General features: G+C 42.6%; 3 protein-coding genes across 6 annotated transcripts; all 3 read left to right on the forward strand.

Annotated features, from left to right (window-relative positions):
- Positions 1-274: 274 nt before the first annotated feature.
- Positions 275-13162, forward strand: pias4a (protein inhibitor of activated STAT, 4a). Its single transcript, XM_085448594.1, has 11 exons — positions 275-325; positions 2184-2565; positions 2685-2769; positions 2878-2919; positions 3115-3205; positions 5022-5150; positions 6478-6583; positions 7099-7172; positions 8253-8413; positions 9177-9328; positions 9467-13162. The coding sequence occupies exons 1-11, from the start codon at positions 299-301 to the stop codon at positions 9739-9741; spliced, it is 1524 nt and encodes a 507-aa protein (XP_085304720.1). The 5' UTR covers positions 275-298; the 3' UTR covers positions 9742-13162.
- Positions 13163-16149: 2987 nt separating this feature from the next.
- map2k2a (mitogen-activated protein kinase kinase 2a) lies at positions 16150-27394 on the forward strand. The gene is made up of 11 exons (XM_085447954.1): positions 16150-16921; positions 17113-17323; positions 19042-19188; positions 19346-19423; positions 20412-20463; positions 23130-23254; positions 23837-24050; positions 25315-25379; positions 25473-25534; positions 26087-26132; positions 26248-27394. The coding sequence occupies exons 1-11, from the start codon at positions 16833-16835 to the stop codon at positions 26356-26358; spliced, it is 1200 nt and encodes a 399-aa protein (XP_085304080.1). The 5' UTR covers positions 16150-16832; the 3' UTR covers positions 26359-27394.
- A 1920-nt stretch (positions 27395-29314) lies between these two features.
- On the forward strand, positions 29315-51677 carry zbtb7a (zinc finger and BTB domain containing 7a). Of its 4 annotated transcripts, none has more exons than XM_085448207.1 (5): positions 29315-29412; positions 31086-31213; positions 42155-42718; positions 43556-44439; positions 46489-51677. In XM_085448207.1, the coding sequence occupies exons 3-5, from the start codon at positions 42233-42235 to the stop codon at positions 46922-46924; spliced, it is 1806 nt and encodes a 601-aa protein (XP_085304333.1). In that variant the 5' UTR covers positions 29315-29412; positions 31086-31213; positions 42155-42232; the 3' UTR covers positions 46925-51677. The 4 variants fall into 4 exon arrangements, with proteins under 4 accessions (XP_085304333.1, XP_085304337.1, XP_085304334.1 ...); XM_085448208.1 differs by lacking the exon at positions 29315-29412 and adding an exon at positions 30620-30703; XM_085448211.1 differs by lacking the exon at positions 31086-31213 and having other exon boundaries at positions 29356-29412.
- The last annotated feature ends 1109 nt before the right edge of the window (positions 51678-52786 follow it).

Below are 52786 nucleotides of genomic sequence, written 5' to 3' on the forward strand. Positions count from 1 at the left end.
GAATATCGCAAAACTATAAAATTGAAACAGCCTCAATATTAAAATACTTTGACACGTGGTGTTATTAATCGACACAGAGGCCTATTTTGGAAGGGAGACCTGCCTCTTAGTGTTTTTTAAAAGTTGTGCTGTAACTTTAAAACAACGTGGTCCCGCCTATTTTCAGTGAATCGCTTCGGATGCTGGCAAAAGTCGCGCTGTGATTGGCTGGAGATGACTGTCTATCGAAGCAGGGTCATTGTTCCATTGGTGCAAGACTGGCCGTCGTCTCTGACTCTCGCGGTACTGCTGCACGAAGATGGCGGCCGAACTGGTGGAAGCGATGGCAAGTAGAGCTTGGTTGGCTTTGATTTGATAGGAGACGTGCGCGGGATTGTGGGCTGAAAGTCACCCCAGTTGTGGGGAAACTGTGGGTTTTGTGCGAATATTATTAAAGGGTATTTACTCTTACAAATGTGGTGTATTTCAAGCACGACGAAACGAACTAGCCTATGGTGCTAAGGTAGCTAGCCTGCCTGGAAATGTTAACCAGGCAAGTGCGTTGGTTCACCTAGCATCACGCTGGCTCTGGAGGAAGACACCGAAAATGAATGATGAGACCATATAAGCGTGTGGTTGTTTTTGGTCTAGCCTGCTTTCTGGCATGTTACCGTTTGACGTTATTTGGCTTACAGGAATATCTGTTTGTAGTTCACCGGTTAGTTTATTGAACTGTGCACCTGTCAAAATATCTAGCAGTCGTGATCGAATGCCGAGTGTGAGAAGCTAGCCCGGCGATAGCGCAGGCTACACTAGCAACGTTCAAGTGAGGTTGAGCAGTCTGTAACGCAGCTGTATTTGAAGCTCAGCGGTTCAGTCGGATCCATCCATAAAGTCCTGTTTTGTTTTGTTTTTAAATATAGACATGAATTAGTTCTCCACTTATGTCTATTTCGGCCATGTCAGACAAAGCTGAGGCTTGTCTGGCGGCTAAACAACAACATCCTGTGTTTTGCCCCTAGAGCCCAGTTCGTGTGCTCTCTGCTTCATCATAAGTAAATAATAATTTTCTTTAAAAAAAAAAAACGACCTCACATAGGATGATACGACCACATACGGTATTCATATAATCGATTCCATATGCTATGCAAGTATTGTATATAGGCTGCAGAAAATTGGCGCATATTATGTCGAGAATGAGAGATTTTGCGTTTACTTTGCAGTTCAATGTGCGTCTGGACCTCTTATGTTTTTACTAAATAAACATCCTCGCCTGCTACGGTGTGTCTTCAGCTTACATTTTTCGGATTGGTGTACAAATGAGGTTGTTAAGCCATAAACAACAAATTAAAATTATATTAAACAGTTAATGGAGCCATAAACATGCAGAATTTGCAAAGCTGTATTTGTCTTACATTTGTTGTGGACTGTAAACAGATTGTATGTATATGTTTCATGTAGGTAAGAACTATTGCACTATTTTCACATTTCTAGGCCACTAACAAGAAATAGTGGTTTTTAGGCACCTATTTCATTGTAACTGAACCTGCCAGACTATTCCTTTAGCTTTCTGTGTGTTAAATGACAGATAGTGTGGATGGAATTAGTGCGTTTCCAAGTTCTATTCATACTTTTAAGCCACCTTTGGAAGTTTATGGTTCTAAAGCCTAATTAACACTACCACAATTAGTGTGATCACTTGAATCATGGCCAAGCCATTGTTCTTAGAGTTGGAAGTGAACTTCTTAATATAGCCAGCTAATTACAACACACTTTAAATCCTCTATAGGATTAAAGTGACCAAGGACAGATGCTAATTTTAGCAAGTACCAAGCAGTTTGGTGAACAACTCTGTTCTGCATATAAGTTACCTGTAATTAACTCTGTGCATCTTCCAAGTGTTAAAAAGAAGTGTGTAGGTGTGTTTACGCAGGACTTTGGACACGATATTAAATTATTTCATTCATTTACTTAATAGATTTACTTGAGTAAAATGAAAGAATATAAACAACATGTATCTTCCTCTCTTGGACAAATGTGAAAATGGTAATTGGCATTGTATAAACTCCTTCATTTGAGATGTGGCTCTTGAAAAAAAGTCTGAACTTGGAAATTAACTTTGTCACTTCAGCCTTTCCAGAAATCTAATTGTTTTTGTGATCCTGTTATATTTTTTTATTTTTTTGGGCTTGTTTTCTCACTAGAATATGGTCAAAAGTTTCCGGGTCTCAGACCTGCAGACGCTGCTGGCCTCAATGGGTCGCAGTAAAAGTGGGCTGAAGCAAGACCTGGTGGGGCGTGCGTTGAGGCTAGTGCAGACCGAATACAGCCCAGAGCTGCTGAAGAACGTCCGGCAGCTCTACGAGTCACGTTTCCCTAAAACATCTGGATGGCTGGCTGCACGACGTCCGGAAAGTGTCCCAGTTAACTACTCATCCCTCAGCTCTTCCCCTACTGCCACCTCTCAGGGCGCAGACTACCTCAACGGCATTTCCAAACCGATCACCACACCTGCAGCAGAGGTGAAGCTAGTGCCACTGCCCTTCTACCAAACTTTAGAGACACTGCTACTACCAACAGAGCTAAGTGAGTGTGGACTATTTGTTAGGCTTTTTGTGTTTTTGGAAATTGTTGCATTTTTACTCGACGTTGAGAATTTGCACTGTTCTCTTTTTACAATGGATTTTGTCTCCATCTGCTTACAGTTGCCCAGAACAGTGAGAAACTCCAGGACAGTCAGTGCATCTTTGAGTTAACACCCAGCCAAGCAGACCAGATTCGAAATGCAAGGTAAAAAAGTCACACTGTCTGTTAAAACTGCACTTTAGGTTAACCCCAGGTTAATATAAAAATATCTCTGTGAAGCTCATTTTAATTCGTGACCTATTATTTTCTTAGTGAACTTCGTCCAGGAATCCGATCAATCCAAGTGGTTCTTAGGTAAGTTCCCAGTAAAAACATTCGGGGGGGGGGGGGGGGGGGGGGTTGATTTTTTGGTAGTGACTGTGTCATAAAAATATCATAATTCAAACCAACGAGGACAAATTGCTTCTTTGTATATACAGTGTTTGTGTTTAGTCTCTTACAATAGAAGACCTCACTCATTTATTCCTCTGTTACTGCTCTCTGTTGCAGAATCTGTTACACAGACTCCATTGGTGTTCAGGAGGACCAGTATCCTCCCAACATAGCTGTCAAAGTTAATCAGTCCTACTGTCATGTGCCGGTGAGTTGATTAACTCTGAAATGTCCCACACCTTCATAATACAGACATGACTAAAGCTGGGCTTGTTTTCCTGTTTTGAAGTGTGTTCTCAATTATAGCTCATAGCATCGTTTTCAGATACACTCAGGGTGTCAGTCACAGATGTTTTACCAGGTCAGTGATAAAATGTCATAATATGACAATGATGGATAATATAACCTAATGTAAGTGTGTCTTGAACAACATAGGGGAAAAATAAGATTTGGGTAAAGATGATGTTGGCTTATCTGAAGACCTCAGGAAACAAAACTTTAGGAGGAAGCTCTCCAGCTGGCTGATACTATGTGGCTTAAGGTGTGCCACAAGAAATCAAACTGGCAGGGTAGCACCTAGATGACAGGTTAGGAGGGTGTGACTATGACCTCCCGAGGATTCAAATTTGGCCATAAATGTCTAAATTTGGGCTCCTGGCCTAATCCTGCCATTCTGTCTAGTACACAGATATTTTAATCTCTGACTGTTTGTACATACTGTGAATTGTTGAAAAGCTCCATTGTGCTTTAGATAACGTGAGTTCTAAATGTCTCAAGAAATTTTAAGACGTTTAAATTCCCTTGCCTCGTAATCACACTTTTAACCTTTAATTTGAACCTTCTTTTTTTTTTCTTTTTTTAAGCTGCTAGCCTGATAATTCTGATAATTAAGTCATTTTCAAGCGGAATTGACATCTGTTACAAATTTCAGTCTCTTAAATATCAGATTTCATTTTTGATATTGTAAATTAGCGTTGGGTTAAAGTCTGAAAAATTTAACACAGTATTTCATTGCCATTTCCAATAATGATATTTATGATCGATGTAGAAAACTATAGTGAATGATGTTTTATGATCGTACCTTGCAAGCAGCAGCATTTATTTAAATGGGCTTTTCTACTCTACTGGAGCACTCAAAGTGCTTTATATAACATGCCTCTTTCAACCATCCACACACATGTCTATACGTACATGCATAATTTATAATATATATATATATATTACCCTATTATAGGCCTGAATGAAAAGCACTTTGTATTCATACATGCTCACATTTGGGTGGATGCATTTGAGCACTTTGGGGTTCGGTATCTTGCCCAACAATACTTTGGCATTTGCAGAGATCAAACCACCAACCTTCCACTTAGTAGATGACCTGCTCTACCTCCTGAGCCACAGACACCCAGTGCAAACAAAATAAAGGGAAAATTCCATCCTTTTCCAAAGATCTGCGGTCATTCATGAAAGCACCTAATACATGATTGATTGCTACAAGATGCCAGCATCATTGTAGTGCAATAATAATGTTGGATGTACAGTAATAATAATATAATAATAATAATAATAATGAAAGTAAGTACAGAAGAGAAAAAGTATGCCTAAAGATTGTTTAAGTTACTCCCTTTTTATTGAATTGTAATCACAGGCTGTCATGTGGCTCTCACTCAAGGCATGTCGGGGCTTGTCTTGTTGTGCTAGCAGTAGAAGTGAACACGTGGCTTTGATATCATGATTTAACTTGTTTGTTTTGTTTTTTATTTGTACTGGTATTATCTCAAATGATATATGTCACAGCCCTATTGTAAACTGAATATTTTGATTGAAGGTAAATCAACAATTAAAAATATGACCTTCAGCTCATATTGCAGGTTGGCTGTGCATGGTAAAGGAAACAATCCTCATTTGTGCTAAAAGTAGCGAGAACAAGGTGTCTGTTTTGAAATTATGAAAAGATATTTGAGATGAAGTATTACATAATTAACTGTTGCAGTCTTATTTATTTTCAAATTGTGTGTGTTTTACAGGGATATTATCCTTCCAATAAGCCTGGTGTTGAACCTCGTCGTCCTTGTCGTCCTATAAACATCACTCCGTGGTTGCACCTCTCCAATGTCACCAACAGAGTCACCATCACCTGGGGAAACTTTGGAAAGGTCAGTTGAATCCTGTCTTTTGCAGCCGTAGCTCTCAGGGTTGTCATTAGCACAGATATTTTTTATTTATGTTTTTTTTATTCTGATAATCTGTCCAGCTCCTCTTGGAAGGTTCTGTAATTCATCGAGGCATGCTGATACTTGTAGATCTTTGAGTGTTTGGCCTCACTCGACTGCATGTGTAATACACCTTTGTAATCACGGTTGCCACCACACTGAGTATTTTGAGAGAGTATGTGTGTAGACAGAAGGACTTTTGGTTAGGTTTGTTATCACATTTTGTACAAACAAGAAGGTTTGTGCAAATCTTGAGCAACTTCATTTTAGTCACAGCTTGATCACACGTGATGAAACAGCTCAATTTAAAAGTGTTGTATACTTGAGGTAATGCACATTCCACACATTTTGTCTGCAGTTGCCATGTATAAATAATAAATTCACTACTCAGCATGTAGAGTCTGTAAAAGTCTAAAATTTGCTTGGCCTAACAAGTTTCAGAAGAGGTCTGTGTGATATAATCCATAACTGGTAGGCGATATAGCCTCAAAATATCACTGTATTTAAAGAAAACTAATAATGATATTAGTGGCATTACACACACACACACACACACACACACACACACACACACACACACACACACACACACACACACACACACACACACACACACACACACAGTTTTATTGGCCGGAACATTTCTAAGTGTAAGTACAAAAATGGCATTTCCCATCCTGCTTTTGTAGTGAACTTTTGTCACTGATGACACTTCTTCTAATTAAAGTTTGATACAGTGATATAACATTAGTCAAATGTAAGCGCAAGAATAGCGTAGGGACTGTTGTCTCTAATCCCCTATTTAAAAATGTAAACACTATATTTGAAAAAAGCTTCACACTTTAATTTAACAATAACTGTAATAATTAACTATATAACTCGTCAGTGCTGCCCAGTATTGTCACATAATAAAACCGAAAATAATAATGGATTGTTATTATTTTCTCTCTCTAGCGAGTCTCATATATATATTTTTACGTGGATTAAATGGTGAATATTTCATCACTCGCCTGTGAATTGTAACCACAATCAAACATGGGGAACATTCTTTATACAAAATAATTTTATGTGCTGCTTGTCCAAGTTGCAGATTCACTGATGTCTCATAATCGTTAGAGAGGTTACCTTGTACTAGTTTGATGGTTCTGTTTCAAAATTTTGAGTGAATTCTTACAATAACATCGTGTTTAAATTCCACTGTCAGTTCCCGATTCTCTGTGGATAAATTCTTGTTACATTTTATTAAAAATCTGTTGATCTGTGTTTGCAGCGTTACTCTGTGGCGGTGTATTTAGTGAGGGTCTTCACCGCAGCAGACCTCTTCAGCCAGCTTAAACTCTGCTCAGTTGAGAGTGCAGAACGCTGCCGTGAGCGCAGTAAGTGATGCTTTTACACTCACCAAAATATTTTTGCTTGCAGCTTTCACATTCAGAGTAAGATGAAAGGTACACGAAGTCACTTCAGTGCAGAATGTAGGAGTCAATAACTGAACATTTTGTTTCTGGTATGACTGGATTTTGCACAGATGTGTGTCAAGGATCAGTTCGAGGTTGTTCTTCCAGTGTACACATTTTCTTTTTTAGTCCTGCCACATGTCTTTGATATTTGCACATTGTAAAGTAATGACATCAGACTAATAATAGCAAGCACTTGGAGTTTCAACACTAAATTTTGAGTTTTAACATAATAAAATAATTGTTGATGGCTAAAACCTGTGTAGGTCTAAGTTTTTGGAACATTGATTAGGATTCAGTAGAAACTGTAATCTTTAAGTGGAATCGTTATCAGTAAAAACGGTTTATATCCATTCTCGCTGTGTAGTTAATTTTAAATAATGTAGAATAATGTCTGGTACAGAATGTAATAACCGTGTACTTACATTTATCTACAGTACAAGACAAACTACGCTTCGACCCAGAGAGCGAGATTGCGACCACAGGACTCAGAGTGTCTCTCATCTGTCCAGTGAGTACATCCTGAACACAAATGGGGGGGCTTTAAAACACAAAGCAACTCAAATATGCATTATGATTTCTGCTCAGTCGGAGCAGAAAAGCAGGACAATCTACAGCGTAGAGGGAATATCTTCACTACATTAATCAAATATTCAGTTTAAACATTACATCCATTCAACCTTGGAGTGAAATCAAAGCTATGTTTATACTGCTGTTCTACAGTGAATATCCGTTTGTAGAAAGCTCATTGTGTCCATGCACATTTATTTAATACATTATTCAATAATAAGGTTTTGGGGTATAAATGGCTTTGTGACAAATAATTGAGCAGTGTAATAGGCTGACTCTCTAGCGAGTCTCATCCTGTGGCCATACTCTGACTCCACCATCTTGGATTGCAGCTCTCAACGGCAGCCTTTGTGCTGCTCAGCAGCTTCTGTGAGCTTGACAGAGCAGCACATGAACCAGTTTTCCAGTTGTTATAGTGTCTGTTCGCAGTCCAGAAACTTGCAGCACACCTCCAGGATAGGATTGCCATTACCAGCTGCAGTCCAGCACAGTGTAGTGGGAATCCTGTCTGTGAGACAAGATCCTCTCTGAGGAAGCAGCTGACTCATAATAAGTAATGTCACACTGATGACCTGGCCAGCCTGAAAACACTACAGGAAGAACAAGGCCAAGCTGGATATCAGCGACAAACTTTGACTATAAGAGCAAGGTCTTTGTCAAATAGTAAAGTGATTTCAGATTGCTCCTTAAACTCATAAAACACTGCCAAAGTTATTCACCACATATATCTGTGGGAGTGTGTAATAGATGGGGCCAGCTCGCCCACTAATGTCTGTGGGTGGGGAAACTCTGTGACTATTTGGAAGGAAACTTGTTTCCAGGACATCGATTGGCAAATACAGAGAGAAATGTTGTTTTAGTGCAGTGCGTGCTGAAAATATTGTTTCACAGTCCCGTGGCTCTGTTGTCATGCTGTGTCTAAAAGCCCCTCAATTTATTTAGCTATTAGAAAACTCCCAAAATGTTTTAAAAAGCATGATATCAACCGATATCACATCTGTTCCTTTTTTCTCGCTTCCAGCTGGTGAAGATGCGGCTTGGGGTACCATGTCGAGTGTTAACTTGTGCCCACCTTCAGTGTTTCGATGCAGTCTTTTTCCTTCAGATGAATGAAAAGAAGCCCACATGGACTTGCCCAGTCTGTGACAAGCCCGCTCCATTTGAGCTCCTCACTATTGATGGGTAAGGAGATGAGAGCATGCTTTGACTTGTCCCGCCCCTGCAGCTTTGTCAGTAAATTCTTAAAGTTTGTATTGTGTAATTTTGAGTACCTGTATGTGATGCCAGTTTGAGGAACATCATTGAAGCTGCAGAGATGTTTTAGGGATTCTTGATACAAGCTCAACCATGCACCAACATGTACTGCTTTCTTTTTTTTCTTTTTATTTGGTCTGGTATGAAAACTCATTGTGTTTCAAAATTTGTCATTCTCCACCTGCTGTTCATTTATGTTACAGAAGCGACACTTGTGCGTTTCATTTACCAGCACAACAGATAATTCTTAATACGAAAAGTATGTTAAAAAAAAAAGCAATTTACAGTTTTGTTTTTGGAAGTTGTCAGCAGCTCTCACAAACACATCTTATTGTAGCAAAGACTGAAAGCTTTGTGCAACATATATTTACATTCCTTAAACTAAGTTTGCTTGAAAGACCCTTTTTTACCTGACCCAGGTTTGATATTTGAAAGTGTAATCATGAAGTATTGTTTTCCTAAATGGCCTTTCATTCATGAAAGAGATTAAAGTATATGTTGTGTTTTTCTTCATCGGAACTTCAGTATCTTGACATATATATGTTGTAATGGCATTAATGGTATAATATAATAATGGTATTATTATTTCATTTCTAATTGTGCGTTTGAGTGAGAACTGAGCTATTAGTTTGATTTTCCCGTGTATAAACTTATTTTGTGACGTCTCTCTAATGGCCGGTGTGCATTTCAGGCTGTTATCTGAGATTCTAAAAGAAACGAGTGAGGACATTGAGGAGATAGAGTACTTAACAGACGGCTCCTGGCGACCCATCAGAGATGAGAAGGAGAGGGAGCGGGAAAGAGAACGCAGTAACACACCTGACTACCCAGTTGTTGATATATGTAAGTTTTCAGCCCTGTCACATCCCCTTGTCTGTAGTTGTTTTGGGGGGGTTTTGCACTGTGTGTGTGTTTGTGTGTGCTGAAGGTAATGAGAGTAAAATCTTCTTCCTTACCTTAAAATTGTATTCCTCTCTGTAGGCATTCCCGAAGCAAATGGCCATTCACCAGCCCACAGCAGCACTAGTCTGACGGCCAAGTCTGGAAGCAGTTCTGTGGGGATGCCAGGAGTCACGGGAGCACCTGCTGTGGCACCGGGTGGAGGTGCGGTGGTAGATCTGACTCTTGACTCTTCCTCTGAGGAGGAGGGGGGTGGGGCTGGAGGAGACAGCGAGGACACTGAGGACAGCGCCGACAGTCCTGCCCCAAAGAGGGGCCGATACAACTACGACAAGGACCTGGTCACTGCCTACTGACCCCACCACTCTGTCCCCTCTTAGACTGACACACAGAGACAGAGAGGCAGGGGCCTTAAAACGTGAGGACAGGAACACAGTAATCCACTAGATGCAACAACCCGCCCTTTTGCCCCAGCGTCAGAGCCTTTTAGCAGCTCTGGTTTATATCCAGGCAGGCAGACAAACACGTACTCAAACATGCACTGTCCATGGTTCTTCAGTCTACAGTGATAAGGATTCCTCTTTGTACTGTACACCACTGGAAGCTACTCTTACACTTCTTGATCAATTGTCACCCTACAGTGAACATCTGTACTGTCCTGCCTCTGCTGAAGAGACTGAATGGATTGAGCACCCCACCACAGTCACAACCCTTGCTTCTCTCTTTCCAGACTATTCCCACTCCGACCTCGTCTCTCTTTGTATATGACTTGGAATTCCTGGCTCTTTTAGCCATGGGCGTTCAATGTTTGCGTCTCTGATTTTTGTCACAGTTGTGATGCACAGGCAAGTTGAAAATGGAAGCTCCTCAGTAGTTTTTGGTAGAAGGTGGAAAACAAGTGAAAACATTTGTGGGAGGACACAGCAGAGATATCTGAAGTGTGATGCAAATTTAAACCTTTCCTATTTTGTTCTTTGTTGACAGAATGAATTCAAAGCTTGAAAGGGTTTTTTCAGGAATTTATCATTTTTATTATGAAATGGCAGGACACAATACTGGCTTCAGTGTGTGATTTCCATTTTTATTTTGTCCTTAGATAAAAAGAACCTACCTCAGTCATAAAAACTTGGCAGACTGACCAGAGAGTAGCTTTGAAAGAAGACGGAAGAATTGACGAGTTTTTCTGAATCCAATTTTACACTGGATATAGTGTTTTCCTGCATTTTGTTGTTGTTTGTTTTGGGTTTTTTTTTTTTTTTTTTATTCCATTGTTTCATTCAGCTCTGATCCCTCTGTAACAAAAAAAAAATCTTGGTTGAAGGAGAGTTCGAGTATGAATAACCAGGCTAACTGTAGGAGTGAGAGACATTCAAAAACTGGTCAGCAACTGTTTCACTCTGTAAAACATTTCTGCAGTTGTGTCTGTAACAGGATTTCTTAGGATTGGTATCTCAGAATTCCACATGGATCTAGCTCATCAAAATTACTGCGTGGCAGCTATGCCAAAGCAGACATCTTTTAAGAGTTCACTGAGGGGAAATGGTTATGAGGTGCCTTTTTTGGTGAAGTAGTAAAGAGTGAAGCCTATGGTTTTAAGCGCAGCTGAGCTAGCCATTAGATGAGAACCCCAGTCCACGACCGCATGTTTAAATCAATATTTTCCAGTCAAGTGGACAGAACAGGATTTCAGAGTCATCATTTTATCCCACAGTTGTGACCTGCTTTGAAACTATCATATTTATTTAAGACCATGACATTCTCTTAATAGTTTGTGGTAAATCTACATAATACTTGGCATAGTTCTGTATAGACTGGAGCTCTTCATTGCTGGTATTTGGTGTGGAGATGTACATTGATCTGTGCTCACGGCTCTGCTGTTGAACGCTGCTTTCTTTGCCACTGAATGAATCCGACCTGGGTCAAAGTGCCATTCGGAGTATTTTGCTGCAGTGGGTTCAACATGTCTGACACAACAAAACTTAATGAAGTGTCATCGAGTGCAACCCCAACAAGTTGAAAGTCATTGATTAGGTTACAGATGGTCGTGTCTGGAACAAGTAGCGCGCTTCGACCAGCAGCCCTTCTCTGCCTACTTTCAATGTAGATAAGGTCATATCTATTTGATGCAATAGAATTGGACTTTAATTGCTACATGCTGTAGGCTTACAACTTCCTCTGCACCTGCACTAATATTGTCTATATGTGATGGCTGCTCCTCACACAGGGATCAGTGTTTTCTCTGCATTTACTGCTTGGGATTGGTGGCAGTGTTAACCACAGCTACAACTTCGATTTTTTTTTTCCCCCATTTTCTTATTCTAGATTTTGATTGTAGATTTTTACCCAATTCTGTGTTGTTAAGCATTTTTATTGAAGCTTGTAGCTAATCTTGCAGATACCCGTCTTGTAGGCCCAGAGGAACACTGGCTCGGATCCTATCCTCCTGTTCTTGGTCAGTGCTGTAACATTATCGGCAGAAGGAGTGGCTTCTTGGAGTAACATTAGAGTTGTTGTATTTACTTCACCTGTCTGCTCCGCTCTGTGCCACCCCCACTGGGGAAGCAGTAAGAGAGACTCTGGGCATGCATTTGGGTTTATCTGCAGGGGGATCATCAGTGTTGGTTTCAGAAGAAGAAGAAAAAAACTTGCTAGAGCTGTTTGCACTTTCATGTGATGCATTCATCGACTTAATAATGCTTTATTTATTTTAAAAGCTCCCATGTAGTGCGTATTAAGGGACCCCCGCCCATTGTGAACATTTGTCATCATTCGTCTTGTCCATACGAATCAGAAAATGTGAAAGTGGACGCGGTCCTATTCCACCGTGACAGGGTTGGAAAGGCGTTCTGCATGTTTTGCTTCCCTTTACTGTCAGCACAGGATTTCTTTTGACTTGCTCAAGTGCACAGAAATGACATATACACATCAATCTGAGGCCTCACTGTTCCAAGATGGAGTCAAATGTGGTCTTCCATTTTTCTTCTTTTGACGGCTCACAAAATCAATATACAGAGAAAAATATTTTGGGAATCCGCACAAGACTGATTGATGGCATTTGGCCTCTATCGCATCAGTGTGTCCCTGAAAAGATATTTAAGGTGCTTTGAAGCAAAATATTGTAAAGAACTCTAATAGCCGCCTTTAAGGCATTCTGCATTTGTAATTAACTGCTATACATATGAAAATCACGTTTTTCATTTGTTGCTATGTTAGAGAAGGTCATTATTTGTTTGGCTCTCCTAAACTTCTCATTGCCTTGTGGTTAAAGATGAGAGATGGTGCAGGTAGTTGCTGTGGAACTGAGCCAGGTAATTTTGCAGATTGGGAGCTAGAGAGCGAGCTGAGGGTCTGGTGTTTTTGTAGTGGCATCTCTTCTTGTAATAATGCATAAGGTAGCATGGGCAGAGGCTTACAATCCATGATGTAAATGTTTTGTTTTTGTTTTGTTTTTTGTTTTTTTTATATATGTTCATATTAAAGACAATAAAATTTAAATAATATTTTATTAAGCCTTGAATTGCCTCCAGTTCCTATAGGCAAGTGGAAAATAAGAAGTTGTAGAGGGCAGCAGCACTGGAAGCTGATGCCACTCACTACTGGGAGGACTGGTTAACATGTGGATTGTCATGTTCTGTACCAAAAGCTCAGATCTGGGGACTCATTTGATGCCTGTTGAGGATAAAACTGTAAAATTTAAAAAAGGAAAAAAAATGATCGTATTCTAACAGCTGTTATTGACGTGTGGAATTAATTAAAAATCAGTTCTTAAAAACAGCAGTCTGCATTTTTTTTTTTTTTTTTTTCTATCTTAGATTTTCTGAATTTATTGAGCTGGGCAGCCTTGTGATGGATTGCAAACTTTGAACTGTTCGGCGTGCCTCATTTTCTTAAAAAAGGTACGCTTCAACTCCAGAAGAAGAAAATGTGTTTTGAATAAAATCCATCCCGCCTGAGTATCAGGGAGGATTGTGGGGGTTTTACTGTTTTAAAAATAAAAGATTACCACTGGTAACATCACTGGGATGTCATAGTTACATGAAATATTTTGTAAACTATTTTTGCCATTATTAGGCCGTTGAGTGCTGACAGGAAATGAGAACGATAGCGATCAGTAGCGTACTGGAACAATGTCACACTGCAGTCTAAGTGGGGATTCAGGTTTAGCACAACTGAAACCTTTATATTCATCACAGACAAAAGCAACACGTATTTATCTGTAGTTGTTTCCCATTCTGTCACAAAAACAGTTCCCGGAGTTGTCAGAGTTTTTTTTTGTTTGTTTGTTTTTTTTAATGTAGAAAAAAACAACATTCATTTTTCACATCTGAAGAAAAGACTACACAAATACTTGGTCCTCTTTCTGTATGGCGTCCACAGATTAGAGACAGAAACTTCAACATGAAAACAGCCTCATTTAGTCATTTCTGCTACAAAGGCTTTGATATAATATATGGGTTTTTTTAAGTGAGCGCACCTTTATTCTTAGAAACTTGCACCCCCTTTAGCAGAAATTATGCCAGCATTGCATTTGTCCCCATTCTGACTAAAGCTTTGACGCCTCTTTCAGTTGCAGGATTATTGAAGGTTTTATTGCTTTTCCTTCCCATTTCAAATCCCTCCATTATATCACCGTGATCTTCAAAACTGCATAGCAGGCCATTCTTTTTTTTCCCCCCCTTCCATTTGAGCCATTCCCTGGATTTGTCTGTACGCAGGGGATCATTACTCTGAAAGCTCCACTTCCAATCCAACTTCAGTTTTGGGTCTACTGGCCTCACATGTACTTGAACCATATTTTGAAATGTTGAGGAAATCACAGCTGAAAGAATTCATGAAATGAATTCAATTCCCTAAGGCAGCAACAATGCTCTAAACCAACCCAGCACTGTGCTTTATAACAGCTGCAAGCTTCTTCTCCTGAGGTCACGTGTCTGCCCTCATGTTTCCGTTGCCAACCAGTGCGCTGATTCCTCTGTGGGGAGAACATTACCCCAAAAGACCTGGGCTCGCCTCATGTTTTTAATGTCAAACACTAGTTTAATAATCTAAAAATCTCTTTATTATAGTGGGTTTTAAGGCAAACTGCTGGAAGAGTTATTTAAAGATGCTGTGATGAAATTCTGGTGCTCTGGGCCTCTACTCTGATGGACCAGCCAGTTCTGGACACATTATTGGTCAACTGAAAAAACTTTTAAAAACCTGAATCAAACACAGTCATCCACACCTTTAGACATCTTTAGAGTTTGGCAGGTTTGGTGATTCATGTGGAACTCTGAAATCTATTTGTTAATTGCTGGGCAGCACTTATTTAGTGTAATGGATGTGTCTGTTTTTTCAGGTTGCTTAACAAACCATCTGTTTTATGTTTTATTTATCTGATCAAGTGACCTTTAATAATACGAACATGTCTGCTTGTTCACACTGGAAGGAAGATCCATCCAACTACAACAATATTTTGTAAATATTTTAATATTACAAATTTCATTGATGAGTTTCTTTTTATCATAGTGATGTTGAACTTGACTAAGATATATTAAAGAGTCACAGCAGATCACAAGACTGTCAGGATTTTTTCCCCACAAAAGAAGCACATGATAAGTGCGCCTCTTCTTTCTTCTGCTGTCTTTAGAGGTCACTACAGTAGATCATCTCTATTCCTACCCTAACCCAGCATCCTCCTCTGTCACCCCAGTCCTCTGTGTGTCCTCCTTCACTTCATCCATGAACCTCCTCCTCTTCTTCTACTGACTCCATATTTAGCACCTTTTGTCCAGTGTATCATTATCTCTGTACATGTCCAGATCATCTCTCTAACTTTATCTGCAAAGCGATCGACCTGAGCTGTACCTCTAATGTACTCATTTCCTGTCCATAACCAGATGATAGTGTGATACTTATTATATACAGTGTTCTGTCTCACAGTTCAGGATGTTACTGAAAACTGAGCCATCTAAAAATGGTATCTGCTTGGTTGTTATACCATATATTTTATTAATGAGTACGAGTACATGAATACATCTCACTGGCATCGAAAACCTTTTTTGCACAGGAAATCTGGGGAAACTTGTGGTATTTACTGTTTGTAAAAGACAACAACAGAGAATGATTCATTCATTTGATATATTAACATTAGGCCATAGATGACCGTGGTTTGTTTTTCCACACAGGTACATGTTATATGAAACATAATTATTTTAATAGAAAGCTCATGCCAAAATAGAAATCTTTTTGATTTTTTGACAAGATGACTCTAAAGCCACTCAATCGAATTTTACCGGTAGAGCATGGACAAAAAAGACCCCATAAAATATTAGTGTATATATGGACATTTTTCTAAAAAGAAATCATTTTTTTAAACTGTACAACACTCCGCCCCCCCTAAAAAGTACAGTTTTTTACGATGTACAATTAAGAAGAAGAAAATCGCTCCCAGGTGGGGTCTTTTATATTTTTAGTTTCATATCACGATCGTTTCTGATTTAAGATTAAGTGAAACTATCTTCACTTGAGCCTGTTATTGCCAACCACCGCCAGCAGATGGCAGCAAACACTGCCCCCCTCTTCTGTTCTTGTGTGTTTACTTATTACTAATAAATACAAAAAGCTGCACAGGGCAGATGACATATGGTTAAAATGAGCTTGTTCCTCGTTAAAAACAATGTACTGGAGGTGTTACCACAAACTGCATATGTCATCCACCCACCCATGAGATTTTTTTTTTTCTTTTTGCATATCTCGTATCAACTTGCCAAAGCCAATCTCGCGCTATTTATCACGGGCTCTCCCTGTTGGTGTCAGGTCTGATGCTGCAGGCAGCTGCTTGCTTCCTGTATTAGCCACAGTCCTTTTCGCTGCTTGATAACCCCACACCCCGGACTGTATCGCGGACGGATTTACTTTTCGTACCCCGCCCTCTCGCTTAGGGAAACAAGCCGAGTCGGTGTCCCGGTGTAGCTGCCGGTAAAAGCGTGGCAGGCGGCCCCGTGTGCTGTGAGAGGCGGCTGCAGGTTCGGACTGAGAGGCGCAAGGCACGAGTTTGCAGGAGGTAGCGCTAGTTAGCAGGAGCAGCTAGGTGGCTAATGGCTAGCAGCAGCAGGTAGAAAACCAAGAAGAAGCTGAGTGACAGAAATGTCTACACCTCGAATTCTATAAGTCAGTTAAACCGAAGAAGCTGTCTGACTTTTAAAGAGCACATCGTGGTGATAGGTTTTACCAGATTAACTAAGTGACATGCTTCCGAAAGTGCACTAACTTAGCCTAACGTTAGCTAGCCAAGTTATACTAGAGCTGATCCTGTTGCTTTTTAATACTGACTTTCACACGAGGGAAAGGTTAGGCTAGCAGCAGCCCACTTCACTGCAGTTTTGTGCTTCTTTTTTAATTTTTTGCCTTTTTCGTTAATTTTATTTTTAAATTTTGGACAAAGTCGATTCGGGTTGTTATTGAAATGGGCCCCAAAAGAAAACCCGGTCCCCTTAATATTACGCCCATTGGAGAGGGACAGGCCACCTCCAACACCATTGATGCTGCATCTGAGTAAGTGCTGTGCCTTATGATTAATTGTGTTAAACCACTGAATCGTGAATTGCTTTGTCCTTATACCGAGGTAATTGGCTGTTACTGGAGTTGCACAAGATTTCGTTCTGCACCACCGTACAAGGAGGTGCATATGTTAATTCTCACTCCGTTTAAGGAACTCTGCTAAACCAAATGCCACCTCCTTACAGAGCCAACCTCGAGGCCTTACAGAAGAAGCTGGGGGAGCTGGACCTGGATGAACAGCAGAGGAAACGGCTGGAAGCCTTTCTCACCCAGAAAGCCCAGGTTGGGGAGCTGAAGGATGAAGATTTCGAACCCATATGTGAGCTGGGTGCAGGAAACGGAGGGGTGGTCAACAAAGTCCGCCACAAACCCTCGGGCTTGGTCATGGCTCGGAAGGTGAAGAATGATTGTTTAACAGCTGTTCTCCAAGTGAAAGTAAAAAAAACTGCATTCCACTTCAAGTCTAAGATGTTATCAGTGCACCATGTCTGGAAACGCCTCTTTCTGGAGAAAGACAAGGGAACTGAAAATAATAAAACGGTTACAACAAAACGGTTAGTTTTGAAGTTCAGAAACAAAAATGTTTCAGGTAAATGTCAAAGATATGCCTGAGGTATTTTATTGGCAGCGCCTGAGCTGCATAGCTCAGCTTATCAAAGAGCGCCAACACATTTTTTTCCATTGTGAAATGTTTTGTTTATATTACCTTCACTTTTTTTTTTTTAACGACAAACCCTAATGGCATCCTTATCACAAGTATTATCTTATCTTGTGTGCTTTTACGAAAGATATTTGCCATTATGTTACACTTTTTTAAATTTCCTTTCACACTATCAAAGTGTAGTTTCATACACTAAATACTTATCTCTTAGTATCTATCTCTTTGTGGGTATATAAGAATGAATGTAGTAAGTTATCTAGACTTTATACAGATGTGGCAGCAGCAGTCTAAGCGAGCTCAGGCTTGAGGCCTGTGGATGTCAGTTGAACCTTTGTTGAAAGTTCTTCTAAACTGGAGACATTTCTCAGAGATTATGGTCCATGCGGACATAATGGTATTATGAAGCTGCTGCAGATCCATGATGTGAATCTCTGGTTTCACAACATTTCAAAGGTTCTTGACATCTGGTGGCTGTGGAGGCCATTTGACTGCAGTGAACTTACTGTTGTGTTCAAAAAAATAGTTTGATGTGATCGTTGTGACATTGCATTATCCTGCTAGAAGCAGCCATCAGAGGATGGTACACTGTGGCCATAAAAGGATAGACAAGGTCAGCAGTTATAGTCATGTAGGCTGTGGTGTTTGAACAATGTTTATTTGGTACCAAGGGACTCAAAGTGTGTGAGGAAACTGTCCCCCACACCAGCAGCCTGGACCATTGATACAAGGCAGGATGGATCCGTGCTTTCATGTTGTTTACACCAAATGCAGAAATCAAGACTTATCAGATCAAGCCTTCTACTGTTCACATTTAGTGAGATGTGCAAGTTGTAGCCTCAGTTTCCTGTTCTTTGCTGACAGGAATGGTACCCGCTGTGGGTTTTTGTTGCTGTAGCCAATCTGCTTGAAGGTTCAAAGCAATGTGCAGTCAGAGATGTTCTTCTGCATACCTTGGTTGCAATGAGTGACTATTTGAGTTACTGTTGCCTTCCCATTGACTCAAAGCTCTACGGCCATTGCATCAGCAAGTATTTTTGCTCAGAACTGCTGCTGCTCACTGGATATTTTCTCCTTTTTTGGACCCTGGAGATGGTTGTGTGGGAGAATCCCATTAGATCAGCAGTTTCTAAAATACTCAGACCAGCCTGCCTGGCACCAACAACCATGTTCAGTCACTTTAATCACCTTTCATCCCCATTCTTATCGTCTGAACTTCAGCAGCTCGTTTTGACCACGAGTACATGCCTAAATGCACAGAGTTGCTGCCGTTTGTTGCTGATTAGCTATTTGTGTTTTAATGAGCAGTCGAGCAGGTGTGCCTAACAAAGTGCCACAAGTGTAAAAAGGGGACTTCAGGCGGTGTAACTGCATCGTCTGCATGCAACTTAAATTAAAACAGTATTTCGTTTCTGTGTTTTGTTTTTGTTTTGTTTTTTGTTTTTTTTCTCGTCAGTTGATCCACCTGGAAATCAAACCTGCCATCAGAAACCAGATTATCAGAGAACTGCAGGTCCTGCATGAATGCAACTCGCCCTATATTGTGGGCTTCTATGGCGCCTTCTACAGCGATGGAGAGATCAGCATCTGTATGGAGCACATGGTGAGAGACAAAGATTGTTAGCTGCAATTTCTTTGTGAGACTGGAATCGATTTTGCGAATCGCATCACCTGAGAATTCTTATGTTGTGCAACACACACGTTCCCACAGCTACAGGCAGTTTTGTCTGTCTTAACATGGGCTGTTTTGGTCTCTGCAGGATGGCGGATCCTTGGACCAGGTTCTTAAAGAAGCCAGAAGAATCCCAGAAGAAATCCTTGGAAAAGTTAGCATAGCTGTGCGTACACCGTTGATGTTTTACTTTGTTTGTTTGTTTTTTGTTTTGTGGCTTTAGGTGTTTATTTACAGGCTGTAAAATATGATTCGCTTCACAAGTCTTCTCACATGAACTGTGGACGATGTCAGGAGAGTCGGGCCTGATAAGTTTCTGAAATTGATAACGTGACACAGCAGGTCAACATCAGACACATTTTCACTCTGGTTTAGACGAGTTCGCTTCCTGATGTTTTGAGGCAGGAGGCTCTGCAGAATAATTTCTGCTTTCTTTTCTTAATCTCCAAAAATCAGAGCAGTCAGACTCTTTGGCAGCTGGTGGTTAAAGTGTACTTAATGTCGACTTTGTCGGTCATTCACGTTCTCACATCCCATCAGGTAATGTTTAGAAAGGTTTACGGCTGGAGGTGATGTGTGAAAATAATTCTGGACTCGAGGATTTTAAGGCGTTTCTGACCACAAAGCAGATTTTCTGAGAAGGTCATATCCTATTTATTACACAATTTTAAACATGTCCACTAGGGTAAAATGAAGAAATTCAAATATTTTATATCCAGAAGATCAAAGGAAAACTTTTACAGTTAACACTGAACTGTGATGTGAGATGCTCTGCACAGCACTTAAGGTTAAGAGATATTGACCGTAGTCACATATTGAGCTAAATGAATCCTGTGTCCACCTGTAATTGTGGACAGCATATGGATGTATGCTGGATGCTTAAATTTTGACCACAGAGCGACTTAATCCAACACCTTTTTCTTTTGAAATATAGTTGCTGTTCGAATTTGGCAGCAATATAAACAAAAGGGTTGTGCCTATTTTTGCATGTGTGCTGTTCTTTGTGGTTTTGCTTGTGGTTGTGATGTTGCTCAACTAGCTGTGTGTTGTCCAATAATGCATAAGTTGCATGCACAGTACAGTCCCGTGTGTGTGGACTCCTAGATTGTATGTCTGTAAACTGAATGTTTTGGGGGTTTTTTTCTCCTTTACAGGTGTTGAGGGGATTGGCATATCTGCGAGAGAAGCACCAGATCATGCACAGAGGTAATGCTGTTCTTGAGTCCCGATAAATTACAGTTGTGCTCAAAATCTCATTTGGAACACTTTCAAATCTCTGCAGTATATTAAAGCCCAAATATGGAGTTTGTTTGTAACACAGTGATTTCATAGAGTTATTAGGGTTTGGATAAAATATAAAATATGTGGCACGTCAGCCTCATTTGATAATAGGTTATCAGTGTTTTTGTAGACACTTCTTAGAGACATCCGGTTGAGATTCAGATCATGGTTTATAGTTTCTTAAACTATAAGATAAAGCTTTTTGGACATTAGGTCTGATCGGTATTTCCAGACGTCTGAACTTCGGTTAGTGTAACCACTTGAAATGCACCACGTCCAGTCAACGGGCGCCAGTAGTATCTGTACTTCTTCATTTGAATTTGTATTAATTGTCTTCATTGCTCTCCCTTCACATGCATCAGCATCTTAAGAGCTTTAGCACACGTATGCACATACGGGACCAGCTATTTTTTGGGGGGGGAAATAACAAGTTTCTCATCAAGGGAATTTGTAGAATAAACATTGTCCTCATGAAAACATTATTTGTATTCATTGAAATGACAGGTCACAGCATCTCAGGCAGGTTTTTCCCTGCACACAAGTGAGGACACATGGGTGTGCTGTTGTGAAAATTACTGAGAAAGGGAGCAGCAAGAAGTGCATCGTGCAGTGAAGTTTCAGTGCTACAGGGTCGGTGGTACTCCAGGACAGAGTTGTCTGTGAGCTCAGGCGGTAATTACAGCCTCTCAGATGTGATTATAGAGCAACCGCACCCTGTTGACCCCTCCCTCCACGTCTCCCTCCATCTTTCTCCCGCTCTTTCATGCCATTTCTTTCTCAGCTTCTCCTCACGTGTCCTTGGTCGGTGGGAGGGGGTCATACACCGCAGAGGACAGATTGCAGGGCTCAGTCCTACACCATTATTTTGCAGGATGTTTTTCAGCTATGAATTGGATATGTGGAGGACTGGGCTTGTTTACAACAGCGACTCAGCAAGAGCTGGGAGCTCTGTACATGCCACCCGTGGCCTGCACGGAAGACTGTAGTCCTGTTTTCAATATTTCTATGAAGCATGAACGATCTGTATTTGTGAGAAAGCGTTTTCTATCCATCGTGGAAAGCATAGGTTCATGGTATTGTCTCACATAAAAACTGGGATACAAACAATAGATGAACGTAAATGTTTTCCCTACATATATCACAGTATTCTTGTAGGAGGGACTCGCCAGAGAATCGCTTTAGTTGTTTTTATTGCTGCAAAGTGAAATTGTGAAGCGGACAGGCTGATCGGACAGCCTAGGTCAACTTGTGTGGACGAGCATGTATGGACTACAGTGCTATTGCACACATTTTGAATGAGAGACCTGAGTCACCAGTCTTCTGTGAGATAACGAGCTGTTATAGACTCATATGAATCTGAAAATCAGAATCCAGGAAAGGTTGTGATGGGGTAAAATGTGATGCCGTCATGCTTCTGAGTTCCAGAAGCTCGAGCATGTAAGAGAAATCCACAAGATTGTGGTCGCAAGTAGGGGGATGGATTGTGTTGCTTTCTTGGCTCATTCTGAATTGGAAGATACCAGGATGCCAACCTAAGTATGTCAAGTGTTGGTTGGCTTCTTTGGTTGAACCGATTTAACTTTGCCGTGGTCAGCTAACGTTATCTCAGGATGGCCGAACGTGAGATGAGCATTTGTGTTTGTAGTTTTCTCAGATTATTTTTAACGTTCGTAGGAAACTTTTTTTTTTCTTCTTTGTCCCATTCTACCACTAAAAGATTAAATTTCTATTTAGAGATTACATCATAAACTATTGATATTTGGTGTCCCTCTTTTAATTATCACGCAAAATATCGAAATGCTGTGCTCTCACTTCACACATGTATAAGCACATAATGCTAGTTTCAGCGACATTAAAAGTCATGTCATTCTGTCAGTCAAACTTGGGTCAGATTTATGTTCCTTACAGCTTCAATTCTCCCCATGATGGAGAGAAAGAAACAGGCAAAACAAAATAAAAGCAGACATGATAGATGTGCTTTTTTGGGCATGTGCAGTTTTCACGAGAGCAAAGCAGAGAAAGGTGACCTGGGGCCCATTCAGACATCAAGCAAGGGGGGTTTACAAACACGTTCGCAAAGCTCTATAGAGTTCAGTGCAAAAAGTTTTAGGAAATTAAGATGTTTAAATGTGCAGCAGCTGCTGTAGCCGCCACATCTTAGAGACACAGAAATGCACAGGAAAAACATGTTATCACCATGTCTGCAACAGCCTGCAACAAACACACTGAAAAACTGTGCGTGTGTGTCAAGGAGTAATTATTCTATTTTTAAAGGTACAAGGTGGTCACACCAAGTATTCATTTGTTTTCCTTGTTCTCTGTACTTTGTATTTGAAGAAAAAAATGTTAATGGTATTATTTCTGAAAATGACAATTCCTAAATGTTTTGCACAGAAGCGTGCAAATCAGAACACCAGTATAGCAGTGTCTGCTGTTTCTTTAGGTATAATTTAGTAATAAATCTGTGCTTTCTCTTGCATACAGAAACTTGTAAGCCAAAGGAATGACAGATGAAACACAGTATGAAGAAGAGCCTCTTCTTTTAAATGTAATGCGCATTTGTTTTTGTCCATGTCCCCTCTGCCATGTAGACGTCAAGCCCTCCAACATACTGGTCAACTCTCGTGGGGAGATCAAGCTGTGCGACTTCGGTGTTAGCGGCCAGCTCATAGATTCCATGGCCAACTCCTTTGTTGGAACGCGCTCCTACATGTCGGTGAGTCAGCTCTGCGCGCCTGCGCCCCCACCCCTTTTCCTCTGGCCCTATCCCCACTTTCCTTCTCCACTCTTCTCACATGGCTCTTGTTCTCTGGTTCCACCCTCTGCCTTCCTTTCCTCTGGCCCTCCCTCACTCCCCTGCCAAGAACCACGGGCTGTACCCAGGAAGGGCTCTTTGGCAATGAGGGAGGCAACTGTGCTTGAGCTTTCTCGTCCTTTCCCCTCACTCTTAGATACCTGGTGGGTGCAGTGCTAAAAGCTGCTTGTGTGTCTAATCCTACTCCCAAAAAAGCACCTCTGGTGCAGAGAAGCTTGCCCTTTGATTGCAATTCCTAAAACACGCACACACCTGTCCTTGCTCACCCCTAAAACAGTCCAAAGTTGCTGTCCACTTCCTGCCAAACCCTCTTCTCTGTCCTCTTGCCCTAACCACACCCCACCTCTGCTTGCCATAACACCCCCCTCCTCTTCTCTTCCCACTTCTCTCCTCCACTTCCTGTGCCTTCGCCGCCCAGCCCTCTCTCCTGCTTGGCGTCTTGGCTTCACCGGCTCTGTGACGTAGTTATGTGTTTCTCAACAGCCGGAGAGACTGCAGGGCACTCATTACTCGGTTCAGTCTGACGTGTGGAGCATGGGTCTGTCTCTGGTAGAGCTGGCGATTGGCCGCTACCCCATCCCCCCACCAGACGCCAGAGAACTGGAGGCCATCTTTGGACGGGCCGTTGTGGATGGGGCTGAGGGAGAGCCTCACGTCAACATGCAGAGGCCTAGACCACCCGGAAGGCCTATAAGTGGTATGAAGGGCAATAGCACACACACGTGCCTATAAACTTATGCAGATTACTTGACATTAGATTAGATTTGTGCTCATATTATGCTTTGTGGGTTTTCTCCTCCCTTTAGTGTCTTGTTTACGGTTTTGTGTATGCAAAAGATTTGTGAAGTCTGCAACGAAGGGAGTTATACTCTCCCAAAAGCAAACATTGCTCCTAACCTTACCGAGGCCAGTGTGTAACACTTTTCCATAATGCTTGACTAGCAGCTACTCTGGCGTGGCCTCGTGCAGTGTATGAGTGGATGCCTCACAGCGAACTCTGAAATATCTCAACCAAATTTTCTGTTGTTGGCTTTAAGAACAAACATTAGTCTTTATGCACTCCTAGCATCTGAGGAACTGGAAGCCTAGCGGGTAAGGGTTTGTTTGTTTTTTGTTGTTGTTGTTTGACAATCCTGTCCTCACAGCAGTGGAAAAGTTGGCATGTTAATTGGCAGTTTTGGCTGCCAATTAACATGCCAACTTTGACTCTACTTTGACTGTATGCTCAGAGCTGACTCACAGGTCACAGCTATGTCAAAATCATAATGCAATGGACAATCAGAAAATGTGGAAATTTGAAGATGGTGACTTTTGACAGGGTGAGGGTTAGCCTTTTGTGCAACTGGGCTGTCTATGTTCACACTTCCAATGGTATACATGTTTTTAACAAAACCCCCACGGTACATTCATAATTCAGCAACAGTAATGCATGAAATCGTTTTCATGCATTAACCTGTCTGGCATCCACAGGAGAATAGAGCAATCACATTCTGGTTGTGTGGTCCAACTTTGTAATTTTGAATAAAGCCAAAAAAATCTTTATTGATCCTCATGGGGAAACATAATCTCTGCACTTAACTAGTCTCTAGCCTTGCTGAAGAGCTTTACATGACAGTTGAGTCGTCCAGTAGAGATGACTGGGCTCACAGTACCTAAATTTAATTTTTAAAAAAATAAAAGAGAAATGGTTATGTGCAAACTTGAACTTTACATCACAATTCCCCAAATACACATGCAGACTTCAAGAATGATTACTCAGCCCTGGTGTCAGCTGTTGGTGTCTGCAACAGACTATAATGGCTGCCTTAAAGAGACAAGAGCTCATACAGAGCTTTTGGCAGCACGAGAGCTGCTGTGTTGTTGTACAGTTTGAGAAAATGCACAGTAAAATTAAAACTAAAGCATTTAAATGTATTCTAAAGAAGACTAACCAGAGATTGTGTCTGTTTCTTTTCCCACAGGATCTGGGATGGACAGCAGACCTGCCATGGCCATCTTTGAACTTTTGGACTACATTGTCAATGAGGTCTGAGCAATGTCTGTTTTTTCCACAGTATGAACAAACACTCACATCTTTCCTCAGTCAGTGTATAATCTTTAACTCTTGCTTCCTCCTCAGCCACCCCCCAAACTGCCGCTTGGTGTCTTCACCAGTGACTTCCAGGACTTTGTGACAAAATGGTGAGCACCGAATGTGACGTTTGTCTTTCTTTTCTCAGCTCATGAAGAATTATGAAAGGAAGCTATTCAGAAAACTTTGACATTTCCAAATTGCTTCACACACCTGTTGCAAGAGTTGTTTGTAATTAAATGCATGCATGTAGTTTTTGTGCTTGTGCAGGTTTGAGGTGGTTAGGAAACAAGTCAGCACCACACTCTGATAAAGATCCCGTCTGGACTAGTGATAAAAATAACGTTTTTGCCATAATAGTTCAGAATAGTATCTACTGTTCTTTACCTTTTTAAAAAGTCTATGAATACAGAGATATTGTTTCAGATAATTGTTGCACATGTTTCTACATCAGTCTTGTCTAAAGTCTATACTGCACTGCGGCTGATGTCAAAACTACTAAAGAACATGCGTGCATACATGGTAAACTCGTGTTTTAAGGTGAACTCTGAAACAGAACAAGGCCTTCTAGCATCTAACCCTCTGCATATACATGGTGAACGACATGCATGCAAAGGATATTTTACTTATGTTTAACATATTTATCTCATTTTTGTCTGCAGTTTGATTAAAAACCCAGCCGAGAGAGCGGATCTGAAGATGCTCATGGTGGGCACCCTAATATTTATTATAATTTTATTATTTTTAATTTGATACTTAACCCATCTGTTTTTTGTTTAGTTTTTCTGATAACAATAAAAACTGAAGTTTCATTTTTCCTTAGAGTCACACATTCATCAAGCGATCAGAAGTGGAGGAAGTGGACTTTGCCGGCTGGTTGTGCAAAACCATGGGCCTCAACCAGCCCAGCACTCCCACCCGCGGCGCCGAGTGACCGGGCTCCCACGCTGCCCTGCCACGTCTCGGGACCTCTGTGCGTACACGTGCATATCCTGTACGTGTACACACAGAAGCTCTCACAAATATTGGCACTTTTTTCTTGTTGCTATAGCTTCAAACAGTTTTTGTTCCCCCTCCCCAGTTATTTCTTCACCAGCAGCAGGGCCCATTGAGTCATTGTACTGTAAGACCACAGCTTCACCTTGACAGTGTCGAGAGCAGCCACAGCTCATTTTTCCACACTGCTACAGAGGATGTAAAGCACTGAAGGGCTGCCAGTGTGTCAGCTAAATTTGCTTTGACAAACTTATTTTGTATTGTCAGATATTCTGTATTAACCTTTTCTATGGCAATGGGTGATGGCACATGGGACTGTATTTTATTAAATAACCTGCTGTAGAGATTTGGTGGAAATCGTAGGGAAATCAAAGCATATTATCTACTTGCAAACTCGCGATTGCTTTTATTGAAGGTAAATGCAGCTACTTTAATTAGAATCATAAATGCTAAAAGGTTCTGTTGCAATTACCTGCAATATAATAATCGAGTTTGAGAGTAGAATCCAGGGCAAATGAGCGTGTAAGGAGTCATTTTCACTTTTTTGGCAAATGAACAATGTCACAAACCAAAGAGGGTACTCACAACTACTACTTTTTTTTTCCTGATGGCTGATCTTTTTCTTGTGTGCAGATTCATGAACAGTATGAAACTGTAATTTGAATGTTCTCATTTTCTTAGTCAGTGATCTAAGTGTTGATTGACATCATTTCTTCAGCATTTATTTCAATTTGCATCCCACACTCGGTCTCACATGGGAGGACACACATGCCGTTATATGCCAAAATGTGTTTGACATTGAGGAAACAAAAATGTATTCATGGGACAATATAGCATGGTTTATTATCTTCTAATACTGTTTGTGTATTTGGTTTCCCAACTCATGATGGGGATGATTAGGTGGTGTTTTTATCAGAATCCTGAATCTGCAATGTTTAAGAGATTTCAATCATGTTGGCTTTATTTGACATTTTCTTTCTTTCTATGTTGTCTGTCTGTACTTTCCCCCTGAGGTGTATATATTTTCACCGTACCGCTACATGTGGCGCTCTGAGCTTTCTCCTTGGATGCAGCCAACCCGGAGGCTCGCTCTTGAAAGATTTCGGTTGAATTATTGCTAAAATGCTTTTCCTTGTGATTAAACCCAGTTAATTTTGTTAAAAGTACAACCTGACTTCAAGTGGGACATCAGACTTCTCAAGTCGTACAAAGGGTCTGACCGAGCATTGTAACCCAGGTCAGTATTGGTGGTGGTTTTACTTACTATCCTGCTGTCTTGCTAGAGCTCTTGTATCCTCTGCTTATGGCTGCCCTTTCTTATCCCCTCCCCCACCCCCCCAAAAAATGTGCATTTGTAAAGAGCAAAATGGATGCATTGTCACCTGTATGTGTACAAAGCTATATACAAAAATTACAGTACTATTTTGCAGTCTTAATACACAAATCCTTGATTTATGTAAATGACAAGAGTCATTTTATTATAATATAAAATGTGTTGGGTATGGATATAATGTATTAAAAAAAAAAAGTTTAAAATAAAACCTATTTGTGAATGTACTGCAACATTTCCTTGTCATTTATAGCAGACATTAAAGTCCGCATTATGCATCCACACTAGCTGGCCACTTTTTTAGGTACACATTGCTAATCCTGAGTTGGACCTTTTTTAAATTTCACACATGCCTTAAATAAAGAAATGACAAATTCTCATCATGGGTTAGATTATGGGATATATTTACATGATGGTGTCATTCAGTTCCTGTAGTCGTGTTCTACTGATTCCCAAAAGTGCTTTAATGACTTGGTACCTTGTGACCCAACTGTGTTGGGATTTTTAACATGGTGTGTTATCCTGCTGGAAGCAGCCAAGATGAATATACTGAACATGGATGGCAACAACAGTCAGTCAGGCTGTAGCGTTTCAGCGTGGCTCAAAGTGTGCCAGGTCATGACCCCCGCCTCCCCCACACACACATTTACACCAGCAGCAGCAGCCTAAACTGTAAACGGCAGGATTCTGACTTTACCATCCAAATGTTGCAGCAGAAATCCACACTTATCACAACAGGCAATATTTTCCACTCTTTTGTTGCCTAATTTTTGTCAGTTGTATCCTCAGTTTCCTGTTCTCAGCTGACAAGAGTGGCACCCAGTGTGGTCTTCTGCTGCTCTAGCACTGCTAAGTTTTGTGTTCACAGATTGCTCTTCTGCACACCTTGGAAATTAGTTACTTTTATTTTCTTATAAGCTTAAGTAGTCAGGCCTATCTCCTCTGACGTCAAAAAAGGTGTTTTCACCCAGATAACCACTGCTCACTGGATATTTTCTCTTTTTCAGACAGTTCTCTGCAAATGGTGGTTGTGTGGGAAAACGCAGTAAATCAACAATTTCTACAGAACTCAGACCAGGCTGTCTGGAAAAATCACCTTGCCACATTCAGTCAGTTAAATCGTCTTTCTTCTCCAACCTGGTGCTCGGTTTGAGCTTCAGCAGGTTGTCCTAACTATGACTTCTTTTCTAAATGCACTGAGCTGCTGCCATGTGATTGGCTGTTTAGATAAAGAGGAAATTAACAGGTGTGTCTAATAAAACTGCCTGAGAGTGTAGCCCCTTTAATTTGAATAGTTAAGATATGCAAACTGCAGCTAGCTTTTTCTTCAGCTTTTAATCATTAATTTTAAAGAAATTAGTAACTAAGGATTAAAAAAAGATGAAATAAAAATACAATTTGGCTACATGTTTACAAAATCTTACTTTTAGTGCATAGTCTGAATTTTGAGTGGCAGGTAGTAAGTGGGATTAGCTTGATGGCTTTAGTATTTCTTAATTATTGCCTGTGGAGCTGTTCTGATTGGCTGACAGAATTCCGTACATCAGTGCTGGTAACCCTAGCAACAGTGCCCTGAGTAGGGATAGCCTAGTTAGCTAACTTTGATGGTTAACACCTAAATGGCGACTGGAATCCAGGCTGCTGAATGCTGACTTCAGCGCGGTAAGTTTTATTCTTTATATTTTTTAATGTAATTTTTAAAAACTTTTGGGGCAGTGTTACTTTAGCATTGAGAGGCAGATCGAAACTACGCTAAAAAATAAATAAATAAAACAAACGGAGGCAGAAGTAACTTAGAGGCCGAGCACCGCCGCTTGGCTGCTCTAGTTCTGTTCAGTTCAGTTTCTATTTATATAACCATTATATAACCATTAGACTACCCCCTGTGAGCAAGCACTTGGCGTCAGTGGGAAGGAAAAACACTCTTTTAACAGGAAGAATCTTCGGCAGATCCAGGCTCCAGACTCTATTACTTCTGTTCCACTGTATTTGGTATGCAAATAATGTGCATTTTATTCTATATTATTGAATTTAAAGCTTTATTTACTTATTTTAGAGATTTTAATGTATTATGCGTTTTTTATTAGATAAACATACTCAGTATTACATGAGTAATAAAATTTTTTTAAAAAGGTGTCCACATTGTTAATGAACATGCATAATTTTGAAAAGGCCCATTCCCCGTAATGAGTAAATTTACTTTAGATATTTTACTATAGATATTTACTACATGTGTATGATTAAACAGTTATTTTATATGAAGCACTTTTCTGGCTCTGCCAATTTTCACGTTATAGGCACATAGCTGCACATGAGCCTAAAAAAACACAAACAATGATTTCTGTCCTGGTTTTCTGTACTGTGTTTGTTTCTGATCTAATATTCTGATTTCCTCTGGGTCACCCACATTGGAAAAAATTTTGGTAACACCCGCTGCGTGTTTCTAATGCAGTGTGGCCGTACTGGGCTGGAACAGAATAAACGAGTTAGAGACCTTATTAAATTTTACCAAAGATCATGAACACATGCCCGGTGAATGTTGGTAGAGAAGTGTTTGGTCCGTAACTAAGTAACCATTCTTTTAAAGACAGAAGTGAATGCTATTAACTGGACAGATCCCCTGACATTAATCCAGTTGTATATTCTTTGCTATATTTGCGATGGAGCACTCTCTGCTTTACCTCTCTTGTGTTGGCTGACCCCAGGTATTTAAACTCATCTGCTCCTTGCAGCTTGACTGTTACATCTGTCTCCCTGTCATTCAGGTATTCTGTCTTCCTTTTCCTGACTGTCATTCCTCTTCTCTAAGAGCATACCTCCACCTCTGAAGGCTCTCGTCCACATGCTACCTACTCTCACTACAGATCACAGTCTCATTTGAAGAGTCCTGTCTGACCTCATCTCTCAACCTGTCCACACTGCAAACAAGAAGAGGCTCAGAGCAGATCCCAATGTAATCCCACCCCCACCTTAACGCCATCTGTCACTCTTACCTCACGCCTCACCGCTGCCTCTGTCCTCATACATGTCCTGCACTACCCTCACATACTGCTCTGCCATTCCTGACTTCCTCGTGCAGTGCCACAGTTCCTCTCTCAGCAGCCAATTATCTGCTTTTTCTGATCCGCAAAGACACAGTGTAGCTCCATCGACTTTCTCTGTACTTCTCCATTGACACTCTCAAAATAAAGATCACATCTGTAGGGCTCTTTCTCAGCATGAAGCCATACTGCTGATCACTGATCGTCACCTCTCATCTTAACCTAGATTCAACAAATCTTTCCTACAGCTTTACGGTGTGTCTCATCAGCTTTATCCCTGTGTATTTACTACAGCTCTGCACATCAGTCTTGTTCTTGAAAATCAGTCCAGTGCACTTCTTCTCCAGTCCTCAGGCTCAAACTCTCTAAGATTGAGTTAAACAGTGTCAAAAGGTCCACTGCCCTCTTCTAGACATCCACAGGTATGTCATCTGAACCAAGTGCCTTTCCACTCTTCATGCCTTAGCTGCCCTCACTTCCTTACTAATCCTCTGCACTTCCTGATTCACTAACTTTCCTCCATCTGTTGTCCACCCTCTCTCATTTTCTTTATTCATGCACTCCTCAAAGTGCTCCTTCCATCCTCTCAACACACTCTCTCCACTCATTAGTACATTAGAAATCCTTTTGAACGATAGCTATAATAACATGCAACTCACAGTTACAAGTTACACTGATAGTGTACTTTGGGGCCTGCATATACAGGAAGAAAAAATGTTTACAGACACAATAGCCTGTGCCAGTTTCATTAAACTAAGCATTATTACCTGCATGTGAAATGTGCTAAAGACTAAACTGGAGATTATACAAAAAAGTCTATGCCTGTGGTCACAGAAATCTTTTACCAAATATATATCGACCTTTTGTAAGAAGGTCATGGCAGTCTGTGGACAGGAATTCTTGTTAACTGCCTTCTTTTTTTGCTGAGATATAATCAAAACCATCATTCAGACAGTAATGACAAATCCAGATCTGATGTGGGGTGTCTGGCACTGGGGAGGACCAGTTTATATTGGACCGAAAAGCGACATTGCTATAAAAATGTCTGACATCATCTCAGACTGCTGTGGACTGAGAACAACTCATTTTCATTGTGGGTAATTAGGGCAAAACTGAATAGAAGGCATCTTGTGAAAATTTTATGTATTTATGTGAATGTGTATATCCTGGTTTGGTTTTTGTTTGTTTGTTTTTTCATTTCGCTTTGGCCACAGCCGGTCAACCTGCATTCTCTTGTCTTAGCTTTGGAAATTATAGCAAGTGGTAACATCAAAGGTTCACATACTGCAATTCACATGTTTTTCTGAACTTTGTGAGCTATAACTCCCACGTGCTAATGTGGAGATTGGCTGAACAGTGCCCTCTAGACAGACAGTGTGTCACTGCCTCACCCTGCCAAATAGCCCTTAATTCCCCTGCATGTGTGCAGTGCCAAGTCAGTGTCAGGCTCTGCTACACTGTGGGACTCCTGTGTGGCTCAAAGACTGTTCACAAACAGCAACATTGTGTAAAGTGTGTCTTGTATGTGCGTGCTTAAAACATCTTGCTTAAAAGTGCATTCAGAGGTGTGCTGGGTTGGTTCATGGTGCAACACGATTATCAAATACATCTTATGCTCCATCCCACTCAGTGGTACAATGGCTGGCTTGCTCTCACTGAGGGGGTGTGCCAGTGGGTGGTTGGAAGTGGCGCAACATCAGATACACGGACTGTAAATTTACACACGGGAACTCGCTGTTCTCCACAGTGGGTAAGACACGTTTTCACTTAGAAATGTCTTCTCTAATACCTCACCTGTTGGAGCCTGGCAGGTATTATGCACAAACACTGTGCAGAGCCAGAGTGTATGTGTATAGAGGGGGGTTGCTGGCAGCCCCCAGTGTATGTGCTGGAATGTGCCAAGACTTGCTTTTGGGGTGGGACACCATGACCTCAGGCAATAGGATGGGTGGGTGCGACTCAACTGACAGAGAAAAGGAAAGGAGCAGCAAGAGATGAGGCGGGTGAGAACAGACACGGACTACAACACTGTTTAGCATTCCCCCCCCCCCCCCAAAAAAAAAAAGAAAGAAAGAAAGGAAGAAAGAAAGAAAGGAAACACGATTGTCTGTGGAGGGGAACACTGGAAGACATTCACTGTTAAACTGCTGAGTGGGAAGCTGTGGGTTAATGATTGGTGTTACATGTGAGTGACTATTACTTTGATAACTGTCAACTGTTTTAGCGCAAAATGATTTTCACTTTACTTTTATTCCACGGAGGGAGGAGGGAGAAGAGAGCGAGGGGGGGGGGATGCTGTTTCTTTAAGAGAGAGAGAGAGGGAGAGAGAGAAAGGGAGGGACCTCTTTGCCCTCCAGAAACCAGGAAGGGAATTGAGTTGATCTGCTGCTGCTTGGTTAGCGCATACGGGGCTTTAAGCTGCACAACAGTGAGAGGGAGAGAGAGCTCCGGAGAGGAGGAGAGGAGAGGGCTGAGCTAACCCACAACAAGCACCACCACGGCCATCGCAGGTGAGCTAAAGACACCCTGTCATCCCCCCCTTCTGTCTGCCCTGGGCCTATCGAACAGAGGAGAGCAGGGCAGAAGAGGAGAGGAATGAGGGAGGGGGCCAGAGAGGAGAGCAGGGTGGGGGGGTTGGCCAGAGAGGAGAGGAGAGGTGGGTCGCAGCAGTAGTCTCCAGTTAAGGTTCCTCTTTTTGTTTTAATCCTTCTAAAGTACTTCCTCTGTGCTGCTCTTTACCTCTGGGGAATCTTGAGATAAAGTTTATAGGATGTGTTCAAGGCATTAACTTTTCAGGCAGGTGGAAGCACTTAGAGGAGGTGGAGGTGGTGGAGGAGGGAGAGTAGGGGAGGGGGGGTTCTCGAGATAGAGAGCGAGAGAAAGAGATGGGGGGGGGGCAGTGAACAAGGAGGAGGAACCAAAAATAATTCAATCGGACATGATAAAAGCAATGGCAACAACTTTTGGGGATGGCAGCGATTGAAAGGCTCCGTGTGGTGTGAGTTGTGTGTGGAGGGCATGTTGGAGTGGCACTGGTACACTGCTCACCATATGAATAAGTCACAAATTAGGGCAGGAGTTTCAGGGGTCTGCCATGTCACTGTAGCGTGAGCTGATGAAAGACTTCAGTACTGCTCTGACAGTTGAGGCTGAAATGTTGTTGCTTTTTTTTCCCCCTGCGAAGCTCTGCCCTGCTACATGGCTGCTCTGTACTTTAATACCTGGCAGCCTGCTAGCAACATACTGTAGTGTATAATTCAGCTCCGAGTGCTTACGTTAGAGGAGGCTTGGAGATAGTGGGGGTGGTGAGGGCAGAGGGAGCTGGGACTCGTAGTGTACAGCAGGGACCGTAAACCAGGTCAGATGGAGTTGCAGAACTCTATATCCCAGAGTGCCTTGCCCTCGGCCATCCAGGAAAGGGAACAGCCGCCAGCCTATCCCAACAAGGAGGTGTGGTGAGTGAGCTGCTGTCAAGCCAATGAGGGTGGGGGATGCAAAGCTGAGGTGTGGGCTGAAAATAGAGGGGGGGTGGTGTTGGTGGTTGGGGGGTGGGGGGTAGGTGTCTGTTTGTGTGGGATCAGGCAAGGGCTTGCCTGTATGACTAGGGCCACTCGTAAGTTTCCTGTCTGGTGGAGTTCTAGCCCTGCCCAGAGACGGAGGCAGCAGTGCTGGCCGGCAGGCAGGGGAGGCAGATAGGGCTCGGGAAACATTTTCAGCCTATTTGGTAAGCACCACAAAGGCATCCACACACACACACACACCCGCGCGCGTACACAAACTGGGTCTTTAGGCTGTCACTGAAAGGAGACGAGAGGCAAGCAGAGGAAATAAATGCCATAGCATGTTGTGGGTGAGAGCAAAGGGGCTTGACAGAGTTCAGAGTTCTTGACCCACTTGCAGATAAAGGAGAGAATGGCAAATAGGTCACTGTTGAGTGCAAGTTTGTGCACAGAGAAATAGCTGCTTGTTTAAACAAAGTTTTTCCTTTCCACCACGCTAACTTTTTAAACTCTGGCCATTTAAGCTCATTGTGCACGGGGGTTATTTTTATGCTGTTAAGATGCACTTTTCTTTGAATGTTTTTTTACCTACTGCTGTGATTAAATTGCTCTGCTGCTATTATTAGTAGAGTGAAAAGATGAAGACAGTCGCACATCCTGTACTGCTGCTTCTTTAGGGCTGTTAAACCAACTCCACAAAAACCACCATATCAGATGTTTTCTAGACTGTAGCAGCGCGACCACGCTGATCGCTGACAGGGTACAGGTGAGCAGTTGAGCAACAGCTTATTTGAGAATCATCAGTAAGTGGCATCTCTTCTTGCTGACAAAGAGAATATGTGACACATCTCGTGACAGCTGATTTTCGCTTGTAGGGGAAGCTGTCACAGCGAAGTCCATGCAATATTAAAATAGCACATAATCTCTGGAAACCTTCTCCTGGAGAACTTATGTTCTTGTGGCTTGATTTCAGGTTTTCTCAGCCAGCTGCACCACGGTCAATCTCATGACATGTTTTCTGCGCAGTCCATTCACCCACTTCATCACCAGTATCTTGTTAAAAGCAGATTCTAATCTTGTCTGCCGTGTGATGCTTTCTTGCGGCTCGTGGTTTAAAGACTTCATAGCAACCCTCGGCTGCTTTGCCCGATAACCAGATGCATATTTTTTGGCTTTGCATACTTGCTGAACTCGTTTTTTAAGTGTGTGGGCACGGAGAGGGTACAAGCAGAGCGCAGTACACGAAGACGCCCAAGTGCTGGGAAAGTGTTTGGAATGTTTCTCCGAAGGTGACAGGCGATATTTTCTATTTAGCCCAGTGTTACAAACAAATGCATGTATGTATTAGTTACAGTAAATGTTGTTTTGATGTTGTGCTGTGTTATTTCTTAGGTACTACTGTGTCAGAAAAGTATAGTTATTTCAAGAGAATTCCAGCAAGAGGTTAAACTAGGACGCCATATGTGTTTGTATGGGTGTGTGCACGCATGCGTGTGCGTCTGTGTTACCAACAATAGACTCCAGGGGAATTGCAGGGGACTTCAGTGGCTGTGGGCAGGTCCAAGACACCACCCATCAATTTGGCGGTGAGGCTGAATACAGTTTGATATTCCTGTATGTTTGTGCCTACACCACTATGGCCCAAAACTAGCAGGTTCAGACAGACTGAGAAGACAGGTTGCGTGATGTCGCCGTGGCAGTTTGAGGGTTCGTTTCGGAGTGAAATGTTGGCTGTGTACTGTACATCGCATGTAACAGTCATTGTGTTTGTTGAGTTTTACTTTTTTTTTCTTCATGTGGGCACATAATCTCTAGTATCTAGTGTCACTCGTGTTGATATTTTCTTGTCGTGCTGTGTGCTAAACTGTTTCTCTGCCCCGTCTCTATACATGCTCTTTTATATGCGTTTGCACATTTATCTCCAGTTCATATTGTTTGGTTAGCCTCCTCCATGGTGAATGCAGCTTCACTTCCCCCTAATGTTTGGTTCCCCTGGTCAGCTGCTTAGTATACCACAGCTTCCAGCCTGGCTAGACAGACAGACCCCTCTCTGTTGTTTTTCTGTTGTTGTGCTGAAGTCTAGGGGGAGTAAAGGGGCTTCTTCTGTTCTCTTCTGGGACATTTATTATGGAGAGGCCAACACAACCTGATCAAATTAGAGTGGGAGAGTAAAAGGCTGAGATGTTTTTCAGAGTGGAGGGGGGGTGAAGCTAGACTTGAATTTCCACACTTGGGGAGTTAAATGTTTTGTTAAGCGAGGGTTTTTCAATATCAAGTAAAAACCATGGAATAGTCGAAGGCGGCAGGCTTCTGTCAACACTTTAATTTATTGTGAAGTTGATATTAAGAACTGTAGGACAGAGTCCAAAGGCTCATTTTTAATTAAGCAGAAAGGCCAAGTGATCAGGAAGGAGGATATGAGACCAAACTGACGCTGTCCGCACGTTGATTTAGAGAATCGGTTTGCAATGAAACAAGAGAGACGATGGGTGGGATGCATTAGGGGATGGTGAGACTCGGGAGGGTGGGTTGGTCTGCGCTGCTTTGCCTCCTCAGCAGTGGAAAGGGGAAGTGGGTGATGTGGTGGATACATGCAGTGCAGACTCTGAGACAGAGATGGAGCAATGATGAGATGAGAGCGACAGATGAGAGGAAGGGGGAGGCGGTGGTGTGTGCGTGGAGGGGGGGTCAGACAGTAGGGACAGAGAGATCGAGCAAGCAGAGAGCTGGTCATCTGATAACAGAGCGGGTTCTGTTACACGCCTGCAACAGACTCACAGGAAGTCCTCTTTCCCCGTTGGACTGCGCATGCACAGAGCGATGCAGCCGGGGCATGTTGGGCCTGCGGACCAACCGATTGGCCAGCTCAAGTTGTGCCGGACGACGCAGTGTAGGGGTGTAGTGCGGTTTCTGAAGGCACGTCTTAGATTTTCATACACTTCCTGGTTGGCAGCATGGCAGTGTCAAACTATGTTACTCACACTAAAAGGAACTCAGACTGTGGATGTGGTTTTATTATGCTGCAGCCTGAGAGAAGTTAGTCTCCCTACCATGTTTTATAATTCTGATCAGCGGCACAAAATTGTCATCAAAACCACAAAACTGTAACTGGCTTTAAAGAATTGTTGAAGTTAAAGCTTTACTTGTAAAAAACAAAATCTGAAAGATTTGATTATCTACCAGCGTGGTATTTTCTTTTCTACATTTAGTGACCACAAAACAAGATTTGTAGTGCTTGCAACAGTGTTTTATTTAAGAAGGTCCCTTTTTATTTAGACTGCTACTTCAGGAGTTTAAACTACATCAGAACATCATTTACATATGCTTTAAGTAAAATGCTGTCTAATAAGAGAAGATGTCCAGGTGCAAAAAGAAAGATACTTCTGTTATTGTGTGCATTGCGAGAGCAGTCATTTCGATGTGTCATGCTAAAGTGAATCACAGTTTTGTTTTTATTTGTTTGTGTGTTTAGTAGGCTGTGGGTCTGAGTACTACAGTGCAAACGGTCAGGAAAATAAAACCATGCAAATTCAGAACAGTTTGAGGGCTTCTGCACTTCATTGACAGCAGCTACATGTCTCTCTTCTGGAGCTGTACGGCAGCACGAACACTCTTTAAGGAAATCATAAATCCCCCTGCTGGCTTCCTCAAATTAAACTTTGCCCCACTTGTGGGTGGTTACCTTTCCACTTATTGTAACAGGTTATACCAGGTAACCGAATGAGATCTCTTGAGTTTATCATTGACATCTGAGCCGGATTCCTGGGCCTCCATGTGCTCATGAGTTATGAGCGAGCTTGTAAGTTTAACGCCCTGCCTCACCCACCACCTTTTCACTGGCTTTGTGTCTATGTTTTGGCAGTGCTTCCATGGTTAGTTTCTAGTGAAAGCTGCCAGGCCTAGGCCAGCCCTCGCAGCTTCAGTTTTATCAGTTGCTTACTCTCTTCCTGCTTCGCTCCCAATATGACCAATCAGGTTTCCTTCCACTGCTGGCAGCAATGAGTCACTTAGCTGTGGCACTTGATCAAAATCCACTTTTCCTAGGAACTGCCACCCCCCTCCTCATTCCAGTTATCTTGCGATGTTCTCTTTGTCCCACCTTGAACTTTATTGACCTGAGTAAAGTGATTCCCTTGGTTGTTGCCATAGAGGCAAAAACAGTTGAGTTAGTTTGTGAAATAAGGGCAAGGGAGAAAGAGATATGATTTTTTTTTTTTTTTAAAGTGTTATGGAAGAATAGACGGGGCCATAGGGCCAACCAGATGCAAAGATTTTTCACGTTTTCATTTCTGGAGCCGCAGTTTCCTCGAGTCTTTATACAAACACTTGAGGTCCTAATAAATGAGTTACTTGGATAGCGAATGAGATGGTGAATGCATAAAGTCTTCACCCGAGTAAAATTGAGAAATAATTGTTCTCTTGTAAAAAGTCTAGGACTACAAACAGATAAAATTAATAATTTCCCTGCATTTCACTTTTAAAACATGGCTGCTACATGCTCCATTAGCATTTATAGTTTAAGGGCTCTTTAATTCACTCATGTTTGTTCTGCTTGTTCTCTTTTAAAGGCAGATTTCTCAGCACTTTTGAGTTGTGTAATATTTTTATGAGCCAATTACAAATTTTCATGTTTTTCAAGTTTAAGAAAGAGGTAACTGAAAGTTTTGAATAACAGACAGATACTGATGTGGTATTCGCTGTGAAATTTGGTTGACGGTTGTTTTTCGGTTGCTTTTTTGTTGTTGTGTGCATTAGGCAATATATTTTCTCATCTAAAAACCACCTGAGGTTGCGCAGACTGTTTCTTTGTATTTTGGAATGAGTGGTATGTTTCACAGATGATGTGTTTCGGCCAAAATACTACTGCTTTTACTAAATACCCGCGCTTCCCGTCATAACGTGTTTGTCTGCGAGTGAGACTAAAATCGGGTACAACTGTCTTGGCAAAGATATTTAATGCATAGGTCACTACACAGTCAATCGAAACAACAGCAAAACAGAAAGTCAAAAACGACCGTTGTGTGCAGATATATGGGAAGGGGCAGATTACAGATGAAATGAAGGTGATGAGGGCGGGGAAGGGATGGGTAGGTCCTATTTTAAAGGACTTGTTTGACTTGCAAAGCAGGCCTGGGTGCTCATGGACTGAGCTTTGAGAGGAGGCCCTACCCTGGACGGGGAGCACCAGGGACACAGACAGCTGCTGCGCTGCTTTGTGCCGGGCTGTGGGCCTTGTCACCCACAGGCATGAATTAGTGATAAGGAATGTTTCAAGCCATGAGGAGGTGTCAGGATCAGGTTTGTTGCACTGTGTTTCCTCTTTCGTAGTGCTCTTTGTAGGTTTATTTGAGGACAGGTGGCTTTTGCATGCGGAGTTGTGCCTCCGCGCTTCATTGGCGCTGGATCAAGTTTGCGCATGTATGCGTGTGTGTTTTGTTTTTTTTCTTTATCTCCTCTCAGCTCAACGTCTTTACCCCAAAAAGCCGTGACCTAGGGTCAGCTTTGTATGTGCGGGGGATAGCGTGCTATACAAGCTTGTCTGGTCTAGTGCAGGTGCTGTAGATCTGTATTAGAGAGAAGCAGGTTGGCTCGGGTCTGGATGGGCTCACAGAGATCTATTTCCACCTGCGAAGGACGTGACCGGTAGCCATGTGGTTGCCCTTTCTCTTGCTCTTTCTTCCATCTCATACCGCTCGTGCTCGCTCTCTCCCTCCCGTGTCATCTCTCTTTGTCTTTGCTCTCATCTCCCTCCCCTCCCTCAACATATTCAGATGAGGGGTTGGATAATAAAATTTGCTCTTGCCATGTCTGACAGTCCGCTTCTATCAGAGCTTTGCGAAAGACGTTGGCAGTGTTTGCAGAGGCTTTCTGGTCAGCTGCCTATCAAAACTGAATTGAGTTAAGAGAGAATTACAGCAAATAATAAAAAAAATGGTGGAGCCATTACATATTTAACACTAATCAAACACAGCACAACGATGTAAACACGTAAATCAGTCTTGTGTGTGATCTCTGGATGTAGAAGCTTTTAGATTTTTGGGTAATTAATGCAAAAAAAAAAAAATCATTGACCTATTTAGTTGCTCATAATAAGCTTAAACATGCATCTGCTTATTTGTACAAAGGTGACATGTTGCCAAATCTCAGGTGTGTCATCAGATTTTTCCAGAGGAGAGAGAAGGAGAGGTTAGCATGGGCGAACTGGGACAAAAGAGGAGAGGCAGCCAGGTTTGGCAGGTTTGTTAGTGGGGTGTAGTGTACAAACACACCAGAAGGTCTGATCTGAAGGAATGTCATTTCAATGCCTTGCTCTCGTAGAGAGCAGCACATGCAACACATCCCTGCTTCCCACCACCACCCGCTGCCCCCTGCTGGGTCTCCCTGGCAGATGGAGAAGGGGGGAAAGGGTTGGAGTCTGTATGTGTGTGTTTGATATGTTATTGATGTTACAGTATTTTGTGTGCCCGTGCGTTCACAGAGAAATCAAGGATGGCTTGTTCTGCCGAAACCCCCCTCCCACTGCGCAGGCTTCAGTCGATCATTTTAATCTCCCCCCACATGTGAGCGAGGGGACAGGCCTTTTCTGAAACTTGGCACACAGTACAGGGTGGGGTAACCAGCTCAGACCGGATTGACAACCTCCCTTTTTAATACCGTTCCCTCGCAGCTTGTTGCGTGTCCTCTTCCTCCTCCTGTGGAGTTTTTTCCACAGGGTCTGCTCTGGCAGCCCCCCTCCCCCCCCCCCTCCCCTCCACCTCTTTTCCTCCACCTCTCTCACTTCCCTCTCTGGCTCTCCACCGACACAGAGAGCATAGCCTGCACAGCCCAGCTCCCAGCATGCACTCTGATCCCCACAGCCCTCTGCCTATCTGTCCTCCACGACCTCTTACTTGATTCCTTGCACAAGTGCATGCACACTCCCATAGATGTGGGCGTATATACAAGGAAATGGGCTCCTAGCCACCTGCATGGATGCAGTCCAAACATCTTCACCCAATTGTTGACCCAAATGTAAATTGTTGCAGGCTACTGTTTATTCAGCACCATTAGAATCTAATTCTTTGCACCAAATATATGTAACAGACCTGTTTTGCACAGAGTTTGTAACCAATCTGCTTGAACAAAGTAAATTGTTTACAGCGTTCAGCAAATTTGGCAAGTGTGAAATGCTCATGGTGAAGTTTGGTTTCAGTCAGGTTTATAGCAGGCTCTTTTTATTTTGAGCAGCATGTCATGAAGATTTTGATGTATGTGGTTCTGGGAAGGTTTGATGTATTTTCACAGAAACTGTCGACATGTTGGTGTGAAAAAGCAGCAGAGAAGTTTTTGAACTGCCAAGAAATTAATGAATAAAGATGAGTGAGTCATTAGAAATTTTTATTGACCGGCTGGAAAAGTCAGTACAGTTTATTTGGTTGAAGATCATAGCCTAGAAAAAAGTCTGTATTCAAATGGTATCATATTAGGCTACAGACTGGTTATGACAATTTTTAAGAAATGAAATTCTTTTGACTGTATTCACATGTTGCTTCAAAGCTCAAATGGAGGCACCCTAATTGTACATTCAGTTTTATATTTGACAATATTGTCAATTTTTGGGCTACCAGATATGGCCCAAGTTCGTAGATGTTTTTGCAGTTTTTCCAAAGATATTTAAAAATCTTTATGCGTGTATTTTTACCAGCTGCGTACTGTGAACTGAGAGCTCTCCGTTCTTGTGCTTGATATTTAAATAATTTTCAAATAAGGCCTCCGCAAACTTTTGATTCAGATAATACATGTTTGTTTCTCTTTCTGCGTCCATGTAATACCTGTCTGCTAATTTCCTCTTTTTCTTTTCCACCTGTTTCTACTCTCCTTCAGATAGGCAGACGGACAGACGGCAGGACGGATACACGGGTGGGGGCTGTGCTAGGCGGCTCGGCGGCAGGCTGGTGGAAGATGTCGTTAGGAGCCGGCGGGAGGGGCGGAAGGCGGCTCAGGGGGATAGCAAGCAGTGGGGGTGGAGGAGGGAGAGGTGGAGCGGGAGAGGCGGAAGAAGGTCCTGTGGGGATCCCTTTCCCTGAACACAGCGCAGACATACTGGGCAGCCTGAACAAGCAGCGGCTCAGCGGGCTGCTGTGTGACGTGCTCCTGGTTTCCCAAGATCGGGAGTTCCCAGCTCACCGCTCCGTCCTGGCGTCCTGCAGCACCTACTTCCATAAGCTCTTCACGTCAGGGGTAGCCGCCGACCAACAGAACATCTACAACATCGACTTTGTGACAGCGGAGGCTCTGGGAGCTTTGCTGGACTTTGCCTACACGGCCACGCTGACAGTCAGTCACAGCAGTGTGGCTGAGATCCTTGCTGCTGCACGTCTCCTGGAAATCCCACCTGTCCAGGATGTCTGTACACACCTGCTGGACACCAAAGTGCTCTCCCCGCCGGTATGAGACTTTTAATGCTAAAGTAACTTGTGTCACAATTCAAATTTAGGCATGAACTGTACTTTATCCAAGTAACTGATTCATTCACATGGTCAAAGGGCCACCCTGTCATTAAGCCATCAACTTCAATTAATGCTCAGCATAGTGAAGCTTATATCACGGCCTTTATCAGTTTCTCTCACTATGCCAAACACACTCCCACAGCCGTGGGGTTAGTTCAGCGCTTACTCATTCTGAGCCAACAGCATTCATGGAGCGACAGCATGCTCTTTAACAGAGTACAGACACAGCACATTGCAACTACATTTCAATGTGATCAAGTGTAGCTGTGATATGCTGCACTGCATGGATAATGCTTTACATCATGAGATAAGATGATGTGATGTCAAATCATTATCGGAAGCTTTCTAGCATCTGTTGTTACATTTTATCAAAAGTTGAAGCCTCTTGACAACCTTTTTCAAGACTGGTGTTTTTAAGAGTTACAGAGTACGGCAGCGAAGACATACACAGGATCGTGTGCTGCGTTATTGTTCGTTTTATACATACACCGGGCATGAATGTTCTTTGCCAATTAGTTTTCATTTTCTCATTGCGCATACTAATACCCATGAGCGTACTGAGCGCCTCGGTTTGCATCCAGGATACCGAGTCAGTGCTGAAAAGCATCAGACCCTACAGGTCTGCACGCATCATCCTTTTGTATCTGATAAACATTTTAAAACATTTTATTTTAAACATGCATTTCCTCCTCTACCTTTAGTCCGTCTTCTCTTTATGTTTTTATTTGTGTTTTTTTTCACAGGCTTGTAACACTTCGTTTGTTCTTATTTTTAGGCGGGCAGTGAGCAAAAAGGTGAGGGTGAAGATGAGGATGGGAAAGGCAAAGGAGGAAGGGAGCAGGGGAACCGGGTGCGGGCCCGGGAGTATCTGGAGTACTTCCAGAGAGGGGCGCATTGGAGCAGCAGCTGCAGCACGCCGGAGCTCAGGGACCTGCCCACCGCACACCTGCACTTTAATCACGGTAATGGGGGCACCCCCAGCAACGGGGCCCCTGTTGGCCCCAGCGAGTACTACTCCCCCTTGGCCCTCGCCTTGTCCCAGGTCCCTAAACAGGAACCAGAGGAAGAAGACGACGATGAGGATGAAGATGAGGATGGGGACGCGGTGCAGGGTAATGGAGGAACCCTGGGGTCCTCATACTACCCTCCGTCCCAAAACGGACACTTCTACCTCCCTCACAATTCTAGGCTGGGGCAGGAGCCCGAAACGGAGGACACTTGTAGGGAGGCGATGATAACGGAGAGGGGTTCAGCAAGTGCCCTCCTGCAGCAGATGATGGACTCCATCGAGAGGCAGAAGGAGCGTGCTACGACCGGTGAGGACCAGGGAGATGGCGATGACCCTGACATGGAATTTTACTTGAATTATTTTAGCAGTACACAGCACGAAGATACAGCGTCATCCGCTGTAACGCAGGGAGTGCCATCACTCTGGTTATCAAGAGGCAGTACAGCCCAAGACAGAGTAGGAGCAGAGAGGGGGGTCGGAGAGAGAGCCAGCGGGGGTGGAGGAGAACGGAAGATGCGCTCCAAGGCCTTCCAGAAGTGCCCCATATGCTCCAAGGTCATTCAAGGGGCAGGCAAGCTCCCGCGTCACATCAGAACGCACACGGGAGAGAAACCCTACGAATGCGCCATCTGCAAAGTGCGCTTTACCAGGTAAGCCCAATTAATGAAGAGACTTCCTAATGTGCTAATAGTCTTGGACACTGTTGACAAAATGGCCAGCAGCGGGGAAACACAAAGCCAAGAGCAGGAGTATTAGCGCTAACCAACTTAGCTTTGTATTAAGTAGACAGTGCAGCTTGTGAAGCTGTGTGTGTGCGTGTGTATTTACGTGAAGATGGAGTGATTAGGCCCTAACCAGGATTTTTCCCGACATAACATTGAAGCTGAATGTTAATAACAATGCCACGTAGAATCTTTCAGGTCAGAGAGAGGGGGCTGGAGGGTTGTAAAGGTCTGTTTTATTGTGACAGCCTTCATAGCAAAGTCCTGGAATTTTAACGTAGGGGTCCTATAAAAGAAGGCAGTGCCATGGTAGTGTTATCTAGTGGAAGGCTGCTATAAAGTGCTGTGCTCTGATACAGAGGGGGATTACAGGCGCTGGATGGTGCTCTATGTGCTCCAATGCAGTAATGTGAACTTTTGATCTCTGGTTATGTTGATTATTGCCCACAGCAGAGTAGTTACACCACCCCCTCCTCTCTCTTTCTGTCACTCCCTTACCTCTCTAATGAAATCTGCCATGTCCTGCTCAAATAAACGTGACTAGGCTACAGAAGGGTACTCGAGTGCACATGTTTTCCTCTTATTTAAGTCTTAACTTTTCCATGAAATCGTTCCTTTAATTAATTAATCAGTGGACTTGTGCTGGAAATAGATACAGTTGGCTAGAAATAGCCAAAACCTCTGCTGGCAGGTAGGGAAGACCAATCTAAATTTACGTAAATTCAGATTGGCAGTGGGAAGGGGGCACTGTAATCTTAATCCTGTTTGAACAAGGTTAAGAGTGTGCATCGCACAGCAATAAATCACCCCTGTCCTTTAAATAATTCACCTCTGTCAGTGTGCCACTTTGTTCCAATGCTTCACCCTAACTATGCGTCTGCATCGTGTGTTTGTGTATGTGTGCACACACATGCGTTTCGTGGTTAACATTTCTATTTAGGGCACAGGTATACAGACCTCTGAGCGTTGCAGTGGGTTTATTTGTTTCCTTGTATGACAGCTAATCCACTTACCTGGCACTTGCATACACACACCTGTGGGTGGGTGTGTATGTGTTCAGATGCAGTTGTCTTAACTACGCTTGTTTGTTTAGAAGCCCTCTGCCCTCGGTACAGAAGGGTTAGACGATTTAAGAGCTCGGAGCTGGAGAGATAGTAAGGGCTAAAGGGGGGAGGGAAGGACAAGAGTCAGATGAAGGCCAAAGAAGTCTGATAAAGTTTAGTAGGTGGTGTCATTGGAAAGTCAAATAGTTTTGTGTTATGAGATGCGTTTTGATATAGAGTCATGCTGTATGCTGTTTTGACTGCAGTGTTGTAGACCTCACAATTTGGAAAGCAAGTTTTCCACATGAGCTGTTTTATTCGCTCATGTGCGACACCTACAGAAGTCGGTCCCAGTACGACTCTTGTGGATAAATATAAGCTGCAAACTTGAGCTGCACTCAGTACTACAGTACTACTTCACAATAAATGTCAGCTCTTTCCAAATTATCCTGCAACCGTTGCGCTGCAGAGGAAATTCAGGTGTCCATTAAACATTTTTGCAATCTGTCAATTGTTGTTGTATTGTCGTCAAATACATGTTAACAAAAGGCGTAAAACGCTGATATAAAACTGATATTGTTATCATTTAGCAATAGTGCTCTTGCGTGCATTTACACAAATTAAAAGGTTAAGTTTATGGCTTCTCGTCAGTTAGACAGGGTACCTTCACAGAACTGGAGGAGATCCAGGAGATGGCTCTTAAATGGGAAATAAATCCAGCCAAAGCATATTAGGCTGGCCACTGTATGTGTGAGAATTAATAATATAGTTTGAGTTAATTATGTATTTGTACGTGATATTGCACGAGTGATTAGAACCTGAAGTTGGCTGTGTGCACTAAGTGCATTCAAATGGGTGTGAACCGATCTTCTAGTGCAGCAGAGTTTTTGCCTTTGTATTCTTACTCGACCGTGTTTATTTTTCTCCCTCTCAGGCAGGACAAGCTCAAGGTTCATATGCGGAAGCATACAGGAGAGAAGCCTTACCTGTGTACACAATGTGGAGCTGCCTTTGCTCACAACTACGACCTGAAGAACCACATGCGTGTACACACCGGCCTGCGCCCCTATCAGTGCTCGAGCTGCTTTAAGACTTTTGTGCGCTCGGATCACCTGCACCGCCACCTCAAGAAGGACGGCTGCAACGGCATCCCCTCCCGTCGAGGCCGGAAACCTCGCGTGAGAGAGCCAGGGCTCCTCGAGGCCCCCGTGGGCCTGCTTAGCCCCGGATCCGACACCGGCCCCGGGTCTCATACCATCAGGGGAAGGCGGCGATCGGAGTCGACCTCGGCAGCGGAGGTGGAGGTTGCTGCTGGAGCACATGCACACAGTCCTCAGCTGCAGGAGCTAGCAGGGGAGGCAGGGCCCTGAGACTGCAGGGAAGACAAGGACACTGCTGGACACCATAGTCACTCTGCACCGCCTGTGAGACAGGCCAATGAACAGAGAGGAGTAAAAGATGCAAAGGCAATTTAAAAAAAATACAAAAAAAAAACTACAACAAACAACTAACTATTCCTCTATAAACCAAATCAGGGTGTCACAAAAATCTAATCTTTATATTTCTTTCTCCTATTACTTAGGACACGGCGTAGAATTGCAAGCACTTAAGTTGGTTTATTTGTTAAAGAGCAAAGAACGCTTCAAATCATGCACCCATTACGTCCACTTTCTGGGTCATTTCTTTCTTTGTAATAATAGGGTTTTTATACATATGTGGCATATGTGCTTAGGCAAATGTATGATAGATACAAAGGAACTCTGAGCAACTATGCAGTTGATTTAGATTTTTATTGGTTTTGTCCTCACAGCCTTCAAGCTCTAAGAAAGGTGTCTGTCAAGCACCTTCTGGCTGCTGTACGGGTGAAGCGAGGACAAATCCTCCCAATGAAAACAACTCTTTTTCTATTCTTTGCAGGTCTGAAATGTACAGTTACCATAGAAACACCATTGCCACAATATGGCATATGCAAGGAAAACTCGCCACAGTTTTGATGCTACAGTTTTTCTTCTCTAAATGTTCCAGAAAGAATGAGGCAGGGGTTTGATTGAAGTGTTACTTACTCTCTAAAATGCATTTTAAGAATCTATGGCTTGTCTTACTGAAAAGCAAATTCACTTTGAGTCAAATCCACTTTAATGGGGGCTCGCCAATTGCAGGACTCGGGAATACGAGGGGTGGAGGGTTTGTGTTTCTGAAGCACTACCATTGTCAATGTACATGTTGGCTTTACTACGTGGCCTCTTATCCCTCACAGCCCTGCAGTGTCAATATGTTTGTTCGCCCTTTTGATTTTGTCTTAATTTTTGTTTCTCAACATTTTATTTTTTTGACTGCTTTGGGTACTTGACACTTTATTATTGTATACATGTATATACAGCAGGTGGTGATATGACATTGGCCCCTCTTAATGCTGAGTTGTAGTTACCAATCACATTTTTTTTTCCTCGTAGGCTTGATGTCATATTTCTCAGAGAGTGAAGCTTGTGGGTGAACAAAACAAACTGTATGAATGTTCGATGAGAGAGGAAAAAAAAAAAAAGCATTGATTCACCCATTTGTCCTAAACTTAACACTTGATATGTAAAGTTCCTGCCCAAAGGACGAGGGGGTCGATTGAATGAATGTGCTTAACTTTTTGCAGTTTTTCGGATTCTGTCCTTGTGTGACAAGGCGCGGGTAGCACTTAACCAACCGCAGGTTAAAGGAGCCTGAGTGAGAGAGTGACAAAGAGTACGAAGAGATAGACGAGCACCTTTTTTTTTTCTATGTTTGCACAGCTTTACTAAAGATATCCAACTGAGGGAGAGGTAATATTTAAAGGAAGCGGGCTGATGTGCGAGGAGGTTTATGCTTATTCCAATCTTTTTACCCTGGGGACCACACAACCGTAAGGCAACCTGTATGATGAAGAGAGCAATAAATACCTGTCCAAGTTGGGAGGCCAAATAGGAGCGCAGCTGCAGCTGGTTGATGGGGGAGGGGATCGAGGGAAGGGGAGGGGGATCTCGCAATGTCTGTTGCATTCCAAAAAATAATCTCCCCCAGCTCAGCCACGTTTCCAGGCAGGAGGGGATCAAATCAGGCCTTTTCTCTCGCTCCCTCTCCCTCTGTAGTCCTCTAATGCCCCCGAACCAGCCTGGAGGGGATATTATTATATTAGAGCCTGGTGTTACTGTGGGGAGGACGCCTGGTGCTGGCAGTTTAGTGTGCGACTGTGTTTGCGTGCGTGCGTGTGTGCGTGGCAGCCAGGGTCCCTCTGGCCACATCATCAGCGTGTGTGACTCAGCCACAGCCTGTTCAAACATGCACCCTGAGCTGCCAGCCCCAATACACTTTGTCTCGCTAACACACACACATGCTCACTGGGTCCAGGTATCCTGTAGAGAAGGGGAAAACACCAGAGCTGACATATGTGTTTGAATATTGTCAGCGACTCCATACGTTTGGATTTGTTCGTCTTAAACAATAATAAACTCCAGAATCCAACTTTAGTTTCCATACGAGCACATTGAGCCTTTTGCGTTAAGAGAACATGCATGTGATGTAGAGTGCCCCCCCTCCCCCAGCCCACCCTGTAATTTCTGCAGTAGTGCTTTTTTTTCAACTATCAGTCCTTTTGCACGTTGGATGGGAAGAGGCAGGTCATGATTGCACTTTGTTACTGAGGAGGGCACTTTGGTCAACGAAACGGGTACTTTGAAACAAACCAGTTGCAAATGAGATCAGCCTTTTCCTTCAGTGCGTGATGGTGAAGTCGAGCTCCTTCGCTGGTTTCGTTCAGGTTTTGACAACAAGCTGCCAAAAAAGAAAAGAGGAGACGAGTGTCGATCTCTACAAGAGAAGCCAGGCAGGTCCACACACACAAAAAAGAGTAAATCAATCCATGTAACTGAATGCACTTGAATTTAGTTGTAAAAAATCTAGTGATTGGTTTTTTTGTTTGTTTTTCTTTTGTTTTTTTTTTCGTCTTAATGTAAAGTAAGGGGATAGAAGGAGGAGGTAGACAAGTGGAAAGAGCGCTGTGTGCGTGCATACATGCATTTTTATTGTTTTATTTTTTTTGCATGCATGTGCACAAGCATGCATTGCTGGCTGGCAGGCTGAAGGGTCTCAGGACAACGCTGGATAAACAAACTTGGTGTCTACCCCATCTGTTCACCAGCTACTCTAAAATCTACATGTGTTCTCGGAGGAACTGCAGTGATAATAGGTCCGCGGTACCACAGGAGCGAAAATACCATATTGTAGAACAACACATTGGACAGTTGCTTGTTTACTTCACGGCTCTCTTGTTGCAGATTTGCATAACTCTTTGTTTACCCTTGTTGGCCATTGTCAGGGTTTGGCCAGGTCTTGAGAGTTAGTTTCTATTTTTGTTGTTTCGTTATGATAAAGATGGGGTTAATTATTGCACAGTTTGACTCCTGCAGGCAGACCGATGTAAGCGGGGCAGTCTAATGTCTTGTGATCTTCATGTATCGTGGTACTTGGCTTGGACTGCCTAAACCCACTTATCTTGACGTGGCAGAAGTTTTACCTGTCAAGACCCGTGGGTCATCTTAAACACAATGTTTCATTGGACCTTAATGTTTCCCCAAATGTCTTATGTTGTTTGTTGATTAACCAAAGTTTTTTGCCCTCCATCTTAGTCTACTGTAAACAAGAGATATTGAAAGTATGTCTATAATTTTTCCAGGCTGGGCCTCCCTGACTAAGCCACACACAGATGCCCTTCTCTGGAATACATATGCAGAAATGTGTGTCTACTTACTTGAGTTTGCTTTCTCTCACTCTTTGTATCCTTGTGGAAAATAGAATTTGAGGTGTAAGGATGTATAGCCTTTTGTTTCTGTCTACACTCGTTTTTCTTAAAATAACGTGTTGTGCTACAGCTATTTTTTTTTTCTAATAATTATACGTGGGTGTGAGTGTGAGTGTGCGCGTGCGTGTGTTGTGTGTGTGGTCATGGTTTTGGGATGTTGTGCCAGGAAGGTGGGGCTAATGGGTGCTTGGGTGGGGTTATGGATAAAAGCCTGATAGCACTGGAAGTGGTGCTTTAGCTGAAAGAGCAAAAGTTTGCACTAATGTTAAATGTCCTTGTCCTGCTTATGGGAAAAGGACAGGGGACCTCAGAAAGGCCTGCGAGTTTCCATGAGCACAGAGCAGTGTGGTTAATACTCAGTGGTCTCATTAAGAGTCCATCCAACCCCTCCGTAGAAATAATCATGTATAGTATATTCAAAATATACAGACGTCCAGCAACAATAAACACCAAAGGAGAAAAAAACTGCTTTCATTTAAGTCACTGGGCATTTTAAGCTACCAATGTAATGTTTGATTATTACTTTTACTGTTTAATCTGAAGGCTCTTAAAAAGAGATTTGGGATTTTTTTTTTTTTTTTTTGTCTTTTTGATAGAAGTCAATCATACATGCTCTTTATACATGAAAATCTAAATATAGAAAATTTAGGCAAGCAGCAAATCTTCTCTGAAAAAACAAAAAAAACTACTCGTTCCTGATGATGGCTCAGATGCAATGTTTGACGATGCCACAGATACTCATTCCAGTTCTTTGTCATTCTGAGATTTTTGTCTTATGTTGAGTCCACTGACGGATTATCGATCCTAAAATCTGATGTGTTTTTTAAATACTTTTGTTACTGCTGAATTGGATGATTTCCATTTACCTTCTGCTGTTTGAGCTGAGTTTAAATGTTCTCTGGTTGAGACAGACGGTGACTTTGTGGCCTTGACTGGGCAGTGCTGAGCTCATGGTGGTGTGTGTGTGTTTTCAGACGGTAATGTCATGCGGCGTGGGGCTGAGGCTCACTCCCACCAGGTGGATTGTGCAGACACAAGGGCCACAGTGTGCCTTATGTGGACAGGAATAAAAAATTTTAAAAAACTCTATTTTTTTTATTTTTTTTACCATTTAAACACTTTTCTTGTAACATTGAAACCAAATTGTTAAAGCTGATTGGCTCGTACTAAAACGATAGTTAGTACTGAATGAACTGATATATTAGTGTCTCTCTCTGCCTCCGTGGCTCCACAGCTGGTGTGTCCCCAGCCTCAGCCCCAGGCCAAGGTTACTCTGACACAGGCTGCACCAAGACAGTCTCAGAACTTCATTGCAACTGTGTTTTGTTTTGTTTTTTCCTTTTCTTTCAAATGGACCTTGAAATGTTATTTTTTTTCTGTGCTATTATCAAAGACTTTTTGTAAATCTATCTGAGAAGGCCATAAAACAAAGACAATAACAAGCACGATAACTGCAAAAATCAAACAAAGCAGAATGGGGTGACTGTTAATATGGTGATATGGCGACTCGTGGCAGCAGAAAGGGGGCTGTTTGCTTTGCTTCGTCATTTTGCTGCACACCTGATTTATTTTTTTGCACGTTTTCCATCAGGCTGTCGAAGCAGGGCAAGCTGAGCGCAGCATATGCAGTACGGCAGTATGCACAGCGTGGCTCTGGCACTTACACAGACAGCCCTGGGTCCTTCAGAGAGGCAGGCTGCTGTCTGTTGGCTGCTCTCAGCCAAGCGGGGACAGTTTGCACTTGGAGTCTTTCTCTGTCTCTGGAGATACAAAGGTTGGCATACAGGGAGGAGCAAATCCAGGTGGTAGGAGAGGGCTGAATGTTGTTTTCAGGGATGAGAGCAGGAAGCCCAGGTAACTGTTCAGTGTTGGTCCTCTACGCTGATGGGAAATACGTGGCCTAAGAAACGTAACACAAAAGAGGTCACCGCAGAGTTCACATTGGGGAACTGCAACCATCAGAATGTTGCATATCTCTTTTGTCTCTATGTAAGTACTACTCAGGTGGAAAATTCACTGCTATGCATTGGGTTTCAGTGTCTGCTCAGTTGATCGTATGTCTAATCAAATTCTGTGTTCTTGTTCTGTCTTTTCTTTCTTCGTCATACAAATATTTACCGTAATAATTCCCAGAAAGGTACTGGCATGAACAGTTCCCTCTTTGTAAAGTGGATGCGACCAACCTGTTTCTCCATCTAATATTGATCCAGTGAATTGTTAGTTGGAGGGAAGGAAGCCACTTGGGATTCAGTCTTATTAGTCGGACTGTAGCGTGCTTGAAAAGACATGGGGTTGGAAAAGCACAGGGGAGGGGGGTTTGCGTGTTCTCTCACTTTCTTCTCCCATCGCTCTCCCTCTCTGTGGACTCGTAGTCAACATCTTTGCTGCCGACTGGCTTTTGATCAAA

Source organism: Copadichromis virginalis, linkage group LG23 (genome assembly GCF_057382275.1).
Source record: "Copadichromis virginalis isolate Kocher_CV1m ecotype Utaka linkage group LG23, C_Virginalis_male_GT1.1, whole genome shotgun sequence".
Taxonomy (NCBI): domain Eukaryota; kingdom Metazoa; phylum Chordata; class Actinopteri; order Cichliformes; family Cichlidae; genus Copadichromis; species Copadichromis virginalis.

What these genes read in the sequence shown, in the direction of transcription:
- pias4a (XM_085448594.1), top strand. Translation starts at nt 299, where the DNA reads ATGGCGGCCGAACTGGTGGAAGCGATG. An exon ending in GACCAGATTCGAAATGCAAG is followed by an intron (nt 2,770 to 2,877) that starts GTAAAAAAGTCA and finishes TTATTTTCTTAG; the next exon opens with TGAACTTCGTCCAGGAATCC. An exon ending in GAGTGTCTCTCATCTGTCCA is followed by an intron (nt 7,173 to 8,252) that starts GTGAGTACATCC and finishes TCTCGCTTCCAG; the next exon opens with CTGGTGAAGATGCGGCTTGG.
- map2k2a (XM_085447954.1), top strand. Translation starts at nt 16,833, where the DNA reads ATGGGCCCCAAAAGAAAACCCGGTCCCCTTAATATTACGCCCATTGGA. An exon ending in ACCATTGATGCTGCATCTGA is followed by an intron (nt 16,922 to 17,112) that starts GTAAGTGCTGTG and finishes ACCTCCTTACAG; the next exon opens with AGCCAACCTCGAGGCCTTAC. An exon ending in TTGGAAAAGTTAGCATAGCT is followed by an intron (nt 19,424 to 20,411) that starts GTGCGTACACCG and finishes TCTCCTTTACAG; the next exon opens with GTGTTGAGGGGATTGGCATA.
- zbtb7a (XM_085448207.1), top strand. Translation starts at nt 42,233, where the DNA reads ATGTCGTTAGGAGCCGGCGGGAGGGGCGGAAGGCGGCTCAGGGGGATA. An exon ending in CCAAAGTGCTCTCCCCGCCG is followed by an intron (nt 42,719 to 43,555) that starts GTATGAGACTTT and finishes TCTTATTTTTAG; the next exon opens with GCGGGCAGTGAGCAAAAAGG. An exon ending in TGCAAAGTGCGCTTTACCAG is followed by an intron (nt 44,440 to 46,488) that starts GTAAGCCCAATT and finishes TCTCCCTCTCAG; the next exon opens with GCAGGACAAGCTCAAGGTTC.